This window comes from Physella acuta, unplaced genomic scaffold (assembly GCF_028476545.2).
Source record: "Physella acuta isolate Inbredline_101_S28 unplaced genomic scaffold, ASM2847654v3 ptg000542l, whole genome shotgun sequence".
Lineage (NCBI taxonomy): Eukaryota > Metazoa > Mollusca > Gastropoda > Physidae > Physella > Physella acuta.
Genome location: NW_026732061.1, coordinates 350019 through 422107, shown reverse-complemented (window position 1 = coordinate 422107; position 72089 = coordinate 350019). Strand labels below are relative to the sequence as shown.

The window sequence follows — 72089 nt, the reverse complement described above, 5'->3', positions numbered from 1 at the left end:
ATAGTATGGTTATAGGGGTGTATTATGGTGGTAGTTGTGTGATTGTACGGTGGTGACGAGGTTGTCTTTATAGTATGGTTATAGGGGTGTATTATGGTGGTAGTTATGCGCTGTACTGTGGTGATAAGTTTGTCTTTATAGTATGGTTATAGTGGTGTATTATGGTGGTAGGTGTATGCTGTACTGTGGTGATAAGTTTGTCTTTATAGTTTGGTTATAGTGGTGTATTATGGTGGTAGGTGTATGCTGTACTGTGGTGATAAGTTTGTCTTTATAGTTTGGTTATAGTGGTGTATTATGGTGGTAGGTGTATGCTGTACTGTGGTGATAAGGTTGTCTTTATAGTATGGTTATATGGGTGTATTATGGTGGTAGTTATGCGCTGTACTGTGGTGATAAGGTTGTCTTTATAGTATGGTTATAGGGGTGTATTATGGTGGTAGTTGTGTGATTGTACGGTGGTGACGAGGTTGTCTTTATAGTATGGTTATAGGGGTGTATTATGGTGGTAGTTATGCGCTGTACTGTGGTGATAAGGTTGTCTTTATAGTATGGTTATAGGGGTGTATTATGGTGGTAGTTGTGTGATTGTACGGTGGTGACGAGGTTGTCTTTATAGTATGGTTATAGGGGTGTATTATGGTGGTAGTTATGCGCTGTACTGTGGTGATAAGTTTGTCTTTATAGTATGGTTATAGTGGTGTATTATGGTGGTAGGTGTATGCTGTACTGTGGTGATAAGTTTGTCTTTATAGTTTGGTTATAGTGGTGTATTATGGTGGTAGGTGTATGCTGTACTGTGGTGATAAGTTTGTCTTTATAGTTTGGTTATAGTGGTGTATTATGGTGGTAGGTGTATGCTGTACTGTGGTGATAAGGTTGTCTTTATAGTATGGTTATATGGGTGTATTATGGTGGTAGTTATGCGCTGTACTGTGGTGATAAGGTTGTCTTTATAGTATGGTTATAGGGGTGTATTATGGTGGTAGTTGTGTGATTGTACGGTGGTGACGAGGTTGTCTTTATAGTATGGTTATAGGGGTGTATTATGGTGGTAGTTATGCGCTGTACTGTGGTGATAAGGTTGTCTTTATAGTATGGTTATAGGGGTGTATTATGGTGGTAGTTGTGTGATTGTACGGTGGTGACGAGGTTGTCTTTATAGTATGGTTATAGGGGTGTATTATGGTAGTATGTGTGTGCTGTACTGTGGTGATAGGGTGGTCGTTGTGCTGTTGTTATAGGTCTGACATTGTACTGTGATGATAGTGGTGATATTGTACTGTGATGATAGTGGTGATATTGTACTGTGGTAACATGAGTGTCACCATACTGTGATGATAGTGGTTTCATTGTACTGTGGTGATAGGGGTGTCATTCCAGTGAAGTGAAAGGTTGGTCCATGTACGGAGGTGCTAGTGGTGTCACTGTATTGTGGTGATAGTGGTATTATTTCACTGTGGTTAAAAAGGTGTCATTGTACTGTGGCGATAGAGGTGTCACTACATTGTGATGATAGGCGTGCCACTGCACTGTGGTGTTAATTTATCCTACAGCCAGATATGTCTACGTTATCTTCATTATATTCCGAGTCAAGTTATCAGTTACTATTCTATTTTAAGCATAAACAAAAGAAAAATGCATTCACTGCTGGAATTAACCTTGGACCCGGTTATCTAACTTCATCATACAATTCTCATTCAGATCTAAACAGTGAACGGTGACATGATATGTGAGGTAATTCTAGTCGAAAGGGTTCCTTTGTATGGGATTTGTCAATATGGTGTGTTAAAAACGGTTCACGTGTTGAAGACAGCTGGGTTTTACATGATTTACTAGAGAAACTTCGTGATTGACTGAGTAGTTAATGCCAAGACTGGCTACAGTGTTTCTTCCAAGCTTTTTTTCTCCGGGGTGGGGGATTTGAATTTTCGTTTCGGGGTAGGGGGTGGGGGAGTGCGACTACAATTTCCAGGGGTCGAACACTGGTAAAAGTATATAATTTCTATATAAATCCCCCCCCCCCCCCGCCAAGAGATGCCTGGAAGAAACTGACTGGTTAGGATCTGGATTTAGGTCAGAGTTGATGTTAGGGATATGGCGTGGTTGGGTTTTAGAGCGCTTGACTGCTAACACTTAGGTCTCGCGTTCGGATCTACAGGAAGTGCCTGTGTCAGCCCAGCTCTGATGGGTACCTGATTCGCGTCAAGGAAAGTAAAGGCTGATTGGCATATTACTGACCAACACCATCCGTTCTTGTGCCGAAGTCAAGAAATATATAACATCTGCATCATATACCGTACGGATCGTTATGTCTGAAATGGGAACTACAATTTTAGGATTAATGCTTGGTTTTAAGATTGAGGTTACGGTAGAACGAAACAATTTCAAAATAAATAAGTTCCATTCATCTCGTTAAGGATCATATAAATGCAATAAAAATATGTTATCCATTCCTAACCCATCTCAGTAAGGTTTTGTTTTTTGTTTGTATTTTCAGGTCAACTCAAGTACAAGCCTAACGTCATGGTGAACGTGACGTAAGTTCCGGTCATCGAATAACTTGACCATGCTTCTGACCGTCGGATAATTCGCCTGCCGACCCTAAGACAATGTTAGCTCATTACTATGACGTCAGAAGAATGTAGAGACCAACGGATATCGTAAGATGACGTCAAATAGTCCACCGACTCATTGCACGTGCGCGTGGTTGCTTGTAGTACTCATCAGCTGTCTGTGCAGGCTTGGATTAGGATTTAATGGTGAGTACCTCGTGACCTCATGTTTATTTATAGAACAGGATTATCGTTGCATCACGGGATCAAGTTTATATTTTGTGACAATGTGGTGGGGAAGTAGAGCGCATGGCTACAAAACCAAAGGACCCTGAGTTTGACTACAGGGGATGAACTGGTCTGTGATTCGCGAATGTTACACTTTGACTGAGTCTATCCAGCTATAAAGAGTACCTGAGTAGAATTAGTTCATAAATCGAGCACGCAGTTAAAACAAAATTTCTTTAAGTTTTTCACAAGACAAAACCAGATCGACTGTACTGTAACAACTAGCAGGCTGTAGCTTTCATTTAGTTCAATATTCCGTCAATCAGAGCCTCAGCCCATTGGTGTCACAAGGTCGGGCGTCACCCAGTGCGGTAACTGAGGGTCAATCCCCCCCCCCCCCCCCCCCCACCTTTTTTTCCAACAGTTTTTCAATTCTTATTTATGCCCTATCTCACTCTATTACTTTTCTTTAACTGTTAAAGATAGTAAATTTTACAATTTTATACTTTAATCCCTTCACCACTAAATATTTTCACCTGTTGTGAACGCCCCCCCCCCCCCCCCCAGCATTGTGACGCTACTACTTCAGCCAGTTTGACAGACTGGTATTCTGAGTTTACCACCGCGTTGACTGAAACCCACTTAAAACTATATAACGCATCCTCTATTCACTTCATTACAACAACAACGACATCAAATTACGGTTATCCTACCCTGTGTAGGTTCTGTTCAAGCTATGAAAAAATACCGCACTGACAGAAGACCACTCAAAACTTCTTAACGTAGAAAGGCATAATTACAAAAGGTAAAAGAAATCTCACTAATGGCTATTTGTCCTAAGCACAATTACAAAACACCGCATTCTCAGAAACCCACGTAACTTTATGTAAAAGAAAAAACCTGCCCTCTAAACTAAACATTGCCAAGTTGTACTAAAAACGATTTCAAAACACAGCACTGATAGAAACCTACCTAAAACTGAATGACGTAGCTATAGCCTGTAAAAAAAAAAAAAAAAAAAAAAAAAAAAAAAAAAAAAAAAAAAACTTTCCCAAAGACCAACCTGCCCTGTACCTAAAGCCCTGTACCCGTGTACCAGAAACCTTACCTTACCTTGTCGTGACTAGCAGCCGTTCATAACGAGACGGCCAGTAACCCTAAGCCGCTTAGACCTAACCGTTCATCCACCGTGTACATCTATTATTCAAACCGTCTTAGTGCAAATCTTATGGAGCGTGAGCGTGTCGCTATACATGAGACAAACTCACCAACATAAACTAGATAGAGGATAGTCACACAAGAATGCAATCGTATATGCGACAGAATCGCCACAGCTAGATAGAAATAGTATAGTCATTCATACGAAAAATTCGCCACAATCAACTCAATTCATCCATACAAGTTCGCCACAATTAAATGCATATAGTCATACTAATTCGCCACAATTAAATCAACACAGCCATTCAAATTCGCCACAGTTAAATTAATAACAACTTACAAATTCGCCACAATTAAACGAATACGGTCATACCAATCGCCACAATGAAATCAATACAATCCTAAAAATTCGCCATAATTAAACGAATATATTCACACCGATTCGCCAAATTAAAATGCATACAGACATACAAATTCGCCACAATCATTAGGGCCTATAATCAGGGTTAATAATGTTTGGTAATTAAAAAATCAATCTAAAAATTACACAGTAATTAGAAGTGGATGATTAGAATATCGACAGCCAGTGTGCTTCTTTTAACTCTAAACCTCAGCTAAATATATTCCATCACAAGTGCTTTAACCCTAACTTGAACACGATACAACCCGAACCCTATGTGGTTATGTATAAGTGGTTGCAACGTAGCCGTCTACAAGATCTGAATGATAATCACCCACACTTCACATGTTGATCTATTGTGTAGCCCATACAATCGTGTAGCCCATACAATCGTGTAGCCCATACAATCAATTAGCCCATACAATCGTGTAGCCCATACTGTTTGCGTGTGTTTGGAAGTATCCGAGACAAACTCAGCTGTAAAGGGTATCTGACCGTAAGACGTTTCTGGGTCCACCCTGCTCTAGTGTTTATCTGAACAGTGTTTCTTTCAGACTTATTTTCTCCGGGAAGGGGGGGGGGGACATTGATAAGAAAAAATATTTTCTTTCTATATGAATTATGTTTCGTTCGGGGGATGGGGGGTGGGGATCGCGCGAAAAGATGTCTGGAAGAAACTCTATCTGAATCCAGTAAAATAAATATATAAAACGCGACTGGGTACAGTGCTGAACAACACAATCTCGTTTCACACCGTGGTCGGAGAAACAGCTAAACTCTACTTCACCTACCATCCAGTCTTACGTATTTTGTAGGGGTGGTGGGGGTTTTGGCCTAACCACTTTATTTCTTGAGTTCGAATACAAGCCATGCCAAGATTCCGACTTAAATATCAATTGAATGAAAGAGAGCCTATTCATCAATATAATGGAAACTATTCATTAATCATGTAGCAAAAGGGGGGGATATATTCGCATACCCATGCCACTCCTAAACATTCCATAACGCACTGAGCGCCCCATAATTCGTATCAACTTACACAATTAGATCTAAAATAAATGGTTCCATTTAAAAAAAAAAAGCCTTCAATATTTTAACAACGCCCACTTTTTATTTTGATCGGCCTGTTTTAGACCATATTTGCGGCCATTATCAATTCCGTTTGTTGCCTCCCTTGCCGATTACGTCCCCTAGGTGGGTGGCTTTCTTTGATTCGGTATTTTCCGGTCGTTTCCGCCAAGAAAAAAAAAATCCCCAAAAACTCGTACTGAAACCTTTTAAAAGATTGATGATGGCCGGGCGTTTATGCGTAGCAGGGAGAATCGATACCAACGACAGGGATTACATAAACCAGCATTGACAAACTCATCTGTTAATGTATTCGAATTCACGGGAGAATCGCGGGTTCTCGACTACTTAATCTATCACTCACTAGCATCCATTGAATAGATAAGAAACAATCCTGTCGCTTAGCTGTGCTCTAGAAATTTTTTTCTCTTTATTTATTATCGGCCTCTATAAACTCCGCGTGCAAGTTTATGATCAATTTTTCTAAAACTATAAAAACAAGCAGTGGCGAAGACTAGATTTTATATATATATATATATATATATATATATATATATATATATATATATATATATATATATATATATATATATATATATATATAGGGCCTATGTATTTATAAGCTATATATATGCATATATATATATATATATATATATATATATATATATATATATATATATATAATATATATATATATATATATATATATATATATATATATATATATATATATATATATATATATGTGTGTGTGTGTGTATATATGCATATATACACATATACAAATATACATATAGGCCTTCATATATACAACATACCTATATATGTATTTATATTTAATATATGTATATTTATATACATAGGCCTACATATTTATATAATATATTTTTTTAAATTTATTTATATATGATATGTATGTATTAAAATATGTATAACATTAAATTGTGTTTTTATAATAATCATTGTAAAAAAAAATACTGATATAATGAAAGTGACACGTGCAACTTTATAACTAGCTTTATGAGGTATATTTATTAGTCTTGGGAGGGTGGGTAGCTATGATAATGGGTGTGGATCGAGGCTAAATTAAATTTGGCTAAATTAAATTTAGCCTCTAAATCCTAAGACGTGGCTTTCTCTCTCTGGTTAAAAACCTGCTTGCTCGCGCGTATTTTTCTTTAATGAGAGTAGAATTAAATGTATAACATAGAGAATCACATTTTAAAAACATAATTAAATGCCAAGTTCCACGCTGTCCTGTCATCTAAGACCAATTGCCGGAGCTAGATGACAGGTGACATTTATTCCCACCGTGGAACTACCCCACATCTCGCCTGTAGGGCATCACGTGATATCAGGCACGCAGCGAGACCACACCTACTCAGTAGCGTGGAATGGCGCTGGGTAATTAATTTAATTGTTTTTATTACCCACGTGATTTCGGTTAATGGACGCTGTTGTAATTATTTTAAGAAAATAGTTTAAACTTAAAGGCGAAGTTATTATTCAAAGTACCGAATGACGTTGTAATACCTTTTGTTTTGTTTTTAAGTTAGCAAATACACGCAAGTGACATTTCAATTAAGGTTTACATTAAGAAAAAAATTAGAATAAAAAAACAAATTCTGAAATTATGATAATACAATTTTTTTAAATTTAATATTTATATAAATTAACGAAACAAAAAAAAACAACTAACAGTTAGATTAGATTACTGTGACATTTATCGCAAGTTTAGTTTGTGGAACAAAGACAGTAATTTCATAATAATATTTATCTTTTTATTTATTTTGAAACGATTACTGTTTGTTGTTGATACACATTGCATATATTATTCTGTTGAGCTCATTTGTGCAATAAGTTACGGCAGATGAAATTACTGCATTTAAATTAACACAGTTTGTGTACGGATTTGTCAAGAATGTTCATAATATGAATACTAAATCAAATATTTAAAAGAAATTAATTAAATTTATAGTAGGAATTTTCGTTGCTGATAATGTAGATTTGGCGAAACAAAATTAATTATCTTTTCTTGCTTTTTAGATTTATTTCTTAATATTTTCTGTTTAAGTGTTTGTATAAAACTAACGACTCAAGACGGTAATCGCTTTATATTCAATTAAAAACATGTGCAAGGGAGATAAGAATAACCTCCCTTGAACTTCAAGAAAAAAAAATTTGAAGAAGAAAGTGCATCATTGTGGCCAGATGCCTCATGCCACACTTGCGATGAGTGGACGGCCAATTGCCCGGGTTGATGCACACATCGTTCAGGGGATATCTGTTGTTGAGTTACGCCCCTTAAAACCTTGGAAATTACTTCCCTTGGGAGTGACCCACAATCACCAAGAAAGAAAAAACAAACGCGATTTCATTTCCTTAGGGGCGGCGCTGTTTTCTCCTCTGCAGTTGATTAATTGCGGAAATTATGAAATTATTGTTTCGACCTGTTAAAAATGTGATAAATTACGTAATTTAAATTATAAAACACTGACACTTTAAACATTTTATTCTTTCTTTTTTTTTTTAATTAACAAATTCACTTTTAAAATTGCGTCCCTTTAATTAAGTTTGTAATTCTAAACTGTCAACAAATGTTGTTTTTTTTTTTTGTAACTAAACTGATTAGAAAAAAGTTTTGTAATTATGTGTTACCCATAACATTAACATCTCCCATGTAAATTACTCTAATCGCTTTCTCTTAAAGCTGTGTTTGCATAACGTGTTGTGGAGTTGACGCATAATCTCATATCTATTTTTTGTTACCAGTTTATCTATTATAGGCCTATACAGATTTACTACGTTGATTTAGTATTTATCTTTTCCTATAACTAACTAATAATCTAAAATATTATTAAAATATCAAAATTTCGATTTAAATATTGTTTAGTAATTCACAATAACAGCACCATAAGCATATTTTCAGGCACCCCGTCAAAAGAGCGTACGACAAAAGAGCGCCGACATAAGAGCGCAGACAAAAGAGCGCCGACATAAGAGCGCCGACATAAGAGCGCACTAATTTCCCGACAAAAGAGCGCCGACATAAGAGCGCAAAATAAAAATCAAAAAACCATATTTAATAAATAAAAACAAGAAAATTAACTCAGATCAGAAGGCATCGTTTGGTGTTAACTCTTTATTGTTTCATTAAAAAACTAATTGTTTAGTTTCTTTAACTAAAAAACTGGTACAATTATTCAAAACGCAATCTAATAACACATACAAAGATTTTAAATGATAGGCCTAAAGTGAGAATATAAACTGAAATGAAATGTAACAAAATGAAAATTAATATTATTTTAATTAATTAATAAAACGTTTCTTTATAGTTGCATTTATATTGCTAAGTTGTGGGCTATACCCCGTAGGTAGTCCATCATTGAATCATTAGCATAGGTTGAAGCAATCGCCTGCAATCTTCGGTTCAGCTGAACATAATTGTTCTTTGAAGCTTCTGGTTGTCGTTTGAAGAGGTTCAGGAATTGTTATCTCTGCAACGTTCTGTGGATTTGGGTATGGCAGCTGCGTTTTCTCTGTCTTTCAATTGCACGTTGTGAAGCGACGTATGCCGGCAAATGAGGTGCTACTTCCATCGAAATTCCTTCTCTGGCTTGTTGTATAATCTGCCTTGGTTCCCCCCCCCCCCTTCCACTGCCCGTGTTCGTATAGCCGAAACAACTTTCGCTGCTTCAATTTTACCCGGATCAAGATCGTGATTGTGTTCTGATGATGACAGAACAACATCGTTCAGCATTTTCATCCGTCCTCGTCAGCCATCTTTCTTGCAGCATCTCCATGTCGTACTCACATCAGCATTTGCTCTGTCCTGTCTATATCTGTAGCCTTCGACCAATATAATAACCTTCCCTTTCTCTGATTCGATCTTCTCCATGTTACTTGGGTAAGAAATATTTTCAAACTGCATTCATAACATATTAACCATCATATGTAAATAAAAACATTATTTTCTCGCCGATTGTTTAATTAAAACAAGTGTTAACCATGTCATATTCGTTTAGCGTACAACATGTGTTTTTTTAATTGACTGCGCTCTTATGTCGGCGCTCTTTTGTCTGCGCTCTTTTGTCAGCGCTCTTATGTCGGCGCTCTTTTGTCTGCGCTCTTATGTCGGCGCTCTTTTGTCGTGCGCTCTTTTGACGGGTCACCTATTTTCACACAGAAGTGTGCGTATATATATATATGTATGTATATATATATATATATATACATATATATATGTGTGTGTGCGTGCGTGCGTTTTTGTGTGTGTGTGTGTGTGTGTGTGCGTTCGTGCGTTCGTGCGTGCCCGCGTGTGTGTGTGTGTGCGTGTGTTTAGCTGTTAAGGTCTTCCATATTTTTTTTATCTAATAGGCTAATGACTATACACTACTTTTCGGCAATTATTATAGTTATCAAAAGGTCGTCAGAAAAGGCGGGTAACTCTGGTACCACTAGGTGAAGAACTGAGTTCCAATACGATTTCTTGTATTACAAGTAAAGGAGCATTAACTCATACGCTTGCCGATGTAACTCTTGGTGACATTTGAAAGGGAAAGTTGTTGGTACATAATGACTGTAGTAATTAAGATAATTGCTGACGAAGAAACGCGAGACTATTATTACGTAGTTAGTGGTACTTGATGAGATAATTTTTCATTAAGGCTTAATTGGTTGAGCGTATCTCATTAGACTGATTACAAAGAAAATACTTATCAGAAAATAAAGATAATAGACTATCTTTACGTTTTATTATTTTATTGCGCAATAATAAATAACTAGTTTTAGAGTTTTAAGCAGCCAGTTAAAAATTCTAATTAAAGAAACCGTTTCTCACGTTAATTAGTCATGTATAATTACTCTGACATTGTCGTATATTTATAACATTAACAATTTTTTTAAAAATAGTTTGAATAATTTCTTTTAAGTTGCAGTTGTAAATGTACCTTAAATTTGAGCTTTCTAACAGTTTCTTTAGTACTTTAGATTTTATCAAGTTAAATATTTCTTCGCATGTTGTTAGTACCTATAAATTGTGGCAATTAAAATAACTTTTTCAACGAGTTCTTTAGAATCTCAAAAGCGTTGTCAATTTATTTAAATATATCTAACCATTCCATTAGTACCTTTAAAGTCTGTCAAATAATTTTACTAATTCCTCCAGAACCTTTAAATTGTGCCATTAAATTGCAATTTATACTTATTCTTTTTCTTTTGGAATCTTTAAATTGTTGCCATTAAAATACACTTCAACATTATTTCTTTTAGTACCTTTCAACTGTAAATTAATTTTTTCTTCTACCAGTTCTTATCGTACCTAAAAGTGTGTCAATTACTTGAAATGTTTCTACACTTTACTTTCGTACTTTTAAATAGTACCATTAACTAAAAATTTCAACTAGTTCTTTGATTACCTTTCAACTGTGTCAATTAATTTGTTTCTACTAGTTCTTTTAGTACCTTAAAAGTGTGTTAATTTAAATCTTTCTACTTATTCCTCTAGTACCTTTAAATAGTACCATTAAATTACAATTCCAACTAGTTCTCTTAGTACCTTAAAAGTGTGTCAATTTAAATCTTTCTACTTATTCCTCTAGCACCTTTAAATAGTACCATTAAATTACAATTCCAACTAGTTCTCTTAGTACCTTAAAAGTGTGTCAATTTAAATCTTTCTACTTATTCCTCTAGCACCTTTAAATAGTACCATTAAATTACAATTCCAACTAGTTCTCTTAGTACCTTAAAAGTGTGTCAATTTAAATCTTTCTACTTATTCCTCTAGCACCTTTAAATAGTACCATTAAATTACAATTCCAACTAGTTCTTTTAGTACCTTTAAATTGTGCCAATTACATTACATATGTTCTGCTAGTTCTTTTAGTACCTTAAAAGTGTGTCAATTTAAATCTTTCTACTTATTCCTCTAGCACCTTTAAATAGTACCATTAAATTACAATTCCAACTAGTTCTTTTAGTACCTTTAAATTGTGCCAATTACATTACATATGTTCTGCTAGTTCTTTTAGTACCTTAAAAGTGTGTCAATTTAAATCTTTCTACTTATTCCTCTAGCACTTTTAGATAGTACCATTAAATTACAATTCCAACTAGTTCTTACAGTACCTTAAAAGTGTGTCAATTTAAATCTTTCTACTTATTCCTCTAGCACCTTTAAATAGTACCATTAAATTACAACCCTAACTAGTTCTTTTAGTACCTTTCAATTGCGCCAATTAAATTAAACGTTTCGACTCCGGTCTGTCGTGAGCGGTGATTAGCCAATAAACGTCCGGCACGGAGTGTCAAGTATGACGTGTCGGCTCTGACAGTTCAGGGCGTGATTAAGTCACTCATCTGTCAGTGTCACAAAGCGGGGTGTCTTCTGCTGGGGGGTAATGAAGGTCGAGGTCGTACGGGTCCTGGCCTGTGAGTCGCAGTCTAGCTGACACGTGACATAAAATGGCGGCCAACATTTCAACGCCGGACCCTCGGGGAGGGAGGAGGGGGGGTGTGGCGATGTAGTTAAATTCCTCAACTCACTGGAGCTAAAAAAAATTTAATTTTCGTAACATCCGTTAACTAAAGTCACCAAATTAGCTACGTCATTGTAGGTTGTCGTTTCTCTAGCGAGATTATGACAACTGGAAAGACTTTCTAAATAGTATAATAAACAAATGCAGTACGCCCACTTTTCGTGAAATGAACGTTCTGTTTATCCATGTGATAACTTTGTGTAGCTTTATATTGACCAAAAACAAGAATCCAAATATTTTTAATACGTTGTAACCCTCTTTCAGACTGTTTTCTTCAAGAGGGGGAGGGGGGCCTTGAAATTTTCGGGTATGGGTTGTGGGCTATTTTCCGGGGGGGTTGGGGGGGGGGGGGGGGGGTGGGATAGGACACTGGTAAAAGTATGTATTTTCTATATAAGTTATATTTCGTTAGGAGGCGATAGACGTGCTTCCGGTGGAATGAGGTGGGGGGGGGGGGGGGGGGGGGGGTTCGGTGCTCCCGATTCTTGAAAGAAACACTGGTTCTAACATAAAATGTTGCACTATTTTCATGTGGCATTGTGATTAAAACTAATTTATTTTTTACGTAGCTAAACGTTTGGATATGCTGCTTTTGTCCCATATGACAAAAAATTCTGAACTTTCATATTCTACATTATATTCATTCCAAACTAACTTATTTAATACATTTAGAAAATTTCATCATTTTAATTTTATTAGTGCGAAACTTGTGTCAAAGTTTAATCAACAACGCCTGCCAAAGCTGCCCTACCCCCAACCCCCCACCCCCCCACCCCCCCACCTCCACACACACACACACACATTCTCCAGATACATAACCTCGCTTCCCAATTTTGTAAAACACACACAGACAAGGCCCCAATCGCCACACAAAATGTTTTCTGTGTGTCAAAAACGATTTAATACTCACTGATTTGTGAACAAACGTAAATTAGCGTCCCTGATTGACAAGTTTAAAAAAAAAAAGTAATTAGGACATTAGAGCTGGAATCCAATCACCCTAATTAAAACCGTTGGAACGGTTACAGGTCGAGTGATCAACGAGCTGGTGAAGTTCCAGAATTTTCAGGACGGACTTGATGAAAACGTTTGCGCTTGTTTTAATTAACATCACCGTTTTTTTGGGTTTTTTCGGGGTTTTTTTTTTCGGGGTGGGGGGAGGGGTGGGCCTGTTCTAGTTTCCTGACAATATCTTAGGAAACGAACATTAAATTTTAAACGTTTAACTAACAGTCTCTGTTTTTTTTTTAACCGTGGATTTCCGATATGGGTCTTTAGTCGTAGATTGATTGACGGATATTGATCCAGTGTAACGGTACATACATGTATGTAACCTAAGGTTAACTCATTAGCATCATTCATGTGTACCTCTTGTAGAGAATTTGTGAGGGTAAAGTTTACGATTTTTTAAATTGATATCACCCACTTAAAGGTATCTCCAGGTTGGGACTTCACCTCTCCCCCCCCCCCCCCAACAACTTCACCCATTTAGGGAACATTGTTATATAAGAAGATATCTGAGATATTTGCCTGAACTAATTGAATTTTCACGTTAAGGCTAATTTGAATTATTTGTAGTCTCTTTTGTCAACTTGTTAGTATAAAGGTTAAGATGTAGCTAAGACTACGTTTGGAGTTGCGACTTAAGTCTGAGATAGTTTTGTATAAATATCACATTATTTCTGCAGTGAGATATAACGTAATCAAATATGGCACCCATTAATCACGAACTATATTTTAAAAGAAAGAAGATTTAGACACTAACAAAACGAAAGTATGTTTAACAAATCTACTACAATAGACCTTGTAAGTAGGTCAGCGACTTCTTGTTTTCGTACTTGCGAGCTAGTATTTTTCAAACCAATTACAATCCCCATTACAAGAGTTTTATAGACCATGCGCTGTTTACAAAATCAGTATCCGTTAAATTCGTGACGAGCTTTTTTTCACATTTATGATCATTTTTCCCAAACTAGTAATTAATTACCCGGCCCATTTTAACTTTTCGATTATCTCATTCAAGCGTAGAAGCCAAATAGATTGTTGCTGAAATAAGAAGTTCAATCATTAAGCAATGGAAATGTCATGCGATACACCGTTGATTGAAGTTTTTGTTTCGTGTTTTTTTTTTAATTCCATGTTTCATTCAAATCGTTGAGCTTCAAATGTCACGCTCGTGATAAAAATAAATATACAGCAAGGAAAAAAAATAGATTTAATAAAATATTCAAACATTTTATTTGGGGTAATAAAAAATTGCCCTTTTTAAAATAATAAAATAAGAATAATGTTTTTAATAATTAAGTTACTAGAAAATCCATTGGCTCAAAATTTGATTTCGATTTCTCTTGTAGATACTCACACCCGTATATGTGTGTGTGTGATTGTGTATATGAGTAAATGAGTGTAAGTGAGTGATTGTGTGAGAGTGTTTATGAGAGTGATTTTGAATGTAACAGTTATACCTGTTCATATAGACCTAAATACTGTTTGAAGTGATTTAGCCTCTTTAATAAATTTTAAAGTACAAGTTTCATATCCTCTTTTTTATAACTTTTTAGGTGGCGGGGGTTAACTTTTTGGCGGGGCTTATCTAGAAAAGATCCCTTATATCAAGCGACGATCATCTATCATAACACGACTCAGTACCGTTGGTAGTCTTTATGCTAGGCTAAACCCAACACCTGTTACCCCCTGAACCACCCACAACACCATCGTACACACTTCATTAGTTCTGTCTCCATCCAACCAAAAAAAAAAAATACGCGAGAATTTTTTTCACTATGGATATGCGTACATTAAACAAGTACCTCTTCCCTTCTCTCCCCCCCCCCCTTCCCCACCCCACCCTCCTATTGTGCCCTGCCTCTTTGAACTGTTAACTCTAGCTCCGGGGATTGTAACCAGAGTGGAAGTTACTCACACTTCCGGTCCCGTGGGACAGGGGCGCCTCACGCCCTGCATAATTAAAGAACAGTAGGGTTGAGTTATTTGACCAACAGTCGCTGTTTGGTACAGCCCGCCTCCCCTTCCCCCTCCCCCTCGGGGTTTTAACTTTTTTTATCGGATTACACGGAGGTCCGCGATTTTTAAAATAAGTGTTTCTCGTTTTCTACGGATACATGGGCGTAGACACACCAACACACATGCAAACACATGCAAACACACGCCTACACAGGCCTACACACACATGCAAACACATGCACACGTACATACAAGTAATTGTTTTGTTTCCATAGATGTCAATGCTGTTAGCAGTTCTTCTTAAGATTTAGATTAGATTTAAGACTGGGATTTGTTGGGTTTTTCGGTCTTGGGTTGAAGTAATAAGCTGTTACATTAGCTATAAGAAAATGTGGGAATGGCTAATTTTTTATGTATAAAAACGATGTCGATGTTTGTATGTGTTGGTCAAAGGGCGTGCTTATGTGACACACACGGTTCGTGTAAACGTTGACATACACAATGATACAGAACGAAAAAAAGCACAAATATATCATATCACACTAAACGCAACATACACACACATAACGCACACACATAAACGTCAAAAACGGAAACATCCAGAGAAACATTTAAAACATACACACATACACTCACACACGCTCACCAAAACTATTTCTTAAAGACACACATAGCTTCAAGAAAGCTGAGGCACTAACACACACACACACACACAAGTTTAAATCAGTCTTTTTTTTTTACAGACAAAATCTAAATTCACTAAATATGTTTGAATAGTTGATAATTTCCTTTCAATTTTTTCTGAATAAAACCTAAAACAAGCTTCCCATTTCTCCCTGAAGACTTAAATCCTATAAAATTCAACAAACACTTTTAAGCAATTCAAAAACTAGACAACAAATCGCACAGCGTAGCTAGATTTAAATATCGAAAAAAAATATTTTAAGCAACTTAAAAACTAGACACAAAATTACTCAACAAAGAAAGATTTAAATTTTGGTTTAAAAAAAAACACCGCTTTATTCTAAATATATAATCAGATTATAAAAATGAAAAAAAAGAAACGATGTTAAATTATTATCGACATTCTGATTAAACTACCGTTCTATGTTGAAGATGGTTGTGGTGAGATGTGGGGCGGAATATTCTTTGACTGGCTGCTTTAAAACACACATGTAAATCGATTATTATTTTTTTTACATCAGTTTGACCCAAGCGTACGTGACACTTCCCGCGAGTTATTCACACCAACGTGATAGACCCCCCCCCCCCCCGCCTATTCCCACATCCCCCCCCCCTACTCGCTCCGCCCTCCCTGTTAAATTACGCGTCGCCTCACGTTTGGCTCGCATGAGTGATTCAGTTGAAAACTGCTCACCGTCGAAGCGATCCATAACTTTTTAAAGCTCTCTTGTCTTCGCGTAATTCGGTTCTCCCTCGGCTGGGATGGCGTTGGGTGGATTCCGATTGGGTTGAATTCAGCCCAAGGCGCCCGTATTGAGGGTCTGGTGTTGTCTGTCTCTCCCCCCACCCTCTCAAGGGGCTTTGTGTTGACTCTCAGCCCTCTTTGTGGCTTTGTGCTGTCTCTATTAAGCCCTTTTTGGGGGCTTTTTGCTTTCTCTGAGCCCGTTTTGTGCCGTTTGAGAACCTTCTTTGTGGATTTATGTTGTCTCTTCGTCCACCCTTTTAGATTCATTCTGTCTTCAATGTTAGTTTTCTCTCTCCCTCTCTCTATTTTTTCTCTCTCACTCTCTCTCTCTCTCTCTCTCTTTTATTCCTTCCCCCTCTCTTTCTTATTCTCTCTCCTTCTCTGTCGCATTTTCTCTTTCTTTAGTCTCTCTTTCACCACCCTCTCTCTCCCACTCTTTCTCTCTCTTTATTCTCTCCGTTCCTCTCTTCCTTTATTCTCTCTCGCCCTCTCTATTTCTTATTCTCTCTCCATCTCTGTCTTATTTTCTATCTCTTCTCTCTCTCTGTCTCTCTCTCTCCCTATCTCTCACCACCCCCTGTCTCTCTCCCTTTCCCCTCTCTGTCTCTGAGTCTCCGCCACCCGTCAGTCTCACACACACACAGTTTAAATGTTTAAAATATCTCCGTTGATACAGGTCTACTATGATTTCTGTAATGGTACTGGCATCATTAGCTTGTCTTTGACAGAACGTGTTTAGCGTTATGGTAGTTATACAATACTACCGGTCTTTTGTATGAGATGGGACTCAAGATACAATACAACTTGCTACTATATAATCCGAAATTTCTACCTTCTTATAACGCATTTTTAAAAAATCAGCTTATACTCTTGAGCTCAACCAGCACTTAACGGTACCCAGCATTAATTGGGAAGACTTTAAACCAACCGGAAACGTAAAGCGTGCGTCCCTTCCTAGCCCCGCTGTGTCAACAGAACTAGAGGTCCGTTCTTGGATCCCACCCCCCCCCCCACATCCCCTCCCCCACCCCCATTATGGGAAATCTATTTCTCTATACCGTAATCGAATTCGTTATGTTCAACACACAGTACTAAAATTATCACACAAAACACACTACCAAAACTCAATAAATTTTTCTATTATAACATTTAAACACGACGATAACTCTTCTTCCTATAATAATCACAAATATATTGCTAATTTATACTCTCCCTAGCTGTTATACTTCAAATAAAAACATGTCATGTTAACTATAAATCGATTACATCAATACCATAATTTAATCGATACGATACCAGAATAACCGAGGTAATCAAAAGAGGGGGGAAAAACTCACACATTTCGTTTTCAAGGTCGGTTGGATAATTAATTTTTTTTCTTTAAATTAAATTACTCGTTGATCGTTCCGTTGTTGATGACGGGTCGGCGTTAAAACCGGAAGTCCTTCATCCGTGTTACTCATTCTTCTTTCTTCTTGCCGGCCCCGTGATCAAATCTCTCGTGGGACAACTCGACACTTTTGTTTGTACTTGACAGGACGATTGGGTCACGTGTCAAAGCAAATCACGTGATCTTCCCTAACCCCCCACTTCCAATTTTTTTTTTCTTGTCATGACAAGTTTCTTTGCAATCAACCGTGAACCCGTTAGATTATCCACGGCCTTGAACTTCTAGATTTTTTTTTTACCCGATCCGAAAAAGAAAAAAAAAATCTAATTGTTTTACCTCCTGTGGTAGCCGGGAGTCGTGTGACTAACCCTCCCCCCACCCTTCATTTTCATCCTCACCCCCCCCCCCCTTCCCCATATCCGGTGACTAACACCCCCAGACCGCTTGCATGGGAGATCGAACTTTCATTCAATATTTAACGACTTCGTCAGGTTATTAGTTACCATAGTCCGAGGACTGATTTTCTGAGGTCAAACTGGGTGGTGGGGGAGGGGGGGGGGGGGTGAGGGTTACAGGGGGGGATGGGGGAGATTGTACCGCCGGTATGTGACAACAAGATTGAAAGCGAGAATTATAAACGAGATTTGTTCGTGATACCAGCAATTTTGTGAGACGAAATTTTGCGAAATAGCTTTCATTTCGCGCCGTGACTGATGTGCTGAAGTTTGAAGGAAATCGGGAAAATCCCGAAAATCGTGTTCCGTAATGTGTGAACTACGAATCGTAGTTTTGAATAACGAAAATATTTTCCGTAGGATTAATGCACGTATTTTACGGTATTAAAAATGTATGTACGAATCGTGGTTGAAATATACATGGGAATTGTATGGGAATTTTTTTTCTTCCTTCCATTAAGTCTTTAGAAAGAGAGAAATATGAAGCAGACGAAGTCTTATTCAACATTTGGCAGACGAGATGATCAGTTATTTACGTCACGTACCACTCCATCAGTTGGTAATCCTAGGGATCGAATTCCCAGTATCGATACTTCACACTGCCGTATCGGTAGATTATATCCGCACGTTACCCTTCGTATCGATACAATCTTTATCTTCCAGATTATCGTAAAATTAAACTTACTTGTAAAAGGCTTACGTACTAGTCTGTTTTTAAGTATTAGGTGGTGGGCTTTACTTTACTTTTAGTTTTTTTTTTTTTTGTTAGTTGTGTTTTGGTTTTGCTGGTGTATTAAGTTTTTAGACGGTAGCTGGCAAATCGTATCACGACATCTTCTTCTTCATCGTTTTAATTATATTGTCGGAAGGGATTACCTCCAACACAATTAAGTATACGTGTCAACTGGTTATGTGCCATTGAGGCCATTGACTCCGATTTCAGCCTGCGATTTCAGCCTGCTTTTCTTTTTTGGATTTGCTTCCATTGCCTTTGTCCAACCAAGAACAAACAAAAGGCAGCAGTTGTTTGATTTTGGAGTTGTCTCCACTAGAAGAGTGGCTGTCCCCATCTAACGAGCCTCATCGCGATATGATTTTATGTAAGGTGCGGGCAATTGATAACCTCACCAGTTAAACTCTACTTCAGACACGTCCTTGTGTGTGTTTAAACACAAACAGCATGGTTCTCATTGTTGGGTTTGCGAACATAAATATATAGGCTTACACGGCCTAGTGGTAGCGAGCTGGACCGTTAACCCGTGAGTCTCAAGTTTGGATTCGGGTTCAAGTCAGTAGACCGTCCCTGAGTCCACCCAACTCTGATGGGTACCCAACTCACGTTAGGGAAAGTAAAGGCGGCTGGGCATAGTACTGACCACACTATCTCTTCGAATACCGAGGTCACAGAAACAAGTGAACTCTACTTCACTTGCCCCGTAGACCGTCAGGTTTGAAAGGAAACGTTACCTACATACACAACTCGTATCAATAGCTAGTTTTTGGTTTTTTTTTTTGTTTTTTTTTGTTTTTGTTTTTGTTTTTTTTATTGACATTGCTTAATTTCATCAACAAAATACAAAAATTAATAATTTATGGTAATTTTTACAGTTGGGGTTATGGAAATATTCTAATCAGAATTGGGTTGGGATTATTTAAATAATCTAATCATCTTTGTGTTTGTATTATAATAATTTTTCGACCATTTTTTTTATCCTCTACTAGAATTTGTCCGACAGAATCAGCGTGAGCAAATCACGTGTCGTTAGATTAAAAAAACCTGACTCACGATTGCACACACCCCTTTTTCATTCGTCACTCCCTCACAGACACACACACACACACCACACACGTGTACGGTGAGTGAGCATCGCACACACCTCCACGCGCGTGATGGTCCACTGGTCACGGTTTATGTCTTTCCGCATGAGTGAACACCAGCAGTCTGAGGGAGGGGGGAAGGGGCGGGTCTGACCGTGGAATAATGGCCGTCGGTTCCAGCTAATTTTATTAATGGAATCACACGCGAGGTCATTCGGTGCATGGGAGAAATTTGTTGCGGTTTTAGTGCGACATAAATTTGTGAAGTAGTGGTTTTTTTTTAAAGTACGGCTAATTAAATACTTAAAGTGGTAGTTTTAAAGGTAAACGGAAAAAAAGTCACAGGAAAAAAAAACACAGAAAAAAAGTCACAGTGGAAAAAATTTTTTGGAAAAAAAGTCACAGAAATAAAGTCACAGAAAAAAAGTCACAAAAATATTTTTAAAAATATTTTTTTTTATTTGTTTAGAATTGTAAAATTTTGTATGTTTATTGTTGTGGGTTGTATTTTTTATAGCATAAATTATAGCATAAAAGCATTATGGTTTATAACAATTGTAATCAAAAATACTCTAATATAATTTACACAACAATCTCAACTTTCGTTACGTATTTAGTTAAAAACGCGGTAGAAAATTTCATTATAAAAGAAATTTAGGCAAATTTTGCCGTAGGCTATTCTCTGGTCGGCCTCTCCTCAGTAGGCATTGTCCGAACGTCATGCGTCAATGACAGCATTAGAACCTTGTCGGCTTTCTTTTTTTATCCTAAGTGTTGTTATGTAATGAGCGTGATAAATGTGGGCAGTAAAGGTGGTTGAACTAAACATCTAAACGTAACTATTGTGGCCATGAGTTGAGGGCAGCAAGTCAGACGAACTTACCATTTCACGGTAATTTAATGTTGGTATTTAAAAAAAAAAACAGGATTAAAACCGTGGACGTTGGAGCATTCTATTAAACGCTACTAATCTTAAGTTTAAAATAATTACAATCTACATACTTCATACTAAATATTTTTTTATGAATTATAAAAATTCCTATGCGTATACAGCCTACACACATTACATTACATTTCATTAATCCTAAGTTAATTTGCACTCTCTGAATATTTAATACATAAAAGTATTAACAAGTATCATGCAAATATATATTTGTGACTTTTTTTCCTGTGACTTTTTTTCCTGTGACTTTTTTTCCTGTGACTTTTTTTCTGTGTTTTTTTTCCTGTGTTTTTTTTTTCCTGTGACTTTTTTTCCTTCAATCGTTTTAAAAAGTATTTCTACGTAATCGGTAGCTATAGTGAAAAATGTACTCTTTTTTCACTATATTTAGTGGTAGTTTTTATTTTTTTAATGTAACTTAAACATATATTATCTAACGTTACTTCAAAGTGTAGTCTTACGTTAATATATGTAGCTATGGTTACAAAGAATTAGTTTTTTTCTATTGAAGATATAATAAAAGATTTTTTATCAAAAGTGTGATTCCAAAAACTAAAATGATCGAAAAAACACGAAAGTTTTAGTTTTATTTTCATATGATGAGGTATGCTCTGTTCTATGGGAATCTTGTATGGTATAGGGGATATAAGTAAAAGCTTGCAAGGTTACTCATTAGACGTAGCCATAATTATGGCTCACTAACTTGATTCCTATGTCCTGAAGTCAAGAGCCTGACCTAGAACCGAACTCGAGACCTTAGAGCTAGCAGTTGAGCGATCTGTCTCTCGACCACAACATCCCTATTTATACTATTTAATTTATGCAACTTATTCAAATTATGTAAATGCGACGCTGTAAAATGAGTAAATTTTTTTATTATTAAACGTGTGTGCGAATGCCAATGAATTTAAAAACTCATAAATTGAAAATTATCATTTAATCTTCACTACGAGAAGCTAAATGATCAATTGTTTAAAACTTGTCAGTTTGAGAAGGAAAAAAATTGTCAACACGGCAAGTAGCGATACATCTTTACCAGATACCTCAAAAAATTCTTGGTCTCGTGTCTCTATAACTGTACGTCACATATCATGTGCCACGACGCGGAATACAACTTGGACTGAATATAATGAAAATAATGTTGAAGCTAATTGTATCTAAACACGCCACACTTTTTGGTTTAATCCCAACGGTTTAAGTTAATCCAAAACATTATCCCCCTCTTTAACTTAAGTCATTCTGATTATTATATTATCATAGTTTCACTATTCTGTCACTCTGTCATTCGGTCACTCTATCTTTTGGGAATGCTGTAGAGAAAACACAAGCAAATTAAATACTTTCACCGTCAAACGAAAAACGAAACATGACTTCACATGGGACTTATAGGAAATTATCATTTTCCGGTTAAATTTGAAGTTGAGGTGGTTTTTTTTTTTTTTTTTTTTTTTTTTTGGTTTCGGTTTAGAGACAAAGACAACACTATCAACCTAACGCCCGTTGTATTTCTCCCTCAACGGGCCATTTATCTCGTAGCATAATATTAATCACGTCCACAGTAAACACAAATTGTATTATTTTGTTTAAATTATTTTAGTCTTGAAAAACATCACCCGATGATTAATGTCATCAAATTGGTTTATCCCCCCTTCGCAATCTTACCGGCCTAACCCTAACCGTCATTATCGTGTCGTCGAATCGGGCGGCGGTCACAACAATACCCACACGTCACGCAGCGATTCGTCTGGCATAAAATCGCAGACGTGTCCGCCTGTCGTGGAGAGATTACGTCGCTCCTTTAAAATTGACTGAGACGGCCGAAGGTTTTTGAGTGTAAGGATTACTCAAGCGGAACGCGTGGGTCTTGTCTGTGGGGGATGGTATCAATCGATGCCGGCGTCGTCGAGAGATCAGGCCACTTGGGCTTTTTTTTTTTTTTTTTTTGGGGGGGGGGGGGGGGGGGTTACTTAAAGAGATGTTCAGTGGCGGAGAAAATATGGTCAGGGACTGATTGAGTCAACTGTATGGGTGACGCTTCTAATCTTGTGTATGGGGTGACGCTTTTAATCTGGTGGGGTGACGCTTTTAATCTGGTGTATGGGGTGACGCTTCTAATCTGGTGTATGGGGTGACGCTGCTAATCTTGTGTATGAGGTGACGCTTTCTATCCTTAAAAGGGGTGATGCTTCTAATCTTCTTGTGTATAGGTGATATTGGTGACGTTTCACCATGCCAGTGACAGCTATTATTGTCACCCTGTCACTTTGAGTTAAAATTGTCATAACGTCAGTGAGAGTTACGATTGTCATAATGTCGGTGACAACAAATATCAATACCATGCCAGTAAGATCTAATAATGTCACAGTGTCAGTAACAAGTACTATCTGCACGACGAAAATCACAAACAAGTGCATACCCATCCTAAACATCAAAATATAATTGCACTTTAAAAAGGATTTTCTAAATCACATGAAATGATTTCTTTTTTTTTTCAAATCCATATTACAATATTATTAAATTTTTCTTTACAAACTTTACACTCTAAATCGCGTAAAAAAATTTAAAATTTCGTTTAATTGAAAACAACGATTTTCCTTCAACATAAAAGTACTGCCTCCACAGAAAACTTTCGCCCTTCAGCAATCGATTACTCAAAACTCCGTATTAAAAAATTGTTTTATAATGACAATACTTTGTCTCTCCTTGGTCGATACTGCACTCTGAGTACTAATGTACGCATTAATTTTGAAGACTTTTAATTTTATTTTTGGCAATAGTTAATGTCTGAAAAAACAGAACATTAGTTTTTTTTTTTTTAATTGGTTTTGAGGAGAATTTTACAAGAACTCAAGAATTATTTTTTTAAAAATATAATTGAAGTACTCTGAAAGCCCGTAGAAGTGAGTTACAGCCCATCTGTTGCTTTAAGTTTAGGTTGATAGGTGATGCTTCGAAATAGCATGTCAGAAATTTTATTTAAAAAAAAGATTGGACTAAAGACGTGTATGATTGTAGGAAAAAACTAAAAAAACAGGGAAAAACGTCACAAATGAGTAGGTTGCATGTAATTTGTTAATACTTGTACGTACAGGGCCGGCGCTACCTATAAGGCGTACTATGCGGTCGCCTAGGGCGCCATTCCTACATGGGGTGCAAAATGGTTAAATCGCTATTATCAAAAAGTACCTAATAATTAATAACTTTTAAAAAGGAGTGGCGATCTTTTTCGGGGCCCAGGACGAACTATCAATTTTGACCCCCTCCCCCCCCCCCACTCCCACCCCAAAATTAGGTCTATATAGGCCTATATTAATTTGCGATGGTGAAAATGCAACCACACCTGCCTAATTTGGTGTCACATAGTTGATGTAGAAAACGATGAAATAAGTTCGTGTTTAAATTTCGCACATTTTAAACGGTTATCTAATTTTAATAGGGCTTGTATGTCTCGTTTTTTCTCATTTTGAATTAGAAATTTGTCCTGTTGTATAGAGTTTTGTAATGATGGGGTGCTCAAAGTATTGTACTTGTTTGGTAAGTTTTGATGAGGGCTGTTGCTGATTCGGTTTCGTAGGTATAAGGTATCAGGGTGTTAAAGAGACATAATTTTTATTCGGCTGTTTTGTAGCTGGGGGTCTAGAGTCTAGTGGAGTCTGATTGGTAATAGAGAAATGAGAATGCATTTTTTTTATATTTCATCAATAATTCTAGCAATGTCTAAAACAGCAAACCGTATTTTGAAAGGCGTCCCTTTTTTTTTTAAATTAATATATATAATTAATTTTTCATCGTCTATTTTTTGGCAAGTTTGTTTATTCCTCTTCTATTTCATGCATATTTTTCAGCATATCGTTGACCTTGTTTTCATCCATTTCAAATCTCACTACTTCTGGTCCCTTTGGTTTATTTAAATTGTCTGCTAAATGAATCTCCATGATAGCAGTTGGAATATTTATTTGTTCAAGGTTAAGTGACTGAGATTTCAAATCCACACGCCAGGACACTTTCTGCAGAGTGTTTCCCCACATGGTTTGTGAGACTATGCTATCGTGAATTTTAGCCTTGTTAGCTTTCCAAAATTTCCTAAGAGCAGCAGCTTGCTCTTCAGACAGACCACCCTCCTTCTTTCTTGTCTGGGCAGAAAGGAATGCTTCTAGCTGAGTCATGTCCATGTCAGCTGATACCATATTTTTAATAAACCCGCTATTCTGGAATTACGACGATTAAAATCATCTTGAGATGCATTAGGATAAATTTCCTCTTTAAGGTCATCATCTGTTAACTCCGTGTGTCCGTGATAATATCGACGAGAAAGTCCTGTTAACAAAGCTAGGAAACATTATGGATCATCAACCATTTTTATTACAAGCTTTTATTTAACTCACTTCCTCGTCAGTCGTCAGTCTGTCTAGACGGAAACGCAGGAGTGAAAATTCGGACAGTTCTACTTGACCGATACGATTCACAGTTGGCACGTGGGTCAAGACATGAAGACAATGCAATCTGAAACTAAATTTGACTTAATCGGATGCCTAATTAATTTTTTATGAATCAATAAAAATTTGGACCGAATTAGTAGGCATGTCTAGCCAACCACACCACACGCGTCATCACCTTCAATAGCTGCGCCATCACGTAATGGCTGCGTTCAAAAACCATTGCGCGCCTACTGAACGTGATGTTCAGTAGGCGCGCAATGGTTTTTAGTCATGTAACTCTATTGTAAATAAAACATGTAAAGTACTGAAAAAAAAATTCATAAAAAACGTTTTAATAACAAACTTTTATGTAATGATGCACTAAAAAGTAGAAAATAAATTATAGACTACTATTTAAATAACTATAAAGAAAAGCGTGGGTGTCTTCCTTAACATTAGTAAAGGTATCCAATAGATACTAAAGTGACCCACGCTTTTCTTTATAGTTATTTAAATAGTAGTCTATAATTTATTTTCTACTTTTTAGTGCATCATTACATAAAAGCTTGTTATTAAAACGTTTTTTATGAATTTTTTTTATGTCATGTCGTGAAAGGCGTCCCTTAATTAGGGATCCAAAAATGTCAAAAAAAGTAACAGATATTCCCGATATATAAAAATGTATGTCATCAAAATTGAATAGAAGTATGTTATAATTAAGCTAACGTTTTTTAACTTTAAATCACAACCTACAGTTAAGTATTCAATAGGTAAAATATATTGTTTTTACAGAGTTACATATCAAATATAAAAAGAATTTGTATTAATTATTAAGTAATGAAATTTAGAGCGTTTTCTTGTGATTATGAAGCATGTCTTAGTTAAACTTGGTTAATTTAGTTATTCTGGTAAAAGTTATTTCCCTTGAATAAAATTTTGGTATTTGGATCTTCAAATCAGAGATAATTCGTTTCTTAAGGCTTAACTTTACATTCATTTCAAATCAGAGGCGTAGCGAGGGGGGGGGGGGGGGGCGGGGGGGGACATATGTCCCCGGGCGCCGACCTTAGGGGGGGGCGCCAAATTGAAAGTTTGAGGGTGGGGTGCAAATGAAAAGTTCGAGGGGGGGTGCAAATCGAAAGTTTGAGGGGGGGTGGGGGTGCAAATGAAAAATTCGAGGGGGGGGGTGCAAATCGAAAGTTTGCTCCCGAGCTGGGCGCCAAATTGAAAGTATGTACCCGGGCGCCGGGAAGGGTCGCTACGCCTCTGTTTCAAATTCCTGCACCTTAGGCTGACCGCTTACATATAAATACAACTTTAAGTTATTATTTTCTATTGTAAAAATTATATAGAGCAGAAGTTCTAAACAAAATAGTTTGGTGTCTACTTATAACGTGTATGCAATTGATAATAAATTAATATGTCACTTTTAATTAATTGTATTCTTATACATATGTTTTTGTAATTAATTTGTGTGAAAGGGGGCGTTTTAATAAGTTTTGCCTAGGGCGCTAAATAACCTGTCGCCGGCACTGTGTATGTATTAATTATTTACGAAGTGCAAATCAACATACGTTTAATTAAATGTAGTGTAAACATTTTAGATGTATATACCTAGGTTGAATGCGTATAGTAATATTTAGAAGATTTTTGTGACTTATTTTCTGTGACTTTTTCTTGGTGGCTTTTTTCCTGTGACTTTTTTCCGTTAACATTAAGTATAGAAGCTGAACTCTAGAATTTCGTATTAGCCATCGAGTGCTCTAGACCTCAAAACATCTCCCATTTCGTAGATTTTCTTCTTTATTTCGTTAATTTTTTTTCTCTTAAAATCATCGGCCTTTTTTTTTTCTTCAAATAATCATGATTTTTATGAACATTCATTGTGTATCCCCCAAGTGTCTAATTATAGATTTAGATCGGGGATTCCCGAAAAAAATTCCCAATCCAATAAAACAGCGCGCATGTGGTGTCAGCCAAACTCTCAGGGACAGACTACAGAAAAATGAAGACAAAACGCAGACAGATTGTCACAAGCTTTCCACAACTGTTCAGCTCTATATCCCTCTCTCAATAGATTTGTCTGTTTTTTTTTTCTATCTCTTTCTTTCTTCCAATCCGTCTTCCTAATCCCACATAATTGGCATGCGCACACCCGGTACGTCTGCAAGAGCCTGAAGGCAGACGGCGTTCAAAATCCGGTTAGAAGGCAATGCATTTCTTAACAGCACTTCAGTCTGAGGAAATTAATTTGCACGCGCGTTCATTAATTATGTTCTTCTGAAAGATGGCCTTACGACACGGGCTTTGGGGAGCTTTTTTTTTTTATTCTTGCCAATTATTTTTTTTAAGTTCAAGAAATTTATTTGACGGAATACGTGCGTACACTTCAAGTAAACAAATGTTCCTTGTTTTTTTTTTTTTTTTTTAATCAGGAAAATTTTTAAAATATTTTATTGATTAAATTTTTTATTCTAAAGACTATTTCATGTTTGATTAGCACTATACATAAATAAAAAATGACTTTCAATGAGAATTTGAGAACTTCGTGGGGTTTTTTTTTATCTTTAAGGGGAGATAATTACTAAACTATTTTGTTTTTCTTTATATATTGTGTACCAAACCAAGCATTAATCGTGTACCAACCCAAGCATAAAAAGGAACAGAGATGACTCAGAATAAAGCATTAAATATTAACATATATGTGCATACAAGTTCGATCATCGATAACAAACGATTTTTTTTTAAAGAAACGTTCTAAACAATCGATGTTTCGACACAAAAACAAAATCATTAGCTTTAAATTAGACAACATTAAAAATGTCTTCTTAGATAAATAAAACTAAAAACATGCTTTTATATTGGTTTTACCACTATTTACTTAGCTAAAGTGTTACCGTCTAGACGATAATTATTTCCTGTCTACTTTTGTTTTCTACATTTCTTTGTTGTTTATTGATTTTTGTTTTCTACACAGCAAATATAATTTAATCTTTAAACGTTCTATAGGCATTAAAAAAGTGGACCCTCTCCTCCCCCTTCCTCTCCCCCTCCCCCACCTCAACCCCCCCCCCCCCACCCCCCACTTATATAAACAAGGATAGAATATGAAACTGTGACGGCTGAATGTGACAGTGTAAACAATGCCCGTGACATGCCGTGACGCGTATGGCGTGACTTGACGTGACATGTGATAAGTCAATTGCCGAGAAATAAGGTGACACTTAAAACGCCAAAAGGGATCGGCGTGGTCGAGTCGGTAAAGCTCATGGGTGCTAAACTGAAAAGTCTCCAGTTCGAACCTTTGGGCAGATGAAGTTCGACAGCTGGGGACAGCCACTCTTCTACGAGAGACAACTCCAAAACCAAACAACTGCTGCCTTGTAGTTTGTTCTTGGTTGGACACAGGCTATGGAAGCAAAATCCAAAAAGAAAAGCAGGCTGAAATCGGAGTCAATGGCCTCAATGGCGCATGGCCAGTTGAAACGATTACCTAATTGTGTTGGAGGCGTGGTCGAGTTGGCAAAGCTCATGTTTGTTAAAATTCGAAAAAAAAGTCTCGAGTTCAAACCCTCTGGCAGATAAGGTTCGATCCCTTCCAACACTAAAAATTAAGAACTAAGAAGAAGAAGGAGAAGAAGAAGAAAGCGCCAAAACCTCACAAACAAGACATGGGTCGATTCTATCCAAACCCGCATATAATCACGCCTGCATTTTACAGGTTTTACCGTAAAATTTCAAGCTACTACACAGTAAACACCCTTCCCCATCCCCCCACACACAATCCTAAAAATGTACACGCCTAATTAAATCTATCACTAATCAAATACAGAAACCATCTTTCTCGACCCAGCTCCGCTGGTATCGATTACTTTCATATCACTGACGCTGTATCGCTGCAACGATACACACAGTGTTCACCGTGCCACGGCCGTAATGTTTCCAGTTATTGGTATCGATTTTTTATTTAATTAATTTTTCCCCCTTGGTGTAATGTAAAACGCCGGTGGCAAACGAAATTAAACAAAAAAAAATTACAACACGAGCTTGTCGTTGTAACAGACGACAATTTGAGCGAGGGAATTTACCCTCCGAGAAAATAAGACGGGCTGAACTTGTAACTTTTTTAACAACTCATTTTTTTATAATAATTACTGTAATTATTATTTTTTTAAATGTTTTGACTAGTCATGCCTTGTCTGTTAGCTGTGAACGCTGTAGAGGTATAATGAGAGCTAGTTATTGACTTGACATGACCTGTCTATGTTTAAGAGGTATGGCAGTTTGTTGTGTTGTGTTTTTTTTTGCTTTGTTTCGATCAATAGATCGATAATTGTAAGGAGTTATGACACAAGTATATGTGAAAAGGTTGTAGGTCTATGAGTCGGGTGGGTGGGAAGTGGCAGGGAAAAAATGTACTTGTATCTGGGATAAATATAGAGCGTTCGTGACTGATGTATAAATAGTGCACACGTGATTTGGGATAGAAATAGGGCACACGTGACTGGGATATAATTAGGGCACTTGTGTTTAGGATATAATTAGTGTACTCGTGATTATTATCTTTTCTTTTTTTGTGTGCCCAAGACACATGGGACAGCCACCTCAGAAAGCTCAACTTTTGTCGGTTGCCGACAATCTAGGGATGTAAGTAGTGGACACTTGATTGGGATATAATTAGCGTACTTGTGATTGGGATATAATTAGCGTACTCGTGATTGGAACATAGTGTAGTTATGATATGGATATAAATAATGCATGCGTGATTGGAATATAAATAGTATACTCGTGATTCAGATATATTTAGTAAACTCTTGATTCGGGATAGAAATAGTATACTGGCGATTGGGATAGAAATAGTATACTGAGAATTGAAAATGAAATATCATATCGATAAACGGGATTGAAGTTTGATGAAGATTATTCATTCTAAAGAGTTTAAGTATCGTTGTTTCAAATTACATCACGGTGGTTAATCTAAGATAACCTAATGAAATGGGTTTAATTATTCAGAGCTGCTTGTATCGTAAAAGATCTAATGGTGATTGGTGTTAACAGAAAGAGAAACATTGTAGGCTAGTGATTCCCGTTCAAACTTTTGTGTGAATTTAAGATACTTTGGCTGATATACTGTATGTGTATATGGGTTTCGGTTAAGAGTTGTTGCCATATTGTGTAGTATGTTGAAAATGTTGAACCAAGTATGAATATGCGTGAAGACTGTTATATTTTGACGCTTGAAATTTAAAATATTGAGCTTAGCTGTTATCTTGATGGTTACGTTTTTGACTTCTACACCTAAACCACACTATATATGATGTACAAATCCGAGCTAATGTTTTGTAATATATTATTTTCTGAATTTCGGAAATAGCACGTGTGAAGGATCGATTTCACGATAACCAGGAGTTCAGTCATGCGTGAAATATCGTTACAAACGCTGGACCACGCCTGGTTGAATCTGTGTGGAATCAACGCATGCACCACTCAACACATCACCAGCAGTGGTGCATGCATTGAGGGCTGTGTTGACACATCACCAGCAGTCGTTGCGCATGCGTGTGCAGTTGTCCAGTAATACGTCAAAAACAGGCAGTGAATCTAAATGACCACTAGATCAGTAGCGGATTAAGAAGTGGGGGGGGGGGGGGGCTGAGAGGGCTGTAGTCAGGGGCCCCCGAGTTTTAGGGGTGGGGGCAAATTTGCGGCTTCTTTAGCTAAATCCCCATCAATTGTCATTCTATTTTCTCTTTTGGAAAACACATGCTCACACACACACACACTCTCTCTCACACACACACACACACACCTTTCATAATCTTTTATTAAACTTGATCGTCAAATGACATAGGAAATGACATCACGACTTGGAGAAACAGGTGAAAAAAAATTGTCCACGAGCCAACTGCCAATGACAATGACACCACTAGCGCATGTGGGTCAATATCATATCCGATAAGGAGGTGGGAGGGAAGGGGGCGGTGAAAGAGAGAAAATAACGGCTTTTTGTAAATCACGTTCTCGGGGAGATGAAAGAGTCGGCGTTAGTGCAAAAAAATTGAATTGTTTGAAGTGTGTGGAGGATGAGGGGTGGGGGGAGGTAGTGGAGTGGGGGGGGGGGGATTGTGTAATTGTGACGTGACAGATTGCGCATCCCGAGTCATCATTGACAGCCACACGAGTGTCTGTCAACTGTGGTACGTCTAATCGGTTGGGCCAATTATCGTTTAATTGTGGCTATAAATAGAACAGTTGGTGTGAAAAACGGGACGAATGATGTAGTCGGGGAAATTAAACATGGTGTAAGTGGTTACCTTTTCCGTCGGCTGGATAAACAAAGTTATGCGCTTTGGGGTCGATTTCTGCTATTATCGCGCGTTACATCTCCCCACAACTTACACCTCCCTGCCCGTGATATCAGTGATACACCTATCCAGAAATACGATACACCTCTTCCCCCCCCCCCCCCTCGGCGTTAATCCTCCCGATAATTTACATCCCCCTACCCATGATATCAGTGATATATCTATCCATAGATACGGGTATACACCTCATTACCCACACCCCTACCCCTGACGTTCCTCTTCATATTATTGTAATTACCATTTTGTTTAAATATGAATTATTGAGAAAAAGGGAGAGATTTACTTTTCACTATAAAATGTGACTATCCAAATAAATCTAATTAAGAACTTGAATTATAAGAAGCAATTATTTGAAGCTTTTTTAAAAATAGAAAAAGTGGAAAACAAGGCGGGGTGGGTCATATGGGGGGGGGGCTAAACCGTTTGAATTAGGTAAAGAACATAAACTTCTTTCATTCGATAGGATCTAGAACTTGGTTTTACTTGAATTGTGTTAAAAAATTGACTTAAGCGCCAAGTTCATTAGTAAAGTCAAGAGGAAAATAAACTAACATTGCTTAAACTTACCACCCCACCTCTCACCTTTACCCACCTTTATTGTGCACTTCTAAATGTTTACTTTAGTAATTTGATAAAGTGGTTTCAAAAGGGGGATAACTTCACATAATATAAACAGCAGTGTAGATGAATGAAAGAAAAATTGGCACTAAAATGAAAGAAGATCCATTCACACCCCCTCCTACAAACACACACACATAATTAAATAAACGAACGTAGACTACAGTTCACTACAAAAATACTTTTTTTTTCAAAAGGGGCGATAACTACACATAATCTACACAACTGTGTAGATGAATAAAAGAAAACATTGGCACTAAAATAAAAGAAAATCCCCCCCCCCCCACCACAACAAAAAATAATTAGGTAAATGAACGTACACAACACAAATCCTTTTTTGTGTGTCAGGAATTCTAACGGTTGATGAATGTTTGTTTAGTGGGCTTCATCCCGCACCTACATCAAAGACACCAATTATTAACTCGAGATTAATCGTAGCATTTGATGGTCGCCCAAATCAAATGCTGCCCTCACGGGGAGGGCTTTCATCCAGAGTTTAGTTCAATAGAAAACGGTTTGTTTCCCCCGGATTATTCCCCTTGCGGAAGCAAGATTTTTTTTTTAGTATAGGTACACACTTCATGTAAAATTAGGTCCCTTGTGTAAGGTTCGATAACTCCATCATGGAATTATTTCTAAACAAGCGAGGTTGAAAGGATGTAATGAGTATAGATAGTTTGGACTAACATTGATTTGTCAATAACTCTGTTTTTACCGTTGTTGTTTGTTTAGTTTTTTTTTTTATCCTGCATATCAAACACAACAAATAAATCTACGGATGAGTGAGTCATTTTGTTGTCTGTTGACTTGTGGATGATCCGTTGAGTGGTCTCGAGTTCGAATACCGGTCACGCCTGGAACTATTCTTTGTGCATCCATGCAAATAGTTTTGTTAACCCCTCCCTCTATTCAAAGGCTTAGGATAATAGTCACATTTATCTTCCTACTCATCATGGTCATATTTTTTCAGATGAAGAGAGAGTTAAGAAGAGTTCACCTGTATTAATTACCTCAGCATATATCGTACTAGGCCGCCTTTGTTTTTCATAATGTGAGTGGGGTACCCATCAGGGATTTCCTATGGACTATGGGATTCGAATGCGAGTCTTTCAGTCTGGAACTCTAATGCTCTACTATGTAACCAGGCCGTCCATTTCGAACCCTGTTACTAAACCAACACAAACCCGTTTTATCAACAACCACTGACAAACCCTGATCCTCACGTGCTCTATTTTCTAAACAAAACAAAAAATAACTCATACCCAACATAATAGAAGTAAAGTAACCCTCCCAAGCCTGACGGTCCTTATGATAGGTGAAATAGAGTTCACCTGTTTCTGTGACTTCGGGACAATGTTCTCCACCTATAATGCCCTGCCACTTTTACTTTCCATAAAGTAAGTCAGGTACCCATTAAAGCTGAGCAGGCTCAAGGACGTCCTATATACTCGAGTCCGGGATCCGAACTCGAAATATTTAGGTCAGCTGTCTATCGTTCGACCATGCAGTCCCATATACTCAAATGATCCCAGATTACAACTTCTTTATGCCAAACTGCAACTTCAAGTGGTAAATTATGCCCACGTTTCGACGTCATTATGCCACACTGCAACTTCATTATACCACATTTATTGCACCTGCAGAACCCACATTGCACCTGCAGTATCCCACATTGCAACTGCAGTATCCCGTTTTGCAACTTCAGTCCTTCCTTTAGTATCTTACCATTAGCATCATACCATTAGCACATCAGACAACATAATCTCGTATCGTTTAGTGAGTTTTCATGCACCGTACAAGCGATAGAAAAACTTTATCAGAAAAACAAAGGAACTATACTGCTACACCCATTTCATGCAGCATTCGTTTCTACCTATTTTTGTTACGAATAACTCTGGAGTCTGCAACCACTGCTTAAAATCGTTTAGCGACCTTGGTGAGAATATTCATCTACAGTTGCTAAGCAACACAAGCCTATAGATCTATGAAACAATGGCCGTGTGAATAGAAATGCTTTTCACGCATTGCTTAAACTGGTTCATATTTTATTAAGGCATGATCTCCCTTTTATCCCTCCCCCCCCCAGCCAACTCGCTCCATCTCTCTCTCTCTCTCTCTCTAACTCATGCATTAGACACACGCACAGGCGATTACATACACACACACACGCACAGGAAAATACGCACACACGCACGAGCAGACCGGCACACTCACTAACATCCGAAAGGGAAGTAACCCCTGTTTTCTTTTTTTTTAAACCACATGATGCCGGCATAGCTGTTGGGCATGCGCGGTATGAAACAGGAAATGCCCAGCAGCGACGCTACTTTTGGTCACGTGATTAAAAATTTAGTTACAACTAATATGGTGTAGCGATAAATACAACTAGCTTTTTCTTTTAAAAAAATGGTGTGTTTATCGCAAAAAATGTGATACTTCTAATTGGATTATATAAAGATAAAAACACAAAAACACAAAATATTTTTTTGTTATTCAACTTCACGATATACGAAATGTATCAGTATCGATATCTCTAACAAATGTTTTAGATTTTTTTTAACCATTAAGATCTTTAAAATATTTTATTAAGAGTTTAAATTGTGTAAAACAAGAACCTTCTCGACTAGTAGGTAGATGGAAAAGATGAAGTAGTTTAAATCTGTATCTATAACCCAAAAAAACATGTATTCTAGAAACGACTCATTTACGGATTCAAGCATAAACCCTCCGTTTTTCTTTGAATATTTTCGATATATCTCTCGACCACCCTTGCACCCAAAGCAGTAATTATTTGTTGTATCCTTTTTTTTTTTTTGCTTTTTTAATTGATTCAATGCTGTAATATACTACATACTTAAAATTTATTCTAGCATTTAATAGCATGGATTAACATTTTTTTTCCGGATAGATTTTAGAGAGGTTTTTCTTTTAAAAAGAAGATCTTATACGACTACCCCCCCTTACAACTTTCAACCCCACGCCTATTAGCAACACCATTAGCAAATCCCACCCTCCCCTCCCCCATCTCATTTTTCTCTCTTCTCATCGTAAGTAGCGCAACCTGCTTCTAAAATCTCCGGCCCTATTCCGGTCACGCGCGGTATTGAAATCGAGGCTCCGACCGCTGGAACCGTCAACTCAAACTTTCAATTAGACTTCGGCTTAATATCCTGTAATCCTTCCCGTTATTTTTTTTTATTGCCGGTTAAGCTTATTCCACGCGTCTTGTCCTCTCTTTTCTCGTCGTCGTACACATCATCGTTGCATTATCGTTTATCGTCGTTGGGTTTATTGCGATTAGTTTTTTTTTTTATTGCCATTTTCGTGTAGTGTATAATCGTACTACATGATTGTCATAACCATCGCGAAATTTATCATGACAAATTTCATAGCTTATCGTCACTAGCATATCATCATTATAACACATCATAACCATACAATATAGCATAAACCGGCACATCAGTTTTAACATATACGCCAGTATCAATCGTCAGAAACTCCGCCATAATATTCAACATATTAACGCACCTCATTGCATACGCTATGACGATGGTTACCATCACACATATAACCATCACGCGGATTACCTTCATAGATTACTACCACAAAAATTACCTTAACACAGACGACCGTCACACGTATTACCATCACACACTACCATCACATACATTACCATCACACTTTATCATCACACACAATACCCTCATACAATGCCATCACACATTAGCGTCACACATTACCATCACACACATTACCATCACACACATTACCATCACACACATCACCATCACACACATCACCATCACACACACTACAATCACACACACTACCATCACACACATTACCATTACACACATCACCATCACACACACACTATCATCACACTACCATCACAGATTACATGCACACCTTACCATCACACAAATTACCATCACACACATCACCATCACCCAACTTCACACGACAGTTACACAAAAAAAAAAAAACTGCACTCAATAACCTCTCTCTATCTTTACACCTCCCTGTATTTTCCCCCATCAGACTCCCCCCCCCCCTCCCATTCACTCTATTATTCCTCCTTTTTTTAAACTTTCCAGAAATCTGTGCAGTTAGAATCCAATCAATTCAGATTTTCATTAAACACCGGCTCTTGAAATTAGATTTGCTTATAATTTAATTTCTCCATTTGCGCTTGAAACTCTCTGAGTGGATGTGAACGTTTACAGAATACAACTCATCAAGATGTTGTACCATATCCATTTCTTTAGAAGTTATCTTGAATGTGTTGTAGTTAAGTCGATTAAATAGAACGTTAATGTTTTGTATTGTTTTATTAAATGTTAAAAGCGTGTTCTACTCAAAAACATCATCACGCTGTATACCAGTTTCTTTATGCCAAATGTTTAACATTTCATCCGAATGTTTTATTTGTTAGCACCATATTCATACAATAATGGGATGGTGTGGTCTAACGGTAGAGCGCTGAACTGCTAACCCGAAAGTCTGGAGTTCTAATCCGGGTTCAAGTCAATGAAACGTCCCTGAGTCCACCCAGCTCTGATGGGTACTAAACTCACGTTCGACTAAGTATAGTCCTGACCATATTATACCTTCATATAGCTAGGTCAAGAAACAAGAAATTTACTTCATCTGCCCATTATAACATTATGTCTAAAGACGAATCGTTACTTTTATAATCATCCCGCTGCAAACTGATGAAGACTATCGGTCGAAACCTTCCTCGAATAACGATTACACAAACTATCCGCTTTCAACATTTATCCTTAAAGCCTATCGACCTCTCTCCCTAACCCATAAACGATAAACATAAAACTAAACTCATACGCATTAACTTTTTTTAGAACATTTTTCCATCCGACCAGCGCTGATGTTTTTAAAAATGAATGCTGGAAACCTCCGACCCCAAAACATAAAGCCCAGCACAACGTGACGCCAGTACATTACCAAGCAATTTTTCCGACACCCGACGTCTGCATATTTGATGGCGGTAACTGGCAGGTGTCGCCGTCTGCACCAACAAGCAATCCCAAAGGGAAGCTACTCTAAAGAGAGGGGGAAGAAAGTAGACTACTTCATTCTCTCCCGTGGATGGTTTTTATTTTAATGCTTTTTTTATTATTTTTTATTTTTGTTACAACGTGAGGAAAATCGTTACTGTTATTTTCTTCGAAATTTCTACGCGGAAGGGAATACTTCCTGCCTGCCTAGCAATATTTCTGCGCATGCGCAATGATCTATAATGGGTTTTTATTCTTGTGTAGGCTTAATTTTTCTGCTAATGGTAGCTGAGACCGTTGGGATTATTAAAGATTTTTTTTTTTTAAATCGTGCACAAAGTATTTTATCTTTTACAAAGTGTTGTAAGTTCAACAATATTGACGCAGATCGGTAGTAATGGTAAAATGTTTTGTGACGTAGATCTTGATCTAGGTGTCTACCGCTACACTCAGTGTTACTTCCAGAATTTTTTCTCCCGGGGGGTTATTTGACAGTTTCGATGGGGGGGGGGGGGGGGGACTAACTTTCCGGGGGGGGGGGGCGGACACTGATAAAAGTATATATTTTCTTTATAAATTCCATTTCCTTCGGTAGGCCGTAGACCTTCTTTCGGGAAGGGGGGGGGGGGGGGAGAGAAACACTGGCTACATTTTTGTTGCAAATCGTGGCTTCTTTGATTAAAGGGAAAGAAACGGTTGACTGTTTTGTAAGGAAATTGAATATGTACTTGTTTTAGAGGTAAAAGTATAACTGTATTAATGATGGGGGGGAGGGAATTATCGGTGGGGCTATTTTAGGGGGAGAGCAAACATATCTGATTCCAACAATTTGGTGTGTTTGTTTTAAATAAGAGAGATATCTGTGACTGTTTTAAAAGGGAGAGAAACCTTTGACTGTTTCAATAGGGAGAAAATATGTGACTGTTTTTAAAGGGAGAAAATATGTGACTGTTTCAAAAGAGAAATATCTGACTGTTTCCAGTGTGAGATAAAGCTGTGACTGTTTCAAAAGGGAGGTAAATCTGTATGTTTCCAAAAGGGGAAAAAACCGTGAAGCCCTATTGTCAATGAGTTTTTCCGTGGAAGAAACAATTCGAGTAGAGACAGCTAGGCTCTGGGAAACACTGGCTGCTTCTTCGTCTCAAGAGTTTAGAGAAGCCTTAAACTCCCAGCATTCAGTGGAGGCGATGTCCAGACGTTACTTCCGGTTCAAACCTGTTATTATCAGATGTATCGTTTTCCTAAGATCGATTTTGTTGTTGTTTTTTTTTTTAAATTGTTTGTGACATTTTTTTATGAATCGTTAAATTGTACATGTACTTCCTTGACCCAACCACCACACACATTAACCGCCCGTCTACCACAGACTAAGCAACCACGCAACTGACCAGAATATGATTACTTTAGCAGACGACATCCTATCTCTCCCTACACTGCTCGCGACACTTGAGAAAGACATACCAGCTCAGAGGCTTAATCGTGTTTCCGAAGCCTCACTTGCGCAGAAAGTGTAGCGCTTTTCTCCCAATACAAACCATTTTTTTTCAATATCTCTACGTATATGTCGCAAGCAGGAGATAGGAAGGAAACATAGAGCTGGAAATTGTAGAAGAAAAAAATAAAGATACGGGCTGATAAAAAGATTATTGAGATACATGAAATAAACTTAAATATTTTTTTTTACTTGTATGGAGAAGGAAATTTGCTGAACGCATTGTTACATTTTTTGCTGTGCATCTTATAAGCTTAAGTATTACGTAGTAATTTTCCAAATTTTTTTCCAATCCAAAGACAATTTGCCCAGCTATTGTATGGAAGAATTATATATTTTTATACCCAATAGAAAATAATGGAGCGTTTTTTATATATTGTAAGCTTGCTCTCTTGAACAAAAACGAAACACATTTCTACGAATTCGTGTTACAATCGTATTTACTGTGGAATTATTTTCATGCACTTTCGCCATCAACTATGTTTTGCACAAGTAAATATAAAATTGGAGTGACCTATCTTACATCTTACTTGATGCTAATAGACACCATGTAAACTATGTAGAAATAAAGTAAAGGTTCCTTTTCGACCCCGACGGTCCATTACGCAAGTGAAGTAGAGTTAACCTGTTACTGTGACCTCGGCATATGAAGAGATAGTGTGGTTCAAGTCAGTGGAACGTCCCTGAGTCCACTCAGCTCTACTGATGGGTACCAAGCTCACGTTAGGGAAAGTACAGGCGGCTGGGCATAGTGCTGACCACACTATCACTTCATGTGCCGCGGACAATGAAATAGGTTAACTCTACTTCACCTAACACATGGACTGTACGGTTCAAAAGGGGAACTTATAACTGGGCAAAGTGCTCACCCCAACTATACCTTCATGTGCCGTGGACAATGAAACATGTGAGCTCTACTTCACCTGCACCGCGGAACCTACGGTTCGAAAGGATAATCTACTTTACTAAATCCATAACAAACATAATATTGAAACAAAAAGTTGTACGGGAACGTGTTTGTTGCTTGTAAGTCACGTGATCTAGAACACCCATAAAACCGATCACTAAGAGAAACAGTGGAGTGATAATGTGTTGATTGCTTGTAAGTCACGTGATCTAGACCACCCATAAAACCGGTCACTAAGAGAAACAGTGGAGTGATAACGTGTTGATTGCTTGTAAGTCACGTGATCTAGACCACCCATAAAACCGTTCACTAAGAGAAACAGTGGAGTGATAACGTGTTGATTGCTTGTAAGTCACGTGATCTAGAACACCCATAAAACCTATCACTAAGAGAAACAGTGGAGTGATAATGTGTTGATTGCTTGTAAGTCACGTGATCTAGACCACCCATAAAAACCGCTCACTAAGAGAAACAGTGGTGTGATAACGTGTTGATTGCTTGTAAGTCACGTGATCTAGAACAGCCATAAACCCGATCACTAAGAGAAACAGTGGAGTGATAACGTGTTGATTGCTTGTAAGTCACGTGATCTAGAACAGCCATAAAACCGTTCACTAAGAGAAACAGTGGTGTGATAACGTGTTGATTGCTTGTAAGTCACGTGATCTAGAACACCCATAAAACCGTTCACTAAGAGAAACAGTGGAGTGATAACGTGTTGATTGCTTGTAAGTCACGTGATCTAGAACACCCATAAAAACCGATCACTAAGAGAAACAGTGGAGTGATAACGTGTTGATTGCTTGTAAGTCACGTGATCTAGAACAGCCATAAAAACCGATCACTAAGAGAAACAGTGGTGTGATAACGTGTTGATTGCTTGCAAGGCCTAATGTAATCCGATCTGGAATATTCCACAGCCTGATGCCGCTGAAAATAATGGGCTTCGTGTTATTTCAACACAACGGGGTGGGGGGGGGATGTTGGGATCGTTCTGTTTGAGTTGGGATCGATTAGGTCAATACTCGAGAATGTACTGTTTTCGATACTGCCATTTTTCTGCAGTAATCGGAAATCCTCTTTGTTCACGCATACAATAAATGGGGTTAATGTGTACTTAAAAAAAAAGAATTGACACTATCCTGAAACGAAATTTGTCTAAATAAACTTAGGCGACATAATGCTTTGTCTAAAGATTTCAATAATGTAGTGGAATTCCACTGTCAAGATAGTAGGCCCTATTTGTTAATGAAAAGACTTTATATATTTATATATATTGATTGCTTTTTCATAAAATGTTTAGGTAAGTTTTGGGACTGAGTGGTCTAGCGGTAGAGAGCTAGACTGCTAACCAGTAAGTATCGAGTTCGAATCCGTGTTCAAACCAATAGACCGTCCTCCGAGCTCTAATGGGAATGTAATTTACGTTAGCGAAAGTACAGGCGGCTGGGCATAGTTCTGACCACATACCCCTTCATATGGTGAACTACACTTCACTTACCCCATAAACCATGAGGTTTGGAAGGGGAACTTTAGTTTACTTTAAGGGTATTTTTTTACTTTAATTTTATAAACTTTACTACACGAAGCTGTCCTTTACATTCCACATATATTTAAAACTTCGGTATTTTCTTTTCTCTTTTTAATTTATTATACCCATAAAGTCAAGGCACAATTTATTCATGATCAAGGCTTTTTTTTTTTAACTTTTAAAATCAAACAACCACAAATATCATAATGCATGCACAAACCATCAGTTGGATATAACTTTCCTGTAACTGATAATCAAGAAATCTACAACTCAATTATTTAAAAGCTGTAATACCCATTTTATATCAAAAGTTTTCGCTATGAATGAACAAGATAAGCCGTCATTTCAGAATCGCACAGGAACACCCACGCATTTCACAACATTACTTTAAAAACAATTAAATGCCGGAAAGGAAATTCCCGTAATACTGAGAATAGCATAACAAGGGAAACGAACCGAGTTTGTTATTTTGGGCAGCATCAAGTGTAAGACGTATCAGTTTCTTTTTTACTTTCTCGTATATACGTAGTATAGAGAAAGTATTGTAATCGTGCAAAAAAAAAATCGACTCACTGATACGGAAAAACATAATTTTGCAATCTTGTCCGTATGTCTGTGTGTGTGTGTGTCTGTGTGTCTGTGTGTGTGTGTAAACACGATAACTTGAGTACCGTTACAGCTAGGTTGATGAAATTTCATATATAAGTATTTTATCAAAATCGTAGATCCGTATCAACTTTTGAGCGATTTCAGATAACCGGAAGTGGTACTTTTTCTACTTTGAATTTTTCAAAAGCCTATAACTTGAGTACTATTTCAGATAGATAAATGAAATTTCAAATTTAAGTAAAAAATCTAATTCTCTTCGTTCTGTCAAATTTTGAGTAATTTCTGTTGACGGGAAGTACTAATTTACGCTATTTCCGATTTCTCAGAATCGCATCTAAATTTATAAAGTACTAATAATATTGCGCACCATTATGAACATCTTTATTCGGCGTTCGCTTGGTGTGCAATACTTTTTTTTCTATGAGATTCTATTTTATTTTAAAAAGTTTAAGTATTTAAAATGGATTAAAAATCATAACTATATCCCGAGTTCCCATCCCCTGTTGTTTTATATAAGAATATTCGAGAAAGTTTAGGGGAGATCACTCCCGGTTTATTTAACATGTTTTAGCATGCTACGCAAAATACCTGCTGTTTGTTTCTAATTGATTTGCAAAATTTATCATAAAAAGTTACTCTATATTAATAATAAAATATTAATTTATGACTTAATTTTTTTGTTAGTCGATTTCCTTATACTCATTAAAAAATATTTTAATAAACTAAAAACAAACAAATAATTAAGTGTTATAATAAAACAATTAGTAATCAAAGTATAGGTTGTTTGCGTGCTTATGTTGTTATTATTATGCATAATATTGATTTGAATTTGAAAAAAATAAGCAATATAGCAATAGTTATTCAAAATTGAGATTACAACGTCTCCTTTGCGGTCAGCGCATTTAGAGTAAACATGGCGTTCTTATAAACAGCTGATGTGACAGTTCACCGTCGTCGATGGTTTTCTCTTCAGCTTCTTAATTTAACGTGTGGCTTATCCGTACAATCCATACTAGACATTGCTAGTTTGTACGAACCTCTACCTGAGGCCTATCTTGTATAAGCGTGACGTTTTTTCTCGGCAAGGTCAACCCGACCTGTGAACAGTTCACACTCAAACAAGCCTAGTAAGGCAAAACATAAGAAGTAAAAATCGTGTAGACCACACTGAAATTTATAACAAGAAAAAATCGTGTAGACCACTTAGTAGGCTAGTTTATACTTGGTATATTTATATGAAAATATATCAAGTATAAACTAGCCTACTTTTTTTTTAAAAATCACTTTCGTGTTTTCTTGGAGGTACGCGCAATTTTAAACTTTTAAACTTAAAATTTTTAATCATTAAGAAATGGAAAAAAAAGTTTTCTAAGAAAATCAATAGGCACGAAAAGCTCGTTCCTAATGGTTCCAAATTTTTGTTGCCAGAAAGCATATTTTTCAACCAAAATTGAATAATTTAAAACATTAGTTTAATAAATACAAAATTACTTCCGGTTTCATTAAAGCTAGAAATAACCAAAGAAATTATTACTAGTAGTATAATAGTAATTTAGCAAACGCTCTTATTACTTTCTCGTATACTCGAAGTATAGAGAAAGTCTTGTAATCGTGAAAAAAGAAATCTCGACGTTTTACATCTCCCTGAGTCGGAAAAACTTCGCAATCTTGTTCGTATGTCTGTGTGTGTGTGTTTGTGTGTGTGTGTGTGTGTGTGTGTGTGAGAGTGTGTGTGTCTGTGTGTGTCTGTAAACACGATAACTTTAGTACAGTTACAGCTAAGTTGATGAAATATCATACATAAGTATTATATCAAATTCGTAGATCCGTATCAACTTTTGAGCGATTTCCAATAACCGGAAGTGGACTTTTTCTACTTTAAACTTTTCAAAAGCCTATAACTTGAGTACTGTTTCAGATTCTGAAATGAAATTTTATATTTAAGTAAAAGATCAAATTATCTGCCTTCTGTCAAATTTTTAGTAATTTCCGTTCAATTTCTCAAAAAACGCAAGTGAATTTATAAAGTACTAATAATACTCAGCACTATTATTCACATTTTGTTTGGCGTTCACTTAGTGCGCTATTCTATTTTCTACGCGATTCTACGCGATTCTATTCTATTTTAGAAAGTTAAAGTAGTTAAAAATGGATTAAAAATTATGTATACATCCCTAGTTGCCATTCCCCGTAGTGTTATATATTATCTTTATATATATATATATATATATATATATATATATATATATATATATATATATATATATATATATATATATATATATATATATATATATATAATTCTCTTCTTGGAGACCATAGGAAACACTAAGCTGTAAGCGCGCCTAGCAGCCCCCTCTCTTCCTCTCTACCCACATGGTCTGGTGAGCTGTGGTTACCGCTCAATGTTTACAATCGTAGAGCCGGGTTTAGTGACGGCTATTAGGGGCAGATAATTTCGTTTGAAACGATTTTAAACTTAGGGGAGGTAACTAAGAGGGGGCTGCTTTCACGGGGGTGAGGTGGGGTGGGGGGTAGGGGTGGGGATGGTGGTGGTGGTGTGGGGTTGGGTAGTGTAGGTGTTGGGGGAAAGGAGGGTTTTAGTGTTTTAAAGCAAATATTTTCAGTGGCAGCATTGGTACTGTCGAATTCACAAATTGTGAATTTCTGAAAAAAAAGAAGATAAAACAACTAAATAGCGGCGTATGATACGCCGCGGATCGGCTCGTTATGAATATTCAAGAAAGTTTAGGGGAGATCACTCCCGGTTTATTTTTATTTTTGCATAAAGCACCTTAAAAAGACACAAATTCTATGCTCTAGCTTTTAAATGTAGACGAGATTAGACTTGTAATTTGAAACTTTATTATTAGAATATGATCAAATGTGTAATCTCTTTGTGAGATCTAGCTAAGAGAAGGAAGTCCTTGTATACATTGTCGATTCTTGGAGTGGGTGATTTTCCTGAGACATTCTCTCTCACTCACTCACACTCACTCACTTACTCACACACACACACACACACACACACACACATACAGACACACACACACACACACACACACACACACACACACACTTGGCAATCGTTCACTGAGAAATTTCTTAAAACAACCGACACTAAACGAAGAGCGATACATCTCGTCATGATTTATCCTTAACTCTATCCACACCTTGAAGAAAAAAAGCTCTGAAAACATCCACCACGCTATGACATTCAAGAGCACTTTAACAAATTCTATTATCTGTCACTTCAGAGGGTGATGATTTCTTCTTTTATAACTAATTCATTGCGTGTTGATCAAGTATGCAAAACATCATCACTAATTACGGTGTTTTAATTGTAAAACAAAATTCATGTCAATATAACCACACTCTCCCCCACCCTCCATACACACACTCTAACCTAAAAACAATCTTTAAATTAAAATACAAGAAATATAGCTACTGCCATTCTCATCCTTATGTTTAGGCATATACACGTGTATACAAATACATATGCATTCATGCACATATACATACACACACACAGGCATACTTGCACAATACCAACATATATACATAAATATAGGCTGCATAATATCATGCATACATATACATTTGCTACATACCCACATGCATACATATACATTTTCTACATACCCACATGCATACATATACATATGCTACATACCAACATTCATACATACATATAGGCTACATATCATCATGCAAACATTTACATATCCTACATAACTGCATGCATACATGTACATTTGCTACATACCTATATGCATACATATACATAGGCTAGATACCCACATGCAAACATATACATATGCTACATACTCATATACATACTTATACATATGCTACATACCAGTACGGCACTTAATGGTGTCACCCCCCCCCCCCCCACAGAGGCGTAGCGACCCTTCCCGGGGACAAATTTTCGAGTTGCACCCCCCCTTGAACTTTCGATTTGCACCCCCCCCCCTCAAGTTTTTTCTCTATATATTTTGCTATTTTTTGCCTTGGTGTCACCCCCCTAAATGGTGTCACCCGGTGCGGTCCGCACCCCCCTCCCCCCTTGCTACGCCTCTGCTACATACCCACATACATACATATACATATGCTACATACATGCATACACATACATACATATACATATGCTACATACATGCATACACATACATATGCTATATATCCACATGCATACATATACATAGTCCACATGCCCACATGAATACATATACACATGCTACATAATACATACATTTACATGCATACATCAACATTACATACATACATACATAACGCCGTTAGCACATTCTACACGTTGTCATTAGTAATTACTCTCCCGCACTTACTCTCAATTATCTCCAGCTAATTTCTTCTCTCCCCTCATCTACCGTTACGATGCTTTTACCCCCCCCCCCCCACCCCCACCCCTACCTTCCCCCAACCCACACGCGAGATCATCAACCCAAGACGTAAGCTGACGTAGCTGTAGTCTACAAGAAAATTCTTAAAATCGATTTCTTCTCTCTTTGAGCTCAGGAGCACTTAATCCCTGCCTTGACTTGTTCAAGCGGTTTAATCATGTTCAAAAATGCACGGATGAGATCTAAGTTCCGACCCGTGATCTAAATACTGCAACACAGCCGGGTTGGGGGTGGGGGGAGGGGGGATTTTTTAATGACTTGATTTTTTTTTACTTTGTTTAACTTTAAGCAAAGGCTAAGAGCTGTTTTACTGCTTTAAGCAGAATGTGTTATGGTAAACTTTATTTAATAATAATTTATTATTGATCCTTGCTCGCGATTTTAAAAATAAATGTCAGTTAAAATAAGATGATTATATCAGACAGAGCGGGGTAGCCTAGCGGTAGAGAGCTAGAATCCGGGTTCAAATCAGTACAGCGTCACCGAGTCCACCCAGCTCTAACTCACGTTGGGGAAACAAAGGCGTCTGGGCATAGTGCCGATTACATTTCCCCCTCCCCCTTGAAAAACAAGTTCATTTAAACACATGAACTCTACTTCATCTGCCTCATGTGTCCAGCGCACACACGGGAAAAGATGATGATATCCGAGAGATGCGGTTAATCACAAGGCTTATAGTTTATCTTGAAAGCACAAATATTTTAGTAACAAAAATAACAAAATTGAAGTTGTGTCATAGAACTGAACTAAAGGACGTATTTTGAATCGAAAACTTTGGTACATAATTCTCTGAGACAAAAACGATCATGCATTTATAGAATGGAGTAGATATGGTAGGCTAATTGGTCATTTATTCATAGAAAGATGTAAGCATCGTAGGCTAAATTTTCATTAATTTATTGAAAGATGTAAATATTGTAGGCTAAATGGTCATTTATTCAAATGTTAGGCTTGATGATTATTTATTTAATAAACCGGGAGTGATCTCCCCTAAACTTTCTCGAATATTCTTATATAAAATAACAGGGGATGGGAACTCGGGCTATAGACATGATTTTTAATCCATTTTTAATACTTAAAGTTTTAAAAATAGAATAAAATCTCGTAGACAAATTAATTGCACACCAAGTGAACGCAAAATAAAAAAGCGCATAATAGTGCGCAATATTATTAGTACTTTTAAAATTTACATTAGTTTTTGAGAAATCGGAAGTAGCGTAAAGTACTACTTCCGGTCAACGGAAATTACTCAAACTTTAACAGAAGGTAGAGAATTAGATCTTTTACCTACATGTGAAATTTCATTTATCTATCTGAAATAGTACTCAAGTTATAGGCTTTTGAAAAATTCAAAGTAGAAAAAGTACCACTTCCGGTTGTCGGAAATCGCTCAAAAGTTGATACGGATCTACGATTTTGATATAATACTTATATATGAAATTTCATCAACCTAGCTGTAACGGTACTCAAGTTATCGTGTTTACACACGGACACACAGACACACAGACACACAGACACACACACACACAGACATACGGACAAGATTGCAAAATTATGTTTTTCCGTATCAGTGAGGTGTAAAACGTCGAGATCTGTAAAAATCTCGATTTTTTTTTTTTTTTTTTTTTTTTGCACGATTACAATACTTTCTCTATACTTCGTATATACGAGAAAGTAAAAAGTGATGTAAATACGGTAAGCAATATGGTCATTTAATTTTAGACTAAAGGGTCATTTATTCGTAGAATGATGTACATATTGAAGGCAAAAATTGGTATCTATTAATAGAATGGTATAAATATGGTAGGAGTAATTGTCATTTATTTATATAATGATGTAAATACGGTAGCAAAATGACGTAAATATGATAGGCTGAAAGGTCATTTTTTAAACAAACTTTTTTTTATGTTCAACGATAATGTATTCCCTCCCCTGTTCCTTGGCGGAAGTGACCAGCATGACCATAATGCCCCACCCTCGATTGCGCTAATTGGTGTATTCTCTCGCACGTGCAATTACATCACCAGACCAGTCATGGTGGGTAAATCCTAATCCATGACCCCAGTGTGACCTTTTGACCCCCAGGTCATCAACACGGCGGGCATCTCATAAAGGTGTTGATTGCGTTTGTTTGAAAGGAATTGATTGGCGCATAAATTAATGAGAAGTGTGGGGAGTGGGAGTGGGGGGGGGGGGATGAAATAATTAGCTCACACGACGGGAGCTCGTTACGGATGATGATATCGCCCTTGAACGTGGGAGGGTGGGAGGTGGCGTTGTTATATTACATGAGCATATCCGTCACAACGCATACAATGGTCAGCGTATGCACGTGTCTAGTTATAGGAGATACGGTCAATGTCGCCTGTGGCTGCGGATATTGATATGGACTCCAATATCACATGGTGCGGGATCGATGACAAGAACCGAAACATGCGTAGTCTGGTGCTTGACTCTTCGTGTTTCTGACTTGTTACATGCATGCTTGTTGTATTCGAACCTCTAGTGTTATAACCACCCTATAGAGTAATTGTGTTTTTCTGATGTAGTTTAAGTTAGGCATTAAGTTAACAAATATAGTCTGCAAGTGCAATCTATATACATACACACATTACACTTGTACACAAACTAAAGTGTGTATATATTATACAGTATGGGACGGCGTGGCCTAGTGGTAGAGAGCTGGACTGCTAACCCGAAATTCTCGAGTTCGAATACGGGTTCAAGTCAGTAGAATGTCCTAGAGTCCAATCAGCTCTGATGGGTATCTAATGTAAGCTACGGAAAGTAAAGGCGGCTGGACGTACTGCTGACTACAATATCCCTTCTCATGCCGAGGTCTCTGAAGCAGATGAACTCTACCTCATTTGCCCCATGTGTCTTGTGCACGAACAGGAACAGATGATGATTAATATTATTTATATTTGCAAGTGTGTGTACGTGCGTGAGCGTGTGGGCGTGCGTGCGTTCTGTATGTGTGTATTGGACAATATATATGTATATATATATATATATATATATATATATATATATATATATATATATATATATATATATATATATATATATATATATAATGTATACGTGTACATATACATGTTCCAAGAGTATCTACACGGAGATGAAAGAGCCTCTACAATAACCAAAATGGCAACATTCCTCATGTTATACTTCGGATTATAAGATTCTGAATTCAATAATTGGTATATAATTTAATGCTTTTAACTGTTTACTTTTATTTTAAGATATATATTTTCTTTCCCGCACCCTATAGGCTACATCCACTTTGTGGAGCGGATGACGGATGTGACGGTGGAGGAGGGCGGGAAGGCCAAGTTCCTGTGTCCCACCACGTCCATGCCGCGTAACCTGGGCAAGAGCCTGCCCTTCTCGGTCTACTGGACGTTCGGGGGTCACCGCCTGGACATCATAGACACGGACCTGGAGACCGAGAGCCACTACACGTCCAAGGTCTTTGACGGCCGGCACGTGTTGATCATCTCCAAGGTCAAGCCCGAGGACGAGGGGGAGTACGAGTGTGTGGCGACCCTGGGGGATAGGTCGGATAAAGCAGTGGGGAGACTTTTTGTTCTGCGTAAGGAAATTTTTTGGGTTAGGTTATTCACAGGTTATAGAAGCTACAGATCGGTATGGTTGGGTGATAGAACCTGTATTTCTAAATTCGGATGCCGGGCTTTACCATAACCTCGGACTGTGTTCTGAAGACGGAGCTTTTTTTGGCTGGAAATGTCTGAATTTTGTTAGAAGCGACTCGCAAATATGTCAAAATAATTTAACTTTGTAAACAAGCAAACACGTATTGCATTGTTTCATGGCTGATGAAACGATTTGAATTAGTGTAAGGATTAGGATCAGGGTAAAAGAAACGATCTTAGATTTTAAAATATTTTCCAAACTCCTAATCGGAATTCTTACAAGTATGTAAGTCATCATAATCATTTTGTATAAATAAGGCTATTTGTTTAGAACTTCTGGTACTGTGTAAATGTTGAGGTTAGATATCACTGGAATGTGTATTTAATAAATAGCGTGCTTGCGCATAAGGTTAAGGCTAGAATAAGGGTTAGATTTTTGTCTAAGGACGTACCAATGGGCAGCGGGTCTACGAAAAATTCTCGAAAGACTCTTGCCTGAATGCCTTTTTCTTGAATGGACACTTACCCGAATGGGACAAATGCCTGAAAGCCACTTGCCCAATCGGCCATTTGTTGCATTCGGGTAAGTGTCCATTCTGGAAAACAGCCTTCGGGCAAACTGGATTCGGGCAACTCGGGCAAGTGTCTTTCGGGAAAAACAACCGGCTCCCCTGGGCATGATTAGAATTGCAGCTTGTCTAGAAATGCAGTTATTATTCAAATTGATTTGCGTGACTAAGATAATTATATTTGAACAACAAACAAAAATCATTTAATAAAACTTTATTTTACTTTCACCTTAGGACCACCTGACCCCCCACACGACGTCCGCGTCCTGGGTTGCCACGGCAACACGGCCGAGATCGCCTGGGTGTCGGGCAGGTCTAACGGGGCCAACATCACGGGCTTTACCGTACAGTTCAACCTGCGGGACAGCCCCGACACCTGGTTCGACTTCTACGAGGAAATCCTCCCTGACAAGAGCAAGTCGTACGTCGAGCTCTCCCCGTACGGGACGTATTCGTTCCGCGTCCTGGCCAGGAACGAGGTGGGGACGAGCCGGCCTAGCTCCGTGACGTCCAGGGAGTGTACGACCCCACCGGACAGGCCGGACCGGAACCCGGGGGGCGTCCGGACGAAAACGGATAAGAAGGGATACCTTGTTATAGAATGGGAGGTGAGTAGTGTTGGGAAATGTATGCTGGTATTTTGGTCTTAGCTTAAGAATTGTTGTAATTATTGTTTTTCGCTTTTTTTTTTAAATTTTATTTAAAAGAATAGAGTGAATGGAGTATAGACAAGTACACTTTTAATTGTATGCTAATATTTTTTGTTTCTTTGTTGTGCGTTTGTTTTTATGTGGGGTTCTTTCGGTTAGTTTATATTTTAGCTGTACAAACAATGCAGGCATTAAAATATAATAAACTGAAAGTCGAGTCAAATTCGTTACACGACGCCTATTACACTCGCAAGACAAAATAACATAATCAACAGCCTTTTAGATCTACTCATACTAAACAATGACACCCTATACACCCATCAACCCGCCCTTGCTAATAACAATCTACTCACTCATCAACAATTACACCTCATGTACCCATCAACCCACCCTTGCCTATAACATAAAGTTCCCTCATTCACGAAGTATCACAAAACTATCTGTGTAACAAACTTACAGTTCTTTGCGATACAGTGTATCGTAAAAACACAACAAAGGCAAATGATTGTTTATGTTTCGCTTTGTGTACTAAATTATAAAAAATAACATCAATACGCCGAATGTAATTTCCACAAAAAAATCTCTTTACATTTCTTTGTTGTTGTTGTTTTTATTTTACAAATGTTGATTATTATTCTCTCAAACTATTTTTATTGACAAAATCAAAAGAAAAAAAAAACATTTTAATTTAAAACAATTTATTAGTCTTTGTGTTTATTTTTATAAAAAGACCTTCATTGTTTTTCTATTTCACCTTTGTGCTCACACTTTAAAAAGACCCCTAATAGATTTATAATAAAGGGTTTTGTTTGCCATATTTTACAACCGGAATTGGTTCATCTAACCCGGTTTCCTTCCACTGACTTCCGGTCGCTGCTTTCTTATCAGCGGCAAAAAATCGACGCCATCTTCCAGGCAAACATTGCACATCAAAGACCCCCATAAACTGCCGTCACTCGCTTAGACCAAGCCGTAATGCCATTAGCAATCAGCATGTGATGGGTTCTGTTCTGCCACAATGACTATCGATTTTTTTAAGGTCTACGGTAAAAAAAAAATAATCGATAGTTTAAGATGTTCGATCAAACAGGCTTGATTGCCTGTTGTTCAGGAGGCTCTTCTGTATGCGGAGTTTACTGTTAAGGAAATGTCAGTTGTAAAAAGGCGAGTTGTTGAACCGTGACGGAGAAAGTAATTCTAGCGGGGGTTCACGGATGAGAGGTGTTAGGGTTAGAGAGTGCAGAGTGTAGAGTGTAGAGTTTTTAGTTGTACTGTAAGCAGAGTGTGGTTAAAGAGTGTGGTGGGGTAATATTTTTTTTTACTGCGCACTTGTATAAGTGGGTGACACGAATCTCGGTGTCAACGAAAGTGATATTGTGTTCAGTTGGATAAAATGAACTTGTAGTTCAATCACTGCACGGTGATTAGAAGCGTAATAGCCCAGAACCTAAAGGACACACCGCAAGCACTCATGAGCTATTGAAATGGTGCCACAGTGTACGGTAAACGATACTGATTTCTGCTCCGCTGAGTTTAAACTAAATTAAGTTCTGAGAGTCGACCCAGCTCAATTTAGTACCTGGCAGTTAAACAATTTAGCGGCTGGTGATTGCTAGTCTATGGAACAAACAGTCAAGCGGGAATGTTCTATTGACAACTTAACGCTTGCATCCGCCAACCCTCTTCGCGATGAACTAAGTACACACAGAGTTTATAAAATGCTTCCTTCCATATTCATACGTTTCACATCACCGTACAGAGGGCACCAGTGTTTGTTTCGGGGTGGGGGGGGGTATAACCGAATCACGGCTACCCCCCCCCCCCCCACCATCCTCCAAACTTCTTCTTCTTCTTCTTCGTTCTTAATTTTTAGTATTGGAATGGATCCCCCTCCAACATAATTAAGGATACGAGTCAACTGGTTATGCGCCATTTAGGCCATTGACTCCAATTTCCGCCTGCTTTTCTTTTTGGATTTGCTTCCATAGCCTTTGTCCAACCAAGAACAAACTACAAGGCAGCAGTTGTTTCATTTTGGAGTTGTCTCTCTAGAAGAGTGGCTGTCCCCAGCTAACGAGCCTCATCTGCCCGAGACCCTCCAAACGAAATAGAATCTATATAGGAAAGATATACTTTTACCTGTGTCCGCCTCTTCGGAAAATTTAGTCCACCCCACCCCCAACATTTCAAGCGTCCGGAGAAAAAAGTCTGGAAGAAACAAAGGAGGGCACTTATATAGAGTACAGCTTATGATTCCCATCCCATGAATATCAGGCTCTCAATGTACTACTAGGTCCTAACGGGAACCTAAAAGTTCAAATTACACGCAAATTGCTTCAAATTAAATATACATGAGTAAATACCGTTTGGGAGGGACTTCAACGTCACTTCCGCTTCACATCCGTTGAAGTATTTCAAACGAATTGTACTTTACGCGCCGCGGCGGGCGAGGTGTTAAAACGGCATCAAATTTTTACGTGGCATTTGTTATATCTTTCAAGCCTGTCAGGTTGCTGATGCTTGTCTTACATCTGATGTTGTGTATGAGAGAAACTGTTACAAGAAATTGTTACAAGTCTTATCTTGCCAAGCGTCTATCATCACAATAGTTCGATGTCTGTGACTTTGTACCACCATTCTTCTTCTTCCTTCTTAATTATTTTTTCTTTTATGTTAGAAGTATTACGTTTCTACTTCTAATGCGCCTTATAGGTCATTTGAATAAGCTTCCATAGCCTTTGTCCTTTCAAAAACAAAAAAATGCAAACCTCATTTGCCCGGGGTTCGACCTCGAACTAATTAGCAACCATGAACTTTACCGACTCGACCACGCCGACTCCTTTTATTCCTTGTGATATAGTCGTAATTTCAAAATAAATATTTTTTATATTTTTTTTTCTGAATTATTTTCTTTGCCTTATATTTAAATATTTATCAAGCTTATATAACTGAAACAATCTCCCTTGTCTCCCTTCTTCAGCCCCTGCACAGGTTATCTTTCCATGGCCCAGGCTTCTGCTACTTGGTCTTATGGCGGAAAAAGGGAAGCCTGGCCTGGAACTCAGCAACAGTCAATGGCACCTACGCCTCGAGGTTCGAACAGGAGGTAGACGAGGTGTACGGCTGCTTCGAAGTTCAGGTGAGACCAACCAAAGACATCGTTTTGTTTTCATTTTTGTTTTCATTTTTTTTGTTTTCATTTTTTTTTCTTGTTTTTTTTTTATGGCCAGCTTGCGATTGTGTTTCAATATATAGTGTGGTGAGTCTAAAAATCGATGTTTTTCAGACATACGAGCCTCGTTTTCAAATTAAGTCACGTACTAAGTTTCGTTTTTTTTTAGAAAGATGGTCAATGATTAAATACGTCCCCATTACCTGGCTAGTATTAAATTAAGAATTAGAAGATCCGTAAATTAAGCTCTTGTCATGGGCTTAGTTCTAAGTACTTTGTCTACAAACACAGTTTATTTTACATAGGAAATAATGGTTTTCAAAAAATAGCGATGATGTTGCTATACCTAATTGTGTTTTAGCCGTACGAAATAGAAAAAAACAATTTATTAACTTTCTATTAAATTATTTTAGTTCGCGCATTTTTGTATTCAGTCACAATACAAGGTTAAAAGTACGAACGGTTTCTTAAAATAAAAATTTCTTTAAAAGTACAATTTTAAAATATTAATAATTTTTGGGAGACAAAGAAAAACAACACAATTTCCTCTTTTCAATCCAAAGATACCCCCCTCCAAGACATTCCTAACCCCTTGGCTATATTGCTCTCCCCCTAACACCCCCCCCCCCCCACCCTCTCTAAAATTACACCATAGAAACAAGGAAAAATTCTCAGTCTAAGAAGAAATCGATATGCCTAGGATTTTAATCTCATTACATTTGGAATTGCAAGTAAAATTCAGCAGTTTAAAAGAAAAAAAAATTATCGAGCAGTAACGCAATTTCAATTTTAAAGTGTGTACGCCGTTTAAGCAGTGTTTACATTCAAATAAAATCCATAACAATCCGACCCTGTGTTTGTGGAAAATGTCAATACTTGTAATTTTATTGTGGGTTATTTTTAGCCCCGTGTTGTCATTTTCAATCGAGGCTGTTCATTTAACAGCAGCTTGACGGCCATATTTACATTTCAAATTAGATCATGGAATCTGTACGAAAGGGAGACAACCCAACATTTCAAGAGATTCAGAGGCGAATAAAAAAAAATCTTGAATGATCAGGTTTAATTTAAATAATTTAACAGAAAATTATCGCGGCACCGAAACCAAAGCGAGACTGAACGTGGTTTTAATTAATGTCAACAAAATGAATAAAAATGAGGGGGAGGGGACAAGGACACACGCTGTGCGGAACAATTTTTAAAAAAAATAACCTGCCGTTAAAAATAACCAATTACCCCCCTTGATTACTGACATGGATGCTTCAACAGCGACCACGACCGGAAGTGTTAGGCGTAATTGGAAATGTCAACCGAAACATACAATCATCTCCTGTCCCAACCACGCGCGTCGTGTCATTAATTGCTCTTTGTTCTGCTCTGTTTTGCGACTGTTAGTTGTAAAGAAAGAGAAAAAAAATTGCTTTTCTTTGAGAGTTTTACAGTTATTTGCTTCACTTTAGTTTTAAATGTTTTTCTTACAAGTTTTTTTTTTAATTATCTCTAATTGTTGGGAAACAAAATAATACTTTTGCTAGAGAGGTGTTTCAAAATTTGTGGAGGAAAAAAAACTTTTGAAATGTTTTTTTAGTAAATATGCTTTTATTTAATTAAATTGCTCATTAGTTTTAGATTTTTAAAAATATTGGCGAATGGTACAAATATCAGTGTATTCATTCATGTGGATAATTATTAAATCTATATCCATTTTTAAATTGTGTTGTAGGTCATCCCTGGATATATTATATTTAAGAACGAAGAAGAAGAAGAAACTATAGCCATTTAACATTGAAGTTTCTTCAATAAAACTTTGTTTTTCTCAATGTAGTACTTCGTTAAGGCTTAAGTTATCTGTTGTTAAACAAATAGTCCATTTCATCGATTGTAAACAGGGAGATGAGATTATAGATGTCGTTAGTGCTATATCAAATAGTTTGTATGGAATCACATCGGCGAGTTTATCCAGCCCTAATTGGTACCCAACACAAATTGGAGAAAATGAATTTATTTCACAAAGAATATTTAAGTTCTACGGGGAAATAATGAATGAACTAGATTTATGCCTATTAAATTATTAAGAGAAGCTACAAGGATATCCGAGGGTGGGGGGGGGAGTTTTTGTACCAGTGTCCAATAATAGAATCTTCTTTAAAAGGGGGTTTTGTGTTACTGATAGTTAACTAAAATACACCCATGACTTGCAAATATCAATGCTAGCCCTAACCCTAACCTTAATCCCAACCCTAGTACTACCAAACTCCTAACCATAATTTCTAATCATCAAACTAGTAAAGATTACAATACTACCAACAAACTAACACACTTTTTTTGAGAACAGTGTATTTTTATCGGATTTCGGTACCTTCAATCATCCGAATATCCTACCTTATATTAAAAAGTTTACCTGATGTGTATATTTGTTGTGTGTGCTTACAGGTGAAGTCAAACAACGATATGGGGGAGGCTCATCAACCTCCGTACATTTACAATGGTCACAGTTTTGAAGCAGGTGAGTTGTAACATCAATTAGTGCAGACAGTGGAAGTCCAGCATGGCTGGCTTAAACACAATCGTATGTTTATGAAGATTTTTCGTTGCAGAAATACCTTCCTGTTTTTTTCTATTGGTTATCATATATTCGGGGACGGAGTGGTCTAGCGGTAACCCGTAAGTCTCGAATTCGAATCCGGGTTCAAGTCAGTAGACCGTCCCTGAGTCCACCCAACTCTGATGGGTACCTAACTCACGTTAGGGAAAGTAAAGGCGACTGGGCTAAGTGCTGACCACACTATCTCTTCATATTCCGAGGTCACAGAAACAAGTGAACTCTACTTCACTTGCCCTACAGACCGTCAGTTTATTTTACATTCCAAACATAGTGGCAGGTCAAACACTATCACTTATTGTAATTCTATAAAACCACAACTAAATCCATAAACAACGGAACAAAAATTGTCACAACTACATAATTTATCATTATATTTTCCACTCCACTGAGAAAACACAAAATCCATACCAACAAAACAAGGAGTCCCATTGCATGCTAGTCTAGTATCTGTATTTTATTAAACTATTCCACAACTTCAAGCTTACTTTACACTAATGTTTGTGTTTTTGTTCAACAGAGCCACTTTTGGTTGTCTCGGGATTTAGACTGGACACGAAGCGGCCCCTGAAGGATAGTACGGCTCACTTCAAGTGGGAGCATGTGGACCCTGGAGACAGGAAAATGAATGGGAAGTTTAGAGGATACAAAGTAGGTGGCTCAAGTACTTAATCATCGTGGCATGATGTAGATGTAAAATATTTACGCTGCTAGATTCTATTGACATTTATGCGTGTTTCTTAATGTGTTAGACACTTTTGTAAATGTCTTAGTTACTTTAGCATCTCTATAGGCTGAGAGATTCTATTTATAATTATGCGTGTGACTTAATGTCTTAAACAATGTTTGCAGCCCTAGATAATGTAGTTAGATATTTAACAAGGGATGTTAGACTAAACTACTGAAGATATCTACATGAGAGGGGGGAGGTTGAGAAATATGACGATGTAAATAGTAATATTCATCATCTTTTCGCGTTTGTGCCCAAAATGTATGGGGCAGATGAAGTAGAGTTCGGCATACAAGGCGATAATGTGGTCAGCACTGTAACCCGCTGCCTTTTGTTTCCCTAACCTGAGTTAAGTACCCATTAGAGCTGGGTGGACTCAAGGACGTTATGCTGAGTCTAACCCGGATTCTAACTCGAGAATTTCGGGTTATAAGTCTTGCTCTCTACCGCTATGAAACGCCGCCCCTAGTGCCAGAATTATGTACAGTTTCAGATAGAAAAGAGTCTATTAGAGTAGTGAATATGAAGTTATAAGGACTGGTTGCGGTTGGAAACTTTTCAGGCGTTAAAAATACATTCTGGCTTGGGTGAGGAGGGGGAAGAAAGAGTATATGAAATTAGGGTGAAGGGGATAGAGAAACTTGGCTAAAACAGTTTTCTTGATATGATTAATATGTTTAAATATTTACACCATGTTCATTATACGTCTACTTAATAATGTTTTAATAGTGAACTCTAAAAAAATTAGATTTTATGCTTGAAATGTTATTAACGGGTGTGTTTATTTGAACTCTAAAAAAATCAGATTTTCTACTGAAAATGTTATTAACGTGTGTGTTTATTTGAACTCTAAAAAATCAGATTTTATGCTTGAAATGTTATTAACGTGTGTGTTTATTTAAACTCTAAAACAATCAGATTTTCTACTGGAAATGGGACGAAGGTGAAAACAGTAAGAAACAGGTGTACATACCGGACACATTGCCAGCACTTCCGCCCGGTGGAGAATTCCGGGGGTCGATTTCCGACTTACCTGCATACTCAACCATCAAAGTCCAGGTGGTGGTTGTCAACACACACTACCACGGACCACCTAGCGACACCATCGATGTCTACACACCTGAAGGAAGTGAGTAACAATTAGAAAGTTGGATGTAGACGGGGATAAATTAGGAAGGGACTTACAATTACTAACAGCCCGTCTTTAGAGACGAAAAAATAAAAATTAAAAAAAGAAGCTATTAGCAAAGAGAAATGTATCTTTCAGAGGCGTAGCGACCCTTCCCGACGCCCGTGGACAAACTTTTGATTTGCACCCCCCTCAAACTTTCGATTTGCACCCCCCTCCCTCGAACTTTTCATTTGCACACCTCCCCTCAAACTTTCAATTTTTTTTTTCAAACCCATTTTGGCGCCCCCCTAAGGTCGGCGCCGGGGGAAATATGCCCCCCCCCCCCTTCGCTACGCCTCTGATATCTTTAGAAACAGAAAGATAAAAAGGAAAGCTGGTAACAATTAGAAATGTATCTTTAAATACCGAAAAGTAAAGTGTATAGCAGTCAGAAACGTGTCTTTAGTCACTGAAAGATACAAATGGAAGGCCTACCAATTACATTTTTATCTTTACACATTGAAAGATAAAAAGAAATTGGATAACAATTAGAAACTTATGTTTAGACACTACTCTATCCCTTTATAGGACGAGGTCACAGATACAGGTAAACTCTCCTTCACTTGCCGAATTGACCGTAGAGTTAAAAAAGGGAACTTAACTTTTTTCACTTAATACATTGAAATATCAAAATAGAAGTGAGTACCTGTTATTAGTAGCTTGTCTTTAGAGACTGTATCATGAAAAAAGGGAGTGAGTACCAATAAGGAACATCTGTTTAAACACTGAACGATAATATAAAAAGTGAGCACCATTTAGAAACGTGTCTGTTGACCGTGAAAATTTAAGAAAGATGGGAAGCGAATTAGAACTTACATCGGAGTCCCGGCTTCAAGAGAAACAAAAACAGTGAATGAGCACAAAGTATTGACTAGATGTTTTACTTTGAACAAAATACTATATTCAATCACATTATGTTATAGTATACAGGAGCATAACTGCTAAACTTTTTTTGTTACTGCAGCTTATAGTTACGGTAAAAAATGAATAGAGAATGTTCTTTAATAAAAAGTAATGAAGGCAATAGCCTATAATAATAAAAACATTTTAGCATAGTAATAAATGTGAAAACAGCACCTTAAAAAGAATAAACAAACTTTTAAAATAATGTTGATTAAAAATGAATGTAACATTTTTATCGAAAATTAATATCGCTAGCGACGTTTTAATTATTCAAGTTAAATGTATAGGGCTGGTAAGTAGGTCACCAACCAGTTCTATGGCTCATGCGGTTTTTATTGAGCCGTAGAACTGGTTGGTTACCGACTTACCAGCCCTATAGTATCCATATTACTTGATTAAAGACTATTGTATTTTTTAAAATAAAGTTTTGATGTTGTTGTTTGTTTGTTTGTTTTTTTGTTAGTTTGTTAAAATAAAAATATAATTCTAATTAGTCACTGAACTATTGATTACAGCACCCACGTCAGTACAAGGTCTGTTTGCTGACTCCATCCTGCCTGATAGTGTCACGTTGAGATGGCTTCCCCCGGAGAGACTCAACGGCATCATCACGGGATACGATATTAGCTATCATCTAGGTGAGTTTCGTCCCTTTGTGGTGGTACACTTGCTGTCCTTTGTCTGAGTTTTGTCCCTTTGTGGTCATGCACTTGCTGTCCTTTGTCTGAGTTTCGTCCCTTTGTGGTGGTACACTTGCTGGCCTTTGTCTGAGTTTCGTCCCTTTGTGGTGGTACACTTGCTGGCCTTTGTCTGAGTTTCGTCCCTTTGTGGTGGTACACTTGCTGGCCTTTGTCTGAGTTTCGTCCCTTTGTGGTGGTACACTTGCTGGCCTTTGTCTGAGTTTCGTCCCTTTGTGGTGGTACACTTGCTGGCCTTTGTCTGAGTTTCGTCCCTTTGTGGTGGTGCACTTGCTGGCCTTTGTCTGAGTTTCGTCCCTTTGTGGTGGTGCACTTGCTGGCCTTTGTCTGAGTTTCGTCCCTTTGTGGTGGTACACTTGCTGGCCTTTGTCTGAGTTTCGTCCCTTTGTGGTGGTACACTTGCTGGCCTTTTTCTGAGCTTTGTCTCTTGATTAGATGGTTTAAAACTTGATACAATTTAGGTGAGTGTTCTCTCTTTGTTGGTGGTACACTTGGTATCCTTTGTGTGAGTTTTGTCCCTTGGTTAGATGGTGTTAACACTTAATAAAATCGAGGGTTTGTTGGTGGTACACTTAATATCATTTAGGTAAGTTTCGTCCCTTTGTTGTGGTACAATTGCTGGCCTTTGTCCGAGTTTTACCCCTTGGTTAGTTGGTGTTACACTTACTATCATTTAGCTGAGTCTTCTACCTTGGTTAATTATTATCCTTTGTCCCAATTTTGTCCCTTGGTTAGCTGGTTTAAAACTTGATACCATTTAGGTGAGTGTTCTCCCTTTGTTGGTGGTACACTTGGTAAATCCGTTGTGTGAGTTTTGTCCCTTGGTTAGATGGTGGTAACCATTAATAAAATTGAGATGAGTTTAGTCCCTTTGTGGTGGTACACTTGCTGGCCTTTGTCTGAGTTTTATCCCTTTGTTAGTTGGTGGTACAGTTACTATCATTGAGCTGAGTCTTCTCCCTTGGTTAATTATTATCCTTTGTCCCAATTTTGTCCCTTGGTTAGCTGGTTTTAAACTTGATACCATTTAGGTAAGTGTTCTCCCTTTGTTGGTGGTACATTGGTAAATCCGTTGTGTGAATTGTGTCACTTCGTTAGATGGTGGTAACCCTTAATTAAACTGAGATGAGTTTTGTCCCTTAGTTAGTTGGTGGTACACTTAATATAATTTAGGTAAGTTTCGTCCCTTTCTGGTGGTACACTTGCTGAGTTTTGTCCCTTAGTTAGTTGGTGGTACAATTGCTGAGTCTTCTCCCTTTATTAGCTAGTGGTAAACTCGCTTTAATTTAATTGAGTATTGTCCCTTGGAGGTATGCTTTCTATCATGCCCCCTGATTAGTTGGTATCATTTAGATGAGTCATCTCCCTTTAGTAGCTTGTGTATCACGTAAAATCTTTAAAACGCGTTGCTTCTAACACAAATTCCAAACAAAATCTAAATAAATAGTTTAAAAAAAACAACCTAGTGAAAAATTACGTAATTGTCGTATTTAAATTTGTTCTTAATGTCTACATTCAAATTGTCAACAATAAAACGTATTTCTGTTAGAAAATAAATTGAAAAAAATAAAGCATCAGTTTTCATTTCTATTGGCAACAAATCATATACTAATGTTTACTATCTTTTACCACAAAATTAGATAAATAGATACAATTGAAAATTTTAAAGAATAAACAAAACCTATATAAGTTAGCCATTTGTAAATAAATTTAAAAAATAGCTATTGTGATAAAGATTGATTTTGTCAACTTTCAGTGAAGGGCAATCAGCTGGGACCACTGGTCAACGTGAAGCCCTCCCCTAATACAGCCCTGGAGCTACAGGCCAGGATAGACCACCTGAAGCCCAGCCACAGGTACAGGTTTACCATCGCCGCCAAAACCCGGGCGGGGAGGGGCGACAATGCTTCTATTGATGTCAGGACTGCCAACAGAACAGGTGGTGCAGGTAGGTGAATTTGGTCGATTTTTTGAGGGGGGGGGGTTGAGTGAGTGACTATTGCGAAGTAAAAACATGCTTTATTCTTTCAATTATTTCTTGCAATTGTTTATAATTATTATTCCTCATCTTTAGTGGAGAAAATGTGAAGTTTGTTACACAGTTCTAGGTCATGGGCTATCATATCACAGTTGTTACTGTTATGGGCCATCATATCCCAAAGTTATGTTTTACTGGGCCATATTATCCCAGGGTTTTCAATCCAGGGTATCCTATTCCAGTGTTAGGACATCCTATCCCAGTTTAACAATCCTTGGCATTTTACCCAAGTTTTTGTCCTAGGCAGCCTATCCCACTGTTCTCTGGGCCATCCTATCCCAGTGTTCTCTGGGCCATCCTATCCCAGTGTTCTCTGGGCCATCCTATCCCAGTGTTCTCTGGGCCATCCTATCCCAGTGTTCTCTGGGCCATTTTATCCCAGTGTTCTCTTGGTCATCCTATCCCAGTGTTCTCTGGGCCATTCTATCCCAGTGTTCTCTGGGCCAACCTATCCCAGTGTTCTCTGGGCCATCCTATCCCAGTGTTCTCTGGGCCATCTTATCCCAGTATTCTCTGGGCCATCCTATCCCAGTGTTCTCTGGGCCATTCTATCCCAGTGTTCTCTGGGCCATCCTATCTCAGTGTACTCTGGGCCACCCTATCCCAGTGTTCTCTGGGCCATTTTATCCCAGTGTTCTATTGGCCATCCTATCCCAGTGTTCTCTGGGCCATCCTATCCCAGTGTTCTCTTGGTCATCCTATCCCAGTGTTCTCTTGACCATCCTATCCCAGTGTTCTCTGGGCCACCCTATCCCAGTGTTCTCTGGCCATCCTATCCCAGTGTTCTCTGGGCCATCCTATCCCAGTGTTCTCTGGACCACCCTATCCCAGTGTTCTCTGGGCCATCCTATTCCAGTGTTCTCTGGGCCATCCTATCCCAGTGTTCTCTGGGCCATCCTATTCCAGTGTTCTCTGGGCCATCCTATCCCAGTGTTCTCTTGGCCACCCTATCCCAGTGTTCTCTGACATGTACAGTTCTGACCATCTGATTTCACACATAACTCACATTCATTGTGATCATAACATTTGGGTTAGGGACTTATATTTTCTATGTTCTTTATTTTACAACAATGACAGTACTGACCAAAAAAAAAACGAAAACTGCCAAAATGGCATAAAATAACTAAACAAAAATGGAATGAACTTTATACTTTCAATCTTTTAAGTACAAAATGTAACTAAATAGCTTCTGTCAGAGCTAACGTCAATGAAATTGATTAAATAAATATAAATGCATCTGGATATATATTTCTTGGATAACTATTAATGAAGTATATGATAATCTTGTTAATGTCTATCTTCATATAATATTATTTAATAAAGCTTAATGATTACTGTGATGGTAAATAATTCAATTAACCTACAAAATTTATTTATTTTTATTCTAGTACCAAGTGGCAACACAATCTACAGGGCGCATAATGATAATCCGATAGCAGATACTAAAGTGGAGAACTCTTCATCCAGAGTTGAGAGTTACTTTTCCCTAGCAACGGCTGTGTTCTTTTTCCATGTGTCTGCATATTTTGTCTTCCACTCCGAATTTTCGTTATGACGTTGCTAAATTACATGGCTTACATGCGCATTGTTTAAATTTTTTTTCAAAATTTAATTATTTTTTTTTAAATGTTCGAACTGGTTGATTTCATATAATTGTTAACATTTAAATTTATGGTTTTTAATTAGAAATATTATAAGTTAAAACTACACAGAATAATTAAGTAAGCTTCGATTTCTAGAGGTTTTTTTTTAAATCAACTAGCTACATAAATCTAAAACTAGTATACTTTTAGATAAAATCTACAAGCGTATTAACTTAGAATTATAATTAATTATCGTTTTTTAAAGCTTTGCTTGATATCACTTTATAATGGATTACGTTATGTGTGATCGATATGTTGTTAATATATTGATTTCAAGTTGTTGCCGACATATATTTGGGATATGTTTTGGCACAATCAATCTTCTGATGCATAACTGCGCATATTGCTTTGTGATTTTTAATAGGATAGCAAATCGCACATATCTAGCTTGAAACAATCAATGTTTACAATGTGTTTACATAAAGTGATTTATTCGATGGGATTTGTGTGAAATTAAGTATATTTATGATGCAATTATTAAAGATTTAAATGATTCTAAACAGTTTTTTTTAAAATCTCCATTGTCTATTGAATGTTAATTTAATAATAAACTAATTAAATATCATGGAACTAAATCTTCCATCCATTTGAAAAGAAATTAATGTTATTAAAAAAAGATTTAGTAAAATACAAAAAAATAATGAAAATGTTTTGGGGTCATGAAATTGTGGGACTTTTCTCTAAAGTAAATTTAATTATAAACTAATCGTATATCATGGACATAAATCTTTGATCTTATCTTTAAATAATGTCATCTGAAAGAAACATTCTAGTAAAATATATAATTTATGAAGAAGTTTTGGGGTCAAGAAATTATGAAATTCTGGGACAGAAGAGCACTCACATTCTCCAGGGTAATCCCATGTGAATTTATTTATGAATGAATGTTTCCACAGTTGTGAATGATATGCAAGATATATAATTTGTGTGATTATATGCCCTGTTTCTTCACGAAAAATCATGTACCCTGATTCTTGAAAGCTAAATCCATTTTACACTGTTCTATTATGATGTAAAAGAAATTTATGAATTACATACGAGTATTTTGTAAAGAAAATGTACATTTTTATTTATAAATCTATGTAAAAAATAAATCATTGCTATAAATTGTTTTTTTGCTTCGTGTAAAGGAAGTATCAACCAATAACATGTTGAGGTGTGTGACTCACTACTGTCGTGAATTATGCTCTCACACATGCACGTCATGCGGAGTACTCATTCTGTCTTACGTCAAGGTAGGTATATAAACAGGGAAACTGTGAACCACTGACATGACATTTACTGACTTGTCATTTACTAGTCAGGAGAAGTTTTTAATCTCGTATTTGAATTCATTCCATCGAAAACTTTACCAGTATTTAATCGAATATATACACTCAAAGAGTGTAAACCATCTTGTCTACTCAAAACTTGATAATATTTTGAGATTATGACATAACTTCTCTGATCTATATATGAGTCACATTTGTAATACATTTTTACTCTTCAGTCATATATTATCTTATAATCTCATTGTTTTTACATGACAATGAATTTAAAAATTGAACCTGCATACTGTAGATACGAGTCAAATTCGTCACTGTTAAATATTTAATTGTGCTCACATTTTAAATGGTTGTGAAAATTTTTCATTTCATACTGCCACTTTGAGAGATATAAGAAAAAAAATATGTTGGTCATTAACTTTCATGTTTAGCTTATATTTTAGCTTACACTTAATTTGATTTCTAGCTGCTCCTTATTATCTTGACCGCAGCAATGAATTTGTATTCCTTCTGCTTTATCGGTTATATTCGGATCTCTGTGATTTTTTAAGTTAGTTGTTTCCTCGTAGATTTTTTTATAAAGTTTGTATTTTGATTTCTACTTGCACATACACCGTAATATTTTAAATATTAGGTTGAATGATAAAATATTTTTTAGACAAAGTAATTTACCATTTAAAAACCAGTGTTTGATTTAACATGGAAAACATGTTTCTTGGTAATGCACAGTACCATTAGTTGTTTTCTTTTATTGATTTAAATAATTGACAAACATCTATGAATAAGTTTTAAATCGTATCAATGTATAAAGGCCAGTATGCAAGAAATATAATTCAATCACCCTTGGTAATACTGGGAATGTTTGCTGTGATATTTTATTTTATCTATTTCACTTCTGTTGATAATTCATGGTATCAAACGACCAGGCTATCCCAACTTTAGTTAACTGAAAAAAACTTGAAGTAATAGTTTTATTTTTTCTTTATGGTTTATAAATACAATCTATTTAAAATTACTACTAAATCTTTGCAAGTTTTTGTTTTAATTGAGGTAAATGTCATCGTTTTGCAATCAAACAGGTTTTAATTAACTTTTTTATTTAATTCTCTAACAAAAGTTTAAGAAACACTGCAATCATTTAATCAACACTAAATAAAATTTCTACCTCTCTTTAATTTCGTCTTATCAAAATTTTTGCATTTTTACATTTTTATAAGTGTTTTAAATTACTTTTTCGATGACTTTGATTTTTTTTTTAAAACTAATTAAATTTCTAATTTATGCATTACTTAACTAAATTAACTCTATCCTTAAACATTGATTAAAATCATTTTAATCAAAATACAGATTTTTTTTCTATCTTCCAGGCAGAATTTATTAATTCAATTGCACAGAATATTGGAAGCTCGTACCTTTTTAGTTTTAATTAAATGAAAAAAAAAATTCGTTTCCATTTTGCATAAAAAATCCAAGACCGGATCTAGCTGCTTACTTTAATGGATTTACAATTAGTTGGCTCTAAAGATGTATCTCTGTTATTTGCTGCTATGTTTATAAATAAAGATGTTAATCGTTTAAATCTCTTAGTTTAATAATATTCTCCGGAGAATTTTGCAGATTTACTCCTACGACATATCTACTGCGTTTTTTAAGATGCCCATTCATTAAACATGTACCAACCAATTAACGAAGATCAACCAATTAAGATTTTCATCTAATAATCTAATATAACAAACACATGTCTTTAATTATGTAATGTTTCTTAATGATGTAAATATCAAGGGAGTCATAATTAATTAATTGTCAGCTTTTCCATCCAACATTTTAAAGATGTGGTAGAAAGCCAAGATAAAATAAATGCAGAATTTTGAAAGGAACATTTTTTTTCTGTGTTCTCTTCTTGTCCCTTGTGTTTAGGGCGTGCAACGATATTTCTTCTCTCTAATCATTACATATTGATAACCCAGTTTTTATCTAAATACGTTCCAAACAAATAATATCAATATCGTTTTTTATTTTAATTTCAGGTTCCTATCAAGAACATTCATTAAAATAAAGCATTCCAATATTGTAAAACTTATTAGCAAAAATGTAATTTTATAAGTTATGTAAAAAAAAAGTTTTTAAATGAAAATTTTGTTTTCTACTTATATAGTTCATGTTTTACTAACATCTTTTAGTGTAAACTAACATTTAAATTTCCTATAAACTAAAAAATTTTTTTCAAATTTTTTATAGGCCACTGGCTTTATTTCATAAGAAATAGGCCTACTGTTTACCGTAGTATAAGATATACGATGATGACAGTACAGACTTACTTAATAGCCAGTCTTAATTAAACAGGGTTTGAATATTGTGGTATGTGCAATATTATATAATTTTATTTGTACAAACATGATATAACTGATATTTGGATACTTTATAAATCTTTTTTTTTAGCATAAGTGATTATTTTGCATGTGCAGGATACAGTATTGCGCGCATGAGTATTTAGGAAATTGAGTTCCCATTATCAAGGTTACTGATTATATTTGGTATGTTGATGATAATTCATGCATTTGTTTTTTTTTAGATAGGTCTACATATTTTTTTTTATTGAGTATAATTTAGGATACTTTTTTGTGACATGTCTTTTTTTTTTAATTTGTCCTCTGACTTTTTATTTTTATTTATAATTGTTTCTTATTTTCCCTGAAGAGAAATAAATAAAAAAATATGTATTCGTATTTTTGTTATCATTTCCCAGTGTAAGGTTAATGTATCGTATAATCATTTATAAGTTTCTATAGCTCGTAATAGACTTAATGTAGATACATTTTTAAAAAGATTTTTTTATCTCTGCATTTTAGAAAAATTAGTTCGAAAATAATTTTTTTAAAGTTGTTAAAACTATTTTATTGTATTTTCTTTATAGACTTAATTGGATAAGCTCATTATTTAAAAAAAAACATATGCGGAATAGAATCATATGGGACCTTATTAAAAAAAAATTACAATTAATTCTGAGGCCCACACATAAAATCCTGCCATTTGGGAAGAATTTTAAAATTGCTATGTGCTTCTAAAAGGTTTTTTTTAAAATTCCAAGCCATTAGTTGTAAGAAACAAAACTTTTATATTAGCCACCTCGGTGCTTTGGCCATTTCATTTTAATGAGAATTAAATCGTTGCCGCAGAGACGCGAATTCTTCTCAAAGAATTGCAGACGGCATCCCCAGGGAAGGAGAACTCTTCATAAATAATCATCCCCTAAATCTATTTACTCACCTCAGAGACGCTTGTGTCTTTTTCTCCCGCCCCCTCAAACCCCTCCCCCTCCCCCAACCTCAAGAACAAAAAGCCATCGTTTAGTTTAATGTGTCGCCATCTTCCTTGTGGCTGTTTTTTTTTCTTTCTTGCGTCTTATCAGCCGAGTCCCATATTCCCACCAACACCCATTCCATTCATCTCGAAACTTCTATTTTTATTCCAACTCGGATTCATCTAACACAATTTTCTTCTCCCTCCCCCCCTCCCTCCCCCGACCCCTTACCCTATCGTCCTGATGGTCTGTGGTTAAAGGTTTATTTAAATCTAGATTCTCACTTTTCCCCACCCCTCCCTCAACCCCCACCCTATCGTCCTTATAGTCTGTGGTTAAAGGTTTATTTAGATCGCAATCCTCTCCTCGCCCCCCACCCCCTCGCCTCTTCATGTCCCTACCCTGATGGTCCCTACCACTTGACTTTTACAACCACCGACATTTATTCCCCGACCCTTGCCATATATTTTCTTACAAGGGGATTACATGACGTAAGCTCAATGAGAACCAAAGGTAAACAGGGTGTCCAACCGGCAACTGCTTCATCAACTTGGCCAGGATTTTCTTTTCTTGTCTGCTAAAATAGATTTTTGGAATTATAATCCAAAAAAAAAAACACGTAGGCCGATACTCTGCATAATGTACTATGGTATGTGTTTGATACAGCGAATAATGAATGAATATAGTCAAGAAAAATAGTTTTATGTAAAACTTGACTGCTTACCTCTCCTAATAAGACCAAAAGAAATGAACTTCGGCAAAAGTCCAAGCCAATATGACTACTGTCAAAAGATGTTCAGTAAAAAATGTACCCATTTATACAAATTAATAAAAGCTTATATATATATATATATATATATATATATATATATATATATATATATATATATATATATATATATATATATATACATATATATATATATATATATATATATATATATATATATATATATATATATATATATATACATATATATATATATATATATATATATATAGGCATATATACATAGGCATATATATATAGGCATATATAAAGGCATATATATAGGCATATACATACATATATATATATATATATATATATATATATATATATATATATATATATATATATATATATATATATATATGTTTCTAGACTAAATATTGCGTATAAAATGTTATGTTTAGTTTATATATAGGACAACTAATTTTACTTATCTTCCTACTGCAGACCGTATGATGGATAGGAAACCAGGCAAATATTTTGGCCCACTCCTTACCTTATGAGACGGACCAGGGAACATTTGTTTACACTCTGATCTACTGGCCAATCTACAGGGAGACGGTCAAGTGGATTGGGGCTATTGCTGGATTATTTTATCCACTCTATACCACCCACTCCTTTATTTTATCCTGTACCTAATCTCTCAGACGCAAAAAAAAAAAAAAAAAAAATTTCTCCACCGCGAAATATAATCTGCCATAACGGCTTTACGGATAATTTTATCTACAAACCGGTTTAATCCGATTTGGCCGAATTCCGGGGGTCTCCGCTCACCAGTAAACGAAATCACAAGAAAAGACAATATTTTGGCTTGTCTCCCTTGAGTAAGAAAAAATAATGAGATTGGCTCGATTGGGTAATGTTCTTTTCGTATCTGTTCAGATCAGACCGTTCTCATAAGCTGAGTAGTGGTCAGAAATTTAATAAACAGGAAATGAGATGTATATGTATATATATATATATATATATATATATATATATATATATATATATATATATATATATATATATATATATATATATATGTATATATATATAGTTATATATAATATGTATATATATATATATATATATATATATATATATATATATATACATATATATAATATATATATATATATATATATATATATATATATATATATATATATATATATATATATTATAAGTATATATATATATAGAGAGAGAGAGGCAAATATATATATAAATATATATATATAGAGAGAGAGAGAGAGATACAGAGATACAGAGAGATGCACAGTAGAGAGAGCACTAGTTAGTGGAAGGATAATGAGAGGCAAGTCTTTATAGGTGACGTCAAATTAATTAGCCGGTTTTACCTAATCCCACAATTGGTCGCACATAAAGGTTCCAAATTACCAGATCCCACCACCACCCCCGCCATTGCTTAGTTCATCCCCCATCATCACTCCCGCTGGAGTATGGGCTGCAAACTATTCAGTTCTAGGACATTCTCTCCAGTTAGTTCTAAGTGTAAAACAACTTGATAGCATATATTCGTTTAACTTAGTTCAAGAGATATGCGTGTAAGTCTGTGCCTGCACATATATCGGCCTATGTTTGAAAACTATTGTAAATTCAGAATGATATTTTGAATAAAAAAATGTTTGTGGCGAATACTGTAAACAATACACGTCATGGTGGAATGTACACAAAAAATACATTGAGCACTTTATGCACTTGAATCAACATCGTATATAACGCTTCCTAAACGTAACATCAGTTCTGACTTGATATAATTAACATTAGTAGTCAGTGTTAGAGTCGTTATTAAAAGTATTTAACTTGTAGGCCAGTAGAGTGTTTTTGATTTTCTTTTCAGTACATATTAGGCTTATTGTAGCGTTGTAAACAAATATTATATAGGTCATTACTATTTCTGGCCTAACACCTATTTCCCCTGCTTATAAGTTCAGTTATTTTTATCGAATTATCTTTTCCTGATGTCGCGTACATTTTGACACATTTTATTTAAAACATTTTTAATACTATAATCTTTAATTTTAATTTGTCAATACAACAAAATTGTCTTTTTTTTTAGAGATTACGAAATTATACTAATCTAATTAAATATTTCTGGTTTAATTAATCAATGAGCCTTGTAATTATTGCATCATTTAAAACACAACACTTTTTCATTTTAGTTCCTTTTTTTTAGAAATTTTCTAATTTTTTTAAACAGTTTTAACACAAACGTAACAAATTAGTTTTATTGAGCAGAAAAACTGTCAAAATTTTTAAAAGTTAAGGTTATTAATATTTCTCATTTAATAAAAATAAAACGACAATCTCAGCTATTACTAATAGACACAATTTTAAAACTATTTCGTTCCTGTCATTTAAACACAACATAACTGGATTACACGATGAAATCCGCCTTCAAATCGTATTACCACGCACTGAACGAAAAACATTTTTAACGTGTTTTATTTCTACCTTTCTTATTCAAAAAGGGGGAGTATTCAGCGCGTTCGTTCAAGCGAAATCCGAGCCAAATTCGATCCATCACATTTCTCTATTTTGGCGAGCGAATGGCGCGGAGCATGACGGGCCCGCAATTTGG

The 72089-nt window shown here is 36.6% G+C and overlaps 1 protein-coding gene and 1 pseudogene across 1 annotated transcript; one reads left to right on the top strand and one right to left on the bottom strand.

Annotated features, from left to right (window-relative positions):
* Positions 1–24762: 24762 nt before the first annotated feature.
* Positions 24763–41281, bottom strand: LOC131945977 (COMM domain-containing protein 1-like; annotated as a pseudogene).
* Positions 41282–49629: 8348 nt separating this feature from the next.
* LOC131945976 (neuroglian) lies at positions 49630–64098 on the top strand. The gene is made up of 9 exons (XM_059306609.1): positions 49630–49927; positions 50792–51165; positions 54188–54346; positions 56813–56885; positions 57502–57632; positions 58630–58840; positions 60301–60423; positions 62240–62431; positions 63910–64098. The coding sequence occupies exons 1-9, from the start codon at positions 49630–49632 to the stop codon at positions 64074–64076; spliced, it is 1728 nt and encodes a 575-aa protein (XP_059162592.1). The 3' UTR covers positions 64077–64098.
* The last annotated feature ends 7991 nt before the right edge of the window (positions 64099–72089 follow it).

Excerpts from the sequence above, each read along its gene's own strand:
- LOC131945976 (XM_059306609.1), top strand. The coding sequence starts at position 49,630 with ATGACGGATGTGACGGTGGAGGAGGGCGGGAAGGCCAAGTTCCTGTGT. Across the intron at positions 49,928-50,791 it reads GGGGAGACTTTTTGTTCTGC|GACCACCTGACCCCCCACAC; the intron begins GTAAGGAAATTT and ends CTTTCACCTTAG. Across the intron at positions 62,432-63,909 it reads CAACAGAACAGGTGGTGCAG|TACCAAGTGGCAACACAATC; the intron begins GTAGGTGAATTT and ends TTTTTATTCTAG.